This window comes from Megalobrama amblycephala, linkage group LG9 (genome assembly GCF_018812025.1).
Source record: "Megalobrama amblycephala isolate DHTTF-2021 linkage group LG9, ASM1881202v1, whole genome shotgun sequence".
Lineage (NCBI taxonomy): Eukaryota > Metazoa > Chordata > Actinopteri > Cypriniformes > Xenocyprididae > Megalobrama > Megalobrama amblycephala.
This window is the reverse complement of record NC_063052.1, coordinates 20,866,427-20,938,515: the sequence shown is the minus strand read 5'-3', so window position 1 is coordinate 20,938,515 and position 72,089 is coordinate 20,866,427. Positions and strand designations below refer to the sequence as shown.

At 38.5% G+C, this 72,089-nt stretch overlaps 2 protein-coding genes and 1 pseudogene across 3 annotated transcripts; all 3 read left to right on the top strand.

Annotated features, from left to right (window-relative positions):
* Positions 1 to 38,489: 38,489 nt before the first annotated feature.
* stmn1a (stathmin 1a) lies at positions 38,490 to 41,374 on the top strand. 2 transcript variants are annotated; one of them, XM_048202046.1, is made up of 5 exons: positions 38,490 to 38,623; positions 39,756 to 39,801; positions 40,054 to 40,226; positions 40,548 to 40,739; positions 40,822 to 41,374. In XM_048202046.1, exons 2-5 carry the CDS (start codon positions 39,786 to 39,788, stop codon positions 40,885 to 40,887), a joined length of 447 nt encoding a protein of 148 aa, XP_048058003.1. In that variant the 5' UTR covers positions 38,490 to 38,623; positions 39,756 to 39,785; the 3' UTR covers positions 40,888 to 41,374. The 2 variants fall into 2 exon arrangements, with proteins under 2 accessions (XP_048058003.1, XP_048058004.1); XM_048202047.1 differs by lacking the exon at positions 38,490 to 38,623 and adding an exon at positions 39,538 to 39,556.
* A 12,357-nt stretch (positions 41,375 to 53,731) lies between these two features.
* LOC125274580 lies at positions 53,732 to 54,614 on the top strand. Its single transcript, XM_048200955.1, has one exon. The coding sequence runs from the start codon at positions 53,735 to 53,737 to the stop codon at positions 54,593 to 54,595; it is 861 nt and encodes a 286-aa protein (XP_048056912.1). The 5' UTR covers positions 53,732 to 53,734; the 3' UTR covers positions 54,596 to 54,614.
* Positions 54,615 to 71,447: 16,833 nt separating this feature from the next.
* The window catches only part of LOC125275254, a 4,564-nt pseudogene continuing 3,922 nt past the window's right edge, over positions 71,448 to 72,089 (top strand).

Here is a 72,089-nt window from a genome sequence, read left to right as displayed (position 1 = left end):
ACCTTAATCGAATTCTGAACCACCAGATTTGAGTTCAGCTCAGTTAATTTAATATTTAGTGGGAGAGGGGCAGTTAAGATCGAAATCGGAGAAACTGGGAGTGTAGCTTTCAGTTCCATATCAGTCCAGACTGGACCCTCCTTATCTGCGAACATGGTTATCCAGTATGTCAGCTTAACAATATTGGCTGCCCAATAGTAGAACAAGAAATTAGGTAAACCCAAACCCCCATCAGATTTAGCTCTCTCCAGGCTTGCCTTCTTCATACGTGCAGGTTTTTTGTTCCATATGAACAAAGAGATATAGCGGTCCAACTGAGCAAAATAGGATTTGGGGAGAAAAATGGGAATCATTTGAAATAAATAAAGAAACCTGGGCAGTACAGTCATCTTCACTGCATTTATCCGTCCTGCCAGGGAGAGTGGAGTTTTCGACCACCTATCCAGATCAGTTTTGGTACGATCTAAAATAGACCTGTAGTTATACTGGAAAATAGCCTTAATTGAGCCAGCTATTTCTATTCCCAAATAAGTAAATTTATCATTTTCAATTTTAAAAGGCAAATTTACATAAGTGATCTGTTTTGCCAGATTATTTAATGGAAACAATAAAGATTTTGACAAATTGACTTTATATCCCGATATGTTACTAAACTTTTGTAGCCAATAAAGAAGATGGGGCATACTCTCAATTGGGTCTGATATCTGTAAAAGGAGATCATCGGCATAAAGCAAAGTTTTATGTTTTATTTCACCCCTGGATATACTCTTAATCCTCCCATCACATCTGATAGCAATTGCCAGTGGTTCGATCGCAATATCAAACAGGAAGGGCGACAGGCAGCAACCCTGCCTTGTTCCTCTGCAGAGCGGAAAGTATTCCGAAATCAGACCATTTGTCCTGACTGCCGCCATAGGTGTTGAATATAATACTTTGATCCACCTACAGAAAGTAGGCCCCATGCCGAATTTTTCTAAAACTGCAAAAAGATAGGTCCATTCGATTCTGTCAAACGCCTTTTCAGCGTCAAGGCTCAGAATAACTTCTGGATGTATCGTTGAATGGGGGGAAAATATCACATTAAATAGTCTTCTCACATTAGAAAATGATTGCCGTCCGGGAATGAAGCCTGTTTGGTCCTCATCAATAATGGTGGAAATAATAGGGTCTAACCTTTGTGCAAGAGCTTTGGTTAAAATCTTATAGTCACAGCACAGAAGGCTTATTGGTCTGTATGAACTACACTGTACAGGATCCTTATCTTTCTTTAGTAAGACTGAAATCGTGGCCTGGGTAAGCGTCTGCGGCAGATTTCCAGTAGCCAAAGCTTCATCATAAACTGATTTCAGGATGGGTGTGAGTTTAGAAGAGAATTCCTTGTATAACTCCATGGGGAAACCATCCGGACCTGGCGCCCTTCCTGTCCGAGACAACTTGATGGCACTCGCTATTTCCTCAAGCGACAACGGCTGTTCTAGAGATGACTGCGCATCTGGAGAAAGCTTGGGGAGATCCAGCGAATCAAGAAATGAGTAGATCTCTGACGTGTCACTACCCACCTCTGATTGATATAGGGTAGAATAAAATTGTTTAAACTGGTCATTAATGACTTGAGGATTGTGGGATATCGAGTCAGCACCTATTTCAATTCCTGAAATCATTTGTTCAGCCGACTGCTGTTTGAGCTGTAGTGCAAGGAGCCTCCCAGCCTTATCCCCATGCTCATAATATACCTGTCTGGATTTAAAAATATTTTTCTCGACTTTCCATGTTATAAGCGTGTTAAATTCTGTTTGCAGCAATAATTTCTCCTTAAAAAGATCTGGCGTAGGTAAAAGAGCATAGCGCTTGTCAATGTCTGCAATTTTGTCAGCCAGTCCTTTAAGTTGTTTAGAACGCTCCTTATCTCTATGTGCCACATAAGAAATAACTTGACCCCTAATATAGGCTTTCATAGACTCCCACAGAACTCCCCTTGACACATCCTGAGTGTCATTAAATTCCAAAAAGAAGTCGATCTGATTGTTGAGAAATATTCTGAAGTGTTCACATAAAAGTAATTGGGGATCTAGCCGCCATGTTCGTTGGGGCGCTACATTGCCTGGAAAAACTAAATCCATCTGTACTGGGCTGTGATCTGATATCACTATACTGTGATATTTGGTACTGGAAATTAAGGGTAATAGCTGGTTATCGACAATAAAGTAATCAATCCTGGAGTAACTATGATGAACAGGAGAGAAAAAAGAGAATTGCTTCGTAGTTGGATTATTTATACGCCAAGGGTCTGATAAACCGTAAGAACGAAGGAGAGAATTAATAGCCACTGCAGCTGACGAAAAAGTATTGTTCGACCTTACGCTTGACCTGTCCAACTGAGGATGGAGGACACAATTAAAGTCTCCACCTAAAATTAACTTGTAGGAGTTAAGGTCTGGGAGAGTCGAAAAAAAATTAAGAAAGAATTGTGCATTGTCCCAGTTAGGTCCATAGATATTAGCGAATATTAATGGTGTGTTAAATAGCTTGCCCACTATAACAATATATCTGCCATTAGCATCTGATATTACTTTAGAATGTTCAAATGGAATCCCCTTTCTAATTAGGATTGCCGTTCCCCTGGCTTTGTAGTTAAAACGAGAATGATATATTTGTCCAATCCATTTACAGCTTAGTCTTTTATGGGAGTTAATATTTAAGTGCGTCTCCTGTAGGAAAATTACATCAGGTTTGAGTAATTTCAAATGACTAAATACTTTGCTCCTTTTAACCATATTATTCAGCCCTTTGACATTCCAGCTAATAAATGAAACCGCTTTTTGTTGGTTATTTACATTATCCAGAATCATAATGCCACAGTTGATAATGAACCAGTCCTACACGTTGGCTATACCTCAGTACTTCAATGCCTGTTTGAATCAAATCATAAACCACAAATAAACCCAAAACAACACTAACAAAAACGAACAGATAAACATAGATAAACCTCTTACCATCCTGTGCCCCTGGGCTGGTCTTCCTTAAACCTGAGACCGCCCTGAAAACTCTCCTCTCTCTCCTAGGCATATAACACGTTTACACTAACTTCAACTCTTACATGAACTCAGCAAGGGTAGAACAAAATGTAATAGGACCCTTATCTCAACACTATTATTGCTACATGCATGCCGGTACCCATCTGTTTACAGGCTGATACGATTTCAAACACTCACAGTTGGAAGACAATTCCCGCAGGAAAAGAGTAAAATCAAATAAAATTAATGACACTGGTGGTAAAAATGGGATTAATTAAACAAACTACATTAGAAAACAAAAATAAAAGTACCATAAGGCTTATAGTGACAAATTTAGACTCAGCGCTATCCACACTGACGTGGCAGAGAAAAGGGAGAAACAATGAGGAAGATATTCTTAAATAAAATATTCTCCAGGCCACATGATGACCACATAAAGTCTCAACATATTGTAATAAGCTATGCATTGTCCAAACATAAAATGCATCCGACTGTAGTGTGGCGACGTTTACCAGTCAAAGCCTGCACAGACTACAGTAATGCTAGCATGCAGCGTGATACCTGTTATGGTCGGTGAATTAACTGTCACTCTCCCTCCGTTTCCCGTGAACGCAAATTAGTCTCAATGTAGTGCTTGGCCTTGATCGGGTCTTCGAAAGACATCTGCTCGCCAGCTGGGGCCGTGATCTTTAATGTAGCTGGATACAGGAGACCATATTTCACGCCCGTACACCGGCGAAGCAATCCTCTCACCTCGGTAAAGGCTGCTCTCTTTTTCCTGACGGCGGCCGAGTAATCTGGGTAGATGTAAAAACGCTTCCCATTGTGAGTGATGGGACCTGCTCCCATGGCCTTCCGAAGAACATCCACTTTCTCCTGAAAGTAGTGGAACTTGACGATTATTGGTCTCGGGGCACCCCCATCCTTTGGCCTCGGCTGCAGGCTCCTATGCGCCCGATCAAGCGTCGGCGTATAGTCGAGGGCTAGCGCTTCCTTTAACAGTTCAGCCACGGCTCTCTCCGGTCGTATATTTCCGAATCCCTCTTCAACACCGATTAGTCTGCAGTTATCTCGCCGCTGCCGTGACTCCAAGTCATCGGTCTTATCTACCAACCGGGCAACTTGAGTAGATAACGTATCAACTCGAGCTTCAAGTGCTATAACACGGTTAGCCTGGCCATTAGCTTCCTCCTCAAGATCATCAATGCGGGTTGATAATGTGGCGCTTCCTTTCTGTATTTCTTCAATAACCTTCGCAAACTCTGCGCGCACATTCAGGATTTCTGTCCTTAAATCACTCGCTAAGTTGTCAATTTTCTTGTGTAATTCACCTGCAGCTGCCATCACAGACGAGTCAATTTTTACTAGCACATTCTGCTCCGTTTGCTTTATGGCAGCCATAATTGCACCGAGATCCGACCCTGGCCCCACCTCCACGGGCGGATCCACATCAGGCAAGTCTGGGGCATCAGGCCCTGGCCTCGGCTTGTGTGATTTAGGCATTTTGAGCAGCCTTGGACTAAACAAAAAGAAAAAATTCTACTAATTCGAAGACCTAGGCACACTAAAAACAGGTTCGCACCGAAAAGAACGAAAAGGAGAGTGGGAAAATTAAATAAATGTTCAATCCAAGCAGAGCTCACAAGAACACGTCTTCACATGTCGCTGCTCAGCTGCGCCCCCCATCCAGAGGTTGTATTTGGGAAACAGATGTATGAGTGCTGCCAGCCTTGCTGCAGAGGTTGAAGGGGTTGGGGGGTCAGCCTGTCAGTGCTCAGACCATACGCCGCACACTGCATCAAATTGGTCTGCATGGCTGTCGTCCCAGAAGGAAGCCTCTTCTAAAGATGATGCATAAGAAAGCCTGCAAACAGTTTGCTGAAGACAAGCAGACTAAGATTACTGGAACCATGTCCTGTGGTCTGATGAGACCAAGATAAAATTTGGTTCAGATGGTGTTAAGCGTGTGTGGCGGCAACCAGGTGAGGAATACAAAGACAAGTGTGTCTTGCCTACAGTCAAGCATGGCGGTGGGAGAGTCATGGTCTGGGGCTGCAGGAGTGCTGGGAGCTACAGTTCATTGAGGGAACCATGAATGCCAACATGTACTGTGACATACTGAAGCAGAGCATGATCCCCTCCCTTCGGAGACTGGGCTGCAGGGCAGTATTCCAACATGATAACGACTCCAAACACACCTCCAAGATGACCACTGCCTTGCTAAAGAAGCTGAGGGTACCTAAACCCTATTGAGCATCTGTGGGGCATTCTCAAATGGAAGGTGGAGGAGCGCAAGGTCTCTAACATCCACCAGCTCCGTGGTGTCATCATGGAGTGGAAGAGGACTCCATTGGCAACCTGTGAAGCTCTGGTGAACTCCATTCCCAAGAGGGTTAAGGCAGTGCTGGAAAATAATGGTGATGAATGAAATCATGAATATGATTTCTGCCAGAGTCTCATCGGATTCTTTTCCAGACGTGAGGACAACACCTCCCATGATTCCACAAAATCAAGGTGTCATTAAGCTACAACTTTGATTTGAATAAGCGACCTCTAATGGTGAAAAATTACATTTTGTGCCTTTAAATCACAGTTTTAAACTGTGAAATCAATCAAATATTCCTCATAAACTGATTAAAAACAAGAACAAGATCTGAATAACTATTGGTACCTACCAAGACAAATACATTTGAATATACTCAACAAAATAAAGTAAGCTAACTGAAAAGGTTGAGTAAGCCAATTTAAAAACCAAATATTTATAAGTAATGTGAACTTATTTGAATCCATTAAATATAACTAACTGGCAATAGCTAGCATACATGTGCTAACATAACTAGCGAAGATTTAGAATTTGTTAGTCAGGCAAATACTAATTTCTTTTTATGAAACAAACAAACAAGCAAACAAAACATAATCACCTGTGAATGTTAGACAAAATTAAATGTTGGACTGTTAATTTATTTTGGTATGTCCAACTCAATCACTTCATTTATATTCAGAGATTTTATTAAGGTAATATAGTTATTTATTATTGTCATATTTAAAAAACCACTGAATTTTTAGAGTGTTATATCAAATGCGGAAGTCTTGTTGAGACAATAAACTCAAAATATAGCACATTTTGATTTGTACTCACATTGGAAGCCATTTTCATTTTACTTATGGAGGTGAAACACTGAGCAAAAACAAACAAACAAAAAAACAACAACAATCTGATTTGATTCAGTCCTCCCCCTCAGTGTGGTGAAGATGGTACAGTCTGTTTCCAAACGCTCTGTGAACTGTTCAAGAGGCTGAATGCCACACACACACTGTCTGAAGATGCCCTGATACACACCTGTTCTGTCCAAGAGAAACATGATAAACGCAGAAATGAAAACCATCTTGCTGTAGGGCTGCTCATTATTGGTAAGTGAAGCTTTTATCTAAAATATTAAATTGTTAATATTAGATGATCATTTAACTAATCAGCTTTCTGTCTTTAAACATTAGATTAAATATATATATTTATTTGGTTGGTTTGAACATGAACAATCATCAGTGTTAATATGTTGAATATTACAGCAGTTTTAAATCCATGTTAACATTTGCTTATTAGTACAGTTCCGAAATATCAATACTTTCACATGTTGCTGTTTTTGAGAGTAAATGACTATGAAAATCATCTTAAAAAATGATCATTCTTTTTTCTTTTTTTAAATGTTGTACAATAATACCGCAGAAGCCATTTAAGCTTAATATAGCCTAATATGTAAATCTATACTTTAGTGTTTTGACTAAAGGTTAGTCTTCAATCAGAATCTGTAACATTATATCTTAAAAAAAAAATAATTATCTTGAAACTGATATATCAATTCAGAACTCTAACAAGTAGCAATAAAAGTGTGTATTTGGCCTAAAATGGCATTAGCTTCTTTCCCCCATGCATTCATCTATGATCCATGTGTTTTGTTTGAACATGCTCTGTGTTGTTTGGCTTGGCTGCATTATTGAAATGTCATGACCCAAATGGCAGGTTGTTTAAGAATGTATAGCCTATTTTTATCTTTCAAACTGATATAAATTCAGAAAAGAGTCAGGCAGATTTTAACTGAGATGCAATAATAACGAAATGATAATAAGTAGGCTAAAAATAAAGTATAAATTGTAACATAATTTTTTTTTTTAAAAGTGCTGATAACTATAAAACTATAAAATCTATACCACTGTAAAGTGCCCCAAATGAGAAGAATAAATTAAGATACACTGTTATTTTTTTTGCATGTCTATTGCAAACATTCATATAGTATTCCCATATTTATCTGCTTCTAATTGAAGTCATTTAGAAATATATGCTTATCCCATAACTGTGTTAATTAGTGTTTAAAGGGTTAGTTCACCCAAAAATGAAAATTCTGTCATTAATTACTCACCCTCATGTTGTTCCACACCCGTAAGACCTTTGTTCATCTTCGGAACACAAATTAAGATATTTTTTATAAAATCAGATGGCTCAGTGAAGCCTCCATTGACAGCAAGTTACTTTACACTTTCAATGCCCAGAAAGCTACTAAAGACATATTTAAAACAGTTCATGTGACTACAGTGGTTCAACCTTAATGTTATGAAGCGACGAGAATACTTTTTGTGTGCCAAAAAACCCCCCCAAAATAACAACTTTATTCAACAATAAATAGTGATGGGCGATTTCAAAACACTGCTTCATGAAGCTTCGAAGCTTTACGAATCTTTGAATCTTTTTCTTTACGAAGCTTTGAAGCTTCATGAAGCAGTGTTTTGAAATCGGCCATCACTAGATATTGTTGAATAAAGCCATTATTTTGATTTTTGCTGCATAAAAAGTATTCTTGTCACTTCATAACATTAAGGTTGAACCACTGTAGTCACATGAAATGTATTAAATATGTCTTTAGTAGCTTTCTGGGCGTTTGAAAGTGTAAATTAACTTGCTGGCAATGGAGGCCTCACTGAGCCATCGGATTATATCAAAATGCTGATGTTACAACCTACCTCACAACTTCAACAACCAAGAGGTTGCTGGACACTTATAATGATTTTACCCCTGTAGCTCAGTTCTAATTGGGAAAGTGATGGTGTTGTAACACTCCCTGGAATCTCATACTCAATGTGAGTTGTACTGCAGAATGTAAAAAACAATTTAACAGCAGTACAACCATTTAGAAATATCTCTCCCAGTGCCCAGAAAATTCTAAGAACCACTCAGATAAGCCTTCTCCGAGCTGCTGTATTCCCTGGGAGAAATCTCATTCTGGAATTATCTCTTTAACCAAATGAGTCACTGTAGAGCAGAATATATTTCCTCATATGCATGTGTTTGGTCTTGTCTCTTTACCCCCCGCCTTGTGTTCTAGGACATGCTGCTATTATGTTGTGCAGTGGAGAAAAGCAAGGGATGCACAAATGTGCTCTTCGTACTTTTGATTCCCAGCAACATGTGGTTGTTGTGTAAGATGTCTCAGTGTGGTATTCTGGGTAATTCAGCACAGTCAGCCCACGCTTTTCCTTGCTTTTTAAGATGCTGAGAGTCGCTCTGTGTTAACTGCCTCTTTGTGTTCACCTTGACAAGACATTTAACCATCTTTCAGCCCTTCAGCCTTCCTTCAGTTTGAAAACAATCACTTTATTTGAGAGGACAGCTGCTTGTATATGTTTGTTTTTATTGGCTTTTGCTGACAGTGTGTCATATTAAGCAAACTAGATTTTTAGAAGAATTTGTGAGTAGTGTTTGCCTGTGAAAAAGTTGCTGCCACAATGGTTATACGGGTTAGGTGTTCTGAGTGGTTTTTTTGGAGGTTATTTACTTGCCAAGTCAAAAGAGGCGTTATAATATTCTGTTATCTAGATTTGACCTGTGTCCCTTTGTCAGTGTAAATCCACGGATTAAGAATTTGTTCTCGTGACTTATTAATTAATCCATTATACATAATTTGTGGCCACTTTTTTTATTAAATTAAAACAAGGGAACAAATTAGTAAAACATGTCCACAATTGAACAAAAATGAAGAAATTAATTAATGAAACATGGCCACAAATTCATAAATTGTGGGAATTAATTCTTAATTCATGGGTGCGATATCACACAGTTTGTATGTGTGCGGGCCTGAGTAATACAATAGTAGCCTAATAATAAATCCCTCTAATAATAAATGTTTTTGTTGTTTTGCCTGATGTTTAATCATGAGTCTTCTAGCATTTCTTAATCATGATGAAGTAAATTTGAGCACAATTACTGCACACACACATACACAGTATACTTGCACATTTACACACATTTATAATTAAACACAAACATTACACGCAAACTGTTTTGGGATTTAATGTTTCTCAGTGGCTCACAGGAAGAAACATCTCTCTCTTTCCTTTAATTACACTGTCAAGATAGAAGGATGTTTCTAGAGAGAGAACAAGCTTCTTTTTTTTTAATCCACTAAATCACCATCCAGAGATCAATGGGTCCCTTTTAGCATATTACACAAGATTAGATTTACTGAGTTACTGACAGAATTAATGATAGTGGTGGTCCTTATTTTTTATTTATTTTTTTTCCCTTCATGGCTAATGCTGATAATGATATATAGAGAACATGCTGGCCAACAATCAATATAAATGCAGATAATATAATAGAAGAACACATAAAATGTAAAATAAATAAAATAAAATAAATAATACTGAATTTAAATATACACTTATTTTAGATCATATTTAGACAACATTTATTAAAAATCAATTGATTTTGGAACTTTGGAACACATTATGGAATGTTCACTTTTGTTAATTGGCCCATTGGACACAATTATCAGCCAATAGCAATAATCTCATAATGACTGATTAATCAGCCTGGTGGATATATTACCTGAAATGAAGAAGTACTAGAAAAGAAGTACATTTTAGCATACTGTACTTGTGAAAAGAATACCTATTATCGGAATAATACAGTTTAAATAATATACTTAAGTGCAAACTGAATGCAGTGTTTCCAGACACTTAACTTAATTGATAATTAAATGAGAAGGTATAGTTTAAATTTATATTAAATGCAATTGAGTGCTTTTTGGCACACATAAGTAGGACTTCTTTAAATGTAATTTCATAATTACTTCTGTTGTCTTTGAAATATGGTTAAAGTGTACACTGTGTACAGAATTATTAGGCAAGTTGATTTTCTGATCATATTTTTTTTTCCAAGCACATTTTACCAATTCCAATCCACATCAATCTTAATAACTATTATTAATATTGTTTTTAATCATTTATAAGTGATATATAATTGTTCATGAAGGCTGGAAATGAAAAATGCCTTATATTCAGGTGTGCAGAATTATTAGGCAGGTTTTCTTTTACAGGCAAAATGAGCCAAAAAAGAGATTTAACTCAGACTGAAAAGTCAAAAATTATTAAATACTCATGAGAAGGACGCAATACTAATGCAATACTAGAAATTGCAAAGTTAAAGCATGACCAAGGGACAGCAAAATGCTCATTGGGTCAGCGGGGTCAGACAGAAACAGGTGGAAAAGAAAAGACACATGTTAACTGCAAAATAATTAAGAATTAAGTGTGAAACCATCAGGAACCCTTTAGTCTCCAGCGCCACCATTTTCCAGAACTGCAACCTACCTGGAGTCTCCAGAAGTGCAAGGTCTCAGGATCTCAGAGACTTAGGTTAGCTAAAGAATCCTAAAAAATGACCCGCACTTGATAAGAATCACAAGCTGAAGTGTTATAAAATACATGAAGACTGGGTTTTTATAGGCCTTATAAACAGACAGCTTGAGAGTGACTCCTGAAGGACCAGCACCACATCCTCTTGTACCACTGTTTGAAGAATTTATCTTCCAGAATCTGGCAGTAAGTTTTGGAAGATCATTTTTAGTCCATCTCTGCAAGACAGACATTTCAGGATAAGAGATGGACTAAAAGTGAACTCAAACACCTTACTGCCAGATTCTGGATAAATTCTTCAAACAGTGGTACAAGAGGATGTGGTGCTGGTCCATCAGGAGTCACTCTCAAGCTGTCTGTCTATAAGGCCTATAAAAACCCAGTCTTCATGTATTTTATAACACTTCAGCTTGTGATTCTTATCAAGTGCGGGTCATTTTTTAGGATTCTTTAGCTAACCTAAGTCTCTGAGATCCTAACACCTTGCACTTCTGGAGACTCCAGGTAGGTTGCAGTTCTGGAAAATGGTGGCGCTGGAGACTAAAGGGTTCCTGATGGTTTCACACTTAATTCTTCACCTTAATTCTTAATTATTTTGCAGTTAACATGTGTCTTTTCTTTTCCACCTGTTTTTGTATGACCCCGCTGACCCAATGAGCATTTTGCTGTCCCTTGGTCATGCTTTAACTTTGCAATTTCTAATATTGCATTAGTATTGCGTCCTTCTCATGAGTATTTAATAATTTTTGACTTTTGAGTCTGAGTTAAATCTCTTTTTTGGCTCATTTTGCCTGTAAAAGAAAACCTGCCTAATAATTCTGCACACCTAAATATAAGGCATTTTTCATTTCCAGCCTTCATGAACAATTATATATCACTTATAAATGATTAAAAACAATATTAATAGTAGTTATTAAGATTGATGTGGATTGAAATTGGTAAAATGTGCTTGGGAAAAAAATATGATCAGAAAATCAACTTGCCTAATAATTCTGCACAAAGTGTACAGCAGCTGAATGTATTGACATTGACAAGCATTTGTGGTAAACTAATATACTTTAATGCCATTTCTATTGAAACCTGCATGTCATGTGTTTAAATATATTTGTAATTACACAATTGTAGTTATAAATTTGCGATTTAGTACATTTAAAATAAATTAGTCCAGAAATAAATGTTTTTTTGTTTTTTTTTTTACAACACATACAAATAAGTGTACTTCTTTAAAGGTAGGGTAGGCAATTTTTTTCATAAACACTCTTTGTTATTCTGGTTGAAATTCTCTTCACACCCTGATAGCAGTCAATAATAGAAATGTTTTTTTTTTGGAAAGCGCTCTGAAGGGAGAGGGGGATCTAATGCTTTTAAAGCTAGCTTTCTATTGCTAGTCGCTCTTAAATTCCCTACCCTACCTTTAAAGCATGTCAAAAGATTATTAAAACATAATGATATAAAAGGTAATTTAAATTGAGATGTTTAATTTGACATTAATATTGTTTTGAAGTGTGTAAAGAAACAGTCATGGAAGTGTACTCTCTTTAAGTACACTTAAGTATCCTTTCATATAATTAACAATTATATCAAGTTTATCAAGTATGGGTTTTTTAAAAATATGCTTTTAAGATTTGAAGTACCCTACAAAGGGCACATTTAACAAAATTAATCTTGGTACTTTTTCACAAGGAAATATTTCTTTACAAACTTACAAAAACTAACTACATGTGAGGTCTTTCATCCTTAAAAGACTTTGTGAGATTCACTCAGAGACCGCAGTCGAAATATCAGTGTTGGGTTACCACCACTAACATGCAGTGCATTTCCTAACGATTTACAAATTGCTCCTGTCATTACTGTATTGCCATATCTGATATGTTTCTTAAGTGCAGCCCCCCCCCCCCCCCCCCCCACACACACACATCCATCCACAGTCTGTGTATTTTAACCTTCTTACTCATTGAAAAAGATGCTTAGAGGCAAACTGATTTATTTCACAGGACAAACACAAGCCTGATAACCCTTGTACATGTTTCCAGGGCTATGCCAGAGGCACTGCCAACGCTTTGAGCCAGATGGCATCTCATGGCTGGTGCACATATGCTAAATGACCAAAATGTATTTCAAGGTCAGAAACTCTGAAAGACTGCAGTGTGTGTTGCGTTTGGACTGACCATTATAAGACCTTTCTGCCGTTTTCGGTATATCTAGAGACCATCATAGAAAGATGAGGGTGGGCTCTTTTGGCTTGGACCAGTAAACAACCACCCAGCATGCCATAGCAGCCACCCAGTACAGGCACAAGAGAGAACTAAAACATTCAGATTTATAGTTATTTTGACTGGTGTGGTCTATTGTCTGAGTTTATACTACACAAGTATTATGTGTACTTAATATTGGGCTCATCAATAATTACCGGAAATAAATTCTTTAACGCTTGGATGAAAGGCTTCATTTACTCAGAGATAACAACAGATGCAAGTTGACAAAATAAAAGATTGTTGTATGGACAAAAGTGTGACTATTTGATGTGAATATCTTTCCTTGTGCCTCACCAAGAAATACATTTTCTGTGTATATCCAGACTGTAGGATTTGTGATGATTGTGTTAATGTGTGTGTGAGTGTGTATAATTTAGATACATTTTAGCCAGGGGCATTAGGCAGTTTCACACTAATCTGTTGGAAATCCAACAGACAAAGTGCGAAAAACAGACTCTGATCCTTCAGGAGGCTTAGAAAAAGAAATAGAGTGAATGTGAGAAGGTAAGATGAAAAAAAAAGAGAGTTAAATAGACAGAGACATCTAATCCATCCCAGAGGATCTATTTAATAGCCTCTTCATTTCTCTGTGTATCTTTCCCTCTCCCATGCTTCCACATTACCTGTATTTTAAAACCTTTTCGTTCACCTTTTTTTAATTGTAAAACAAACAACAATTCAGTATGCAAATATTAAAATATTTAAATAATATGCAAATATTCATGGAATCATCACTCTGTATGGAAGATTTTCAAACTGTAACCTTTTAAGTATAACGTTTATAAAAACTTTATAATTTTAATTAAATTCAGTTTGTATGTTTGAGTTAAATTAATGAATTGAGCAAAAAAATGAATTGATACTGTATGAGGTACATCTGTATTTAATATACTTTGATCTATTCTCCTCTTATTTATTTATTTATTTTTTAGTTTTTTTGTGGTTACACTATTTTATGATATTTTAGTTACAGTGAAATTCTGCATTTAAGTGCATTCAATTCAATTCACATTTATTTGTATAGCGCTTTTCACAATACATATTTCAAAGCAGCTTTACAGAAAATGCATGTTTCTACATTACAGTATAGAGATGGGCATCCCAAGGTAGAAACAGAAAAGCAAATAAAAAATAATTTGCAAAGCTGCTGCTCATAACATTTCAAGCAAAAGATAATCATGTGCATTTCATTTGATATAACTGGAGTACAATGTTATGAGATGTAGTATGTGAATTCTTGGCTAAACAGAAGTCTTTACACTAGATTTAAAGTGGAAGAGTATATCTGAGCCCGAGCATTATCAGGAAGGCTATTCCAGGGTTAGATTTAGGGATAGTTGCATGTAATTATGTGTAGTTTACTGTTATTAGTTGTGCATGTAACGTGTAACAAAGACACTTTTTTCGTGACAGGAAGTTTTTGTGTAAATGGATGATTAAGTCAGTGCTTTACATTTCCCATCCATGGATGATAATGAGGCGGTTGCCATGGAAGCAGAACAAGAGGACGAGACACATGCACATGCTGTAACATTCTATAAATAGAGGGACAGTAATTAAAAACCTTTAAATGGACCTGTTTAACATTATGGGATTGTGGGGGCATTAACAATTCACACTGCATGCAGCCTGTGAATGTGCAATAGGACTTGCAATTTTTTATTAGATTTATGTGTTTATTGTGGTTTATTTCGTCTCTGGCCAAACGAATGAACATAGTGCGATTTATAATTCCAGTTTGCATCAAACAAACTTATGGATTGATATTATTTAAAATTTTCCATTCAGTTCCTTCTCATTTAATGTTTCTAAATATTCTTGTCTCATCACTATGACCTGTCTTTCTTTCTGAAACACAAACCCAAGCATACACTGGCACACTGACCTGGATTACCAATAGATAGGCTGGTTCACTTCTTTTCTGTTTTTTCTGTTTTACTGGTTATGTACCTGTTAATCATTTAGTTTCTAAAATTAGCCACTGATTATAAACAATCTGGCTGTTATCTTCTGCTACTCTGAAATTAGATCAAAGTCTAAATCAAAACATACCAAATGTCGGAGGCATAGCCTCATAGGTGGTGCTCAGACACATAGCATTAGTGTTACAGGTGAAACAAGTTTGATTCCTGATATTGTTCCATACTCTCAATGAAGGAGAGATAGTTATTTCCTATCTCTCCTTCATTGTCCTGTCCCATAAAATGCCTCTCAAAATATCTTAAAACAAAAAGGTTGCATTGTCATGATCTAAGGACAGAAATCAGGGGAAAAAAAAGAAAAAAACTAACAAAAAACTTTTTGAAGCATTTTGAAGCACAAGTATACTTGGAATTGAGGGGATGGACTTTCATTGTGACAACTTACCAATAACAAAATGCAATAGATAGAGTGAAAGTGAAAGAGTTTTAGAACACTATATCAGAAAAGTTAAGTTTTAGGTTTTGGCAAGAAGGCTATTCCCACAGAGGGCGAGAGGGGGAGATTATGCCCTCCAGACCTACCATAAACTAGATGAACTCCCTTGGTGCAAAGCCAGAGTGGTAACAGATGGCTTGCTATCATTGTGTGTGTGTGTGTGTGCATCTTACAGACATGAACTGTCAAATTATATCTAGCTGTAGATAGAACTGTACATTATTATTCTGAACTGTAAATTATATCTAGCATAAAATCACAAACATTCAGTCAAGTGTCTACTATTTAACAGTTTAGGGCAGGTATTCAGTCGGGCAAGTTTTGTTACAATTTACTTATCTTCACACTATTTCACACCTTTTTTTTGTGTTCATATGTGGGAAACGTCTCGGTTACAAAGGTAACCCTCGTTCCCTGAAGGAGGGAACGGAGACGTACGTCGGACAGACCGACGAATAGGAATCTCGCCAGAGAGGCCAATCTACTTCGAGTGTAACTAAACGAGCCAATGCACATTGGCATGCAATCATCTGCATCAGCTGCTCGCCTCGCAGCGCGGGTATATAATGAGCAGCAGGTGCGTTGCATCTTCAGGTTTTCGCTGAGGAGCCGAACCAAGCAGGCGGCAGCACAGCAGGACAACAACTGTGGCGACGGGACGTACGTCTTCGTTCCCTCCTTCAGGGAACGAGGGTTACCTTTGTAACCGAGACGTTCCCATTCAGTCGGTCACGTTCGACGTACGTCGGACAGACCGACGAATAGGAATCCCTACCAAAGCGCCACAGGAGCTGCCCTCCTCCAGCGCTCTGTTGTAAGCCACCTGAACCCCCTTGCCTGCGGACGGTGGGACAGGGCTAACACACAGAGAGGGTCGATCACTGTTGTCCCAAACCCATTCATTGAGACTATTGGATAACGCTGGGAAAGCGTAACCTTTCGTTGAAGGAACGCTGCGGAAGCCACATCCTTCCCCGAAGGAGTTATGTGGAGAAGTACATATGGACTAACCCTGTAGGGCTGTGCTACATATGGAAGAACTGGGGTGACTCCAACTCGGTAGAGATGGGTTCTCCCAGAGGGAAAGACACGGGCTTCGTTTAGGAGCAACCGTGGAGAAGCCATATGGGATCCCCGTAGGGTCACACATATGGAACCCAGCCTAAATCCGGTTCTCAAGGATTCAACGGAGTATAGGCCTGGCGCCGGACGCTCCGCCACGTCGGCTGCCGAAGGGTAACCGGAGGACTCAACAGGGTCTGCCCGTAGGGACTCTCTGGAGCAAAAAAGCGCACGCAGCGCAGCAAGCCGACACTAAGCCGGGGCCTCTCCGTGCCTCTGACCTAAGGCGAGAACACGGGAGGAGACCGGCTCGACACGAAGGCTATAGTATCTAGCGAACGTGTTTGGTGTCGCCCAGCCCGCAGCTCTACAAATGTCTGTTAGCGAGGCGCCACGAGCCAGCGCCCAGGAAGATGCTACACCTCTCGTGGAGTGAGCATGCAACCTGAGCGGGCAGGGCACGCCCTGAGCTTGGTAAGCCAGAGCGATGGCATCCACTATCCAGTGGGCCATCCTCTGCTTGGAGACAGCCTTTCCCTTCTGCTGGCCTCCGTAACAGACAAAGAGCTGGTCTGAGGTCCTGAAGCTTCGAGTTCTGTCTATGTACAGTCGCAAGGCGCAGACTGGACAGAGCAAAGCCAGGGCTGGGTCTGCCTCCTCCGAGGGCAGCGCTTGCAGGCTCACCACCTGGTCCCTGAAGGGAGTGGTAGGAACCTTGGGCACATAGCCAGGCCGGGGTCTCAGTACCACGTGGCTGTCACCCGGCCCGAACTCTAGGCACGATTCGTCGACCGAAAATGACTGCAGGTCCCCTACCCTCTTGATAGAGGCCAATGCAACCAGCAGCAAAGTCTTCATAGACAGAATCTTTAAATCTGCCGACTGCAAAGGCTCAAAGGGAGCAATCTGGAGTGCTCTTAGCACCAGAGCGAGGTCCCAAGAGGGTATGGAGGGGGGACGAGGAGGATTTAACCGTCTCGCCCCCCTAAGGAACCTGACGACCAGGTCGTGCTGACCAACAGATTTGCCATCTATGTGGTCGTGGTAAGCGGAGATAGCAGCAGAATGGACTTTGAGGGTGGAGGGGGACAGCCTACGCTCCAACCCTTGCTGCAAGAAGGAAAGCACGACGCCGATCGAGCATCTTCGGGGGTCTTCTCGGCGAGAAGAGCACCACTCGACGAACAGGTTCCACTTCGAGGCATAAGCACGTCTCGTAGACAGTGCACGAGCCGAAGTGATGGTGTTAAGTACCTCGGGGGGTAAGTCACCTAGAACCTCCGCGTCCCGTCCAGGGACCAGACATGGAGTTTCCAGAGGTCTGGACGCGGGTGCCAAAGAGTGCCCCGTCTCTGAGAAAGAAGGTCCTTCCTCAGAGGAATGGGCCAGGGAGGGGCTGTCGCGAGGAGTGAGAGTTCTGGGAACCAGGTCCGGTTGGGCCAGTAGGGCGCAACTAACAAGACCTGCTCCTCGTCCTCCCTGACTTTGCACAGGGTCTGTGCAAGTAGGCTCACTGGGGGAAACGCATATTTGCGCAGGCCCCGGGGCCAGCTGTGTGCCAGTGCGTCTGTCCCGAGTGTTCCCCCGGTCAGAGAGTAAAACAACTGGCAGTGGGAGGTTTCTGGTGAGGCAAACAGGTCTACCTGAGCCTCTCCGAACTCTCTCCAGATCAGCTGAACCACCTGGGGGTGGAGTCGCCACTCTCCTGGCAGCGCAGCTCGTGATAGCTCGTCGGCCACACGGTTGAGCACACCGGGAACATGAATGGTGCGAAGCGACCTCAGATGCTTCCGACTCCACAGGAGGAGATGGCGGGCGAGTTGCGACATGCGACGGGAGCGTAGACCACCTTGATGGTTGATGTACGCAACGGTCGCAGTGTTGTCCGTACGGACCAGTACATGCTTGCCCCGTAGCAGGCCTTTGAGGCGGCTCAGAGCAAGACGTACTGCCAGCAACTCGAGGCAGTTGATGTGCCAATGCAGATGGGGTCCCGTCCAAACCCCTGACACTGCATGCCCGTTGTACGTGGCACCCCAGCCGGTGGCAGAAGCATCTGTGAACACCACAGCATGCCGGGACACCTGTTCTAGGGGCACTCCTGCCCGGAGAAACAAGGGGTCCGACCACGGACTGAAGGTTCGGCGGCACTCCTGAGTGATTGGCACCCGGAACGTGCCGCGTTGCCACGCCCATCTCGGGACTCGGCCGTGAAGCCAGTGCTGAAGCGGTCTCATATGAAGCAGACCGAGCGGTGTTACAGCCGCAGCAGCCGCCATATGCCCCAGGAGCCTCTGAAAGAACTTCAGTGGGACCGCTGTCCTGCCATTGAATGTATTCAGGCAGTTCAACACCGACCGAGCATGTTCCTCTGTGAGGCGTGCTGTCTGCTCGACCGAATCCAACTCCATACAGAGAAAAGAGATCCTCTGCACCGGGGCGAGTTTGCTCTTTTCCCAGTTGACCTGAAGCCCCAACTGGCTGAGGTGTCTGAGCACCAAATCCCTGTGTTCGCACAACTGATCCCGGGACTGTGCTAGAATGAGCCAGTCGTCGAGATAGTTGAGGATGCGAACACCCTGTTCTCTCATGGGAACAAGGGCTCCCTCCACGACTTTGGTGAAGATGCGGGGAGACAGGGCCAGCCCGAAGGGTAGGACTCTGTACTGATATGCCTGACCTTCGAACGCGAACCGCAGGAAAGGCCTGTGCCGCGGAAGGATCGAGACATGAAAGTACGCGTACTTCAGGTCGATCGCTGCAAACCAATCCCGGGGACGGATGCATTCGAAAATGCGTTTCTGCGTGAGCATCTTGAACGGTCGCTTGTGAAGGCTCCGATTCAAGACCGGCAGATCCAGGATCGGTCGTAACCCGCCGCTTTTCTTGGGTACAATGAAGTAGGGACTGTAGAACCCTGACCTCATATCGGCTGGAGGGACCGGCTCTATCGCATCCTTCGCCAGTAGGACTGCGATCTCCGCACGCAAGACAGGGGCATCGACATCTTTCACTACAGTGAAGTGGACGCCCCTGAACCTGGGGGGACGCCGGGCGAACTGAATCGCGTAGCCGAGTCTGATGGTCCGAATGAGCCAGCGGGACGGACTGGGGAGCGCTAACCAGGCTCCCAGAGACCGCACCAGCGGGACCAGAGGAACCACAGGCGCACCCGCAGCGGGGCAGCGAGGTGGAACGCAGGGACGCGGCCCGGGAGGCTCTCTCTGCGAGGCGGCCCGAAGCGGCGTCACAGTGTGCTGTGCAACACTTACCTGCTTCCACAGGTGGACAGAGGGAGCAGTCGAGGCTTTGACTGCCTGCTGCTCGCTGCTGTCCGCTGGCGACAGAAGAGGGGGATGAGAGTGGTGAGGTTCTTGCCCTCCCACTGCTCTCCGAGCCCTCTTCGGACCCGGAGATAGAGGAAACTGCTCTTTTATTGAGAATTTGGGTACCGCTGGCTGCTGGGCCAGCGGCGGAACAAAAACAGAAGGAAACAAAAGATTCTCCACCCGGCCCTCCTCCGGGGGAAGGAGCGGTGCGGTCACCACCTCCTGTAGAGCAGTCCCCTCCATCTCCGGGTCGCCCGTCCTAGGGCCGCTTGGACTTGGCCTTGCCACCCTTCTTCTTGGGGGGTGGCGGGACGGGCTGGGCGCCCCGACCGCGACCGGCTCCACGGCGCCGCTTAGCTGGAGGCTGCTGCTGCTGGGGTGCGGGAGCGGGGGCGGCCGCAGGGGGGCGCCCTCGGCGACGGGCAGTCTGAGGTGCTGCGGGCGGTGGTGGAGCAGCAGCTGACCGCCTCGGCAGGATGTGACTGATGGCCTCAGACTGCTTTTGTACAGTCGAGAACTGTTGGGCAAAGTTCTCGACCGCGTCGCCGAACAGGCCGGTCTGGGACACGGGAGAATTAAGAAACCTGACCTTGTCGGTATCCCTCATGTCCGCGAGACACAGCCAGAGATGGCGCTCCTGGACCACAAGTGTGGACATCGCACGACCCACTGACCGCGCCGTAACCTTCGTCGCACGAAGCGCGAGGTCCGTCGCGGCACGAAATTCCTGAAGAACTTGTGGGTCATGACCACCCTCGTGCAGATCCTTCAGTGCCTTGGCCTGATGGACCTGCAACAACGCCATAGCGTGTAGGGCAGAGGCAGCTTCCCCACAGGCCTGGTAAGCCTTGCCGGTAAGATCCGACGAGTGCTTACAGGCCCGGGAAGGGAGAGACGGCTCCCCCCGCCAGGTGGAGTTAGGGCACAGTTGCATAGCAACGGCCCGTTCCACAGGGGGTATGCGCGTATAACCCCTCGCTGCCCTGCCGTCAAGGGTGGTGAGGGAGGAGGACCCACCGACACGGTTTCGGGCAGTAAAAGGTGCCGTCCACGTGCCAGTGAGCTCTTCATGCACCTCCGGGAAGAAAGGCACTGGGGTGGGGGGCTGAGAACCAGCCCTTGCCACCCCGAGATACCAATCGTCCAACCTCGAGGGTTCGGGACACGGTGGAGGATTCCACACGAGCCCGACCCTGTTGGCGGCCCGGGAAAGCATAGCCATCATTTACGGGTCTGAATCGGGCACAGTTGTCACTCCCGAGGGAGGCAGCTGCGCCGAATCGTCATCCCCAGAAGCGTCAGGCTCACCCTCCGATGCAGCGATCGACATCCGGTCGTCTTGGGGAGCTCCGAAGGATACGGATGGTACACACCTCTGGGGTGGTCCACCGCGCTCCCCCGGCAGCTCTACTGGCTGCGGAGTGCAGGAGGGATGAGGGTTCCTAGGGGGTTGGTTCCCCGAAGGAAACGCGCTCACCGTGATCCTCAGGTCACCAGTGCCGCCGCCCGAAGCAACCCTCTGAGGAGGATTGGAACGAGGCAGCGGCACTGGGACTCCGCCCCTTTGCAGGAACTGGAGTCTAGACCGCAACTCCGAGACGGGCATCTTCCCACAATGGGTACATGACTCGTCCACAAACGCCGCCTCAGCGTGCCTTAAGCCCAAGCACGCGATACAGCGTTGGTGACCATCCTGAGGCGCCAGGCAACGACCGCATCCAGCAGCACACAAGTAGAACGACATCTTTAAAAAGACGCGAACTACTCGTGTAAGCTCTTTCAGGGACTAACTCTCTCAGTGCCGAAGCACGCAGGGGAAAGCCGCTGCAGCACAGACAGGGAATGTGCAGCCTGTCGTGTACACTCTCTTTGCAGACGCTGCTCTTACCAGCTGTAAGAACAGCCTTTGAGCGCTCTTAAAGCGCACCGTCACCAGCCGTGAAAACGGCCTTCACGCTGATACACAGCTTTTTTTTTTTTTTTTGCTCAAATAAAAAAGGCAAAAACTAAAGCAAAGAAGAAAAAAAAATCGGCCCCGCTGCTGTGCTGTTCCTCCTGCACCGGACGAGAAGAGCAGTCAGAGAGAGAGCTGGCTCGTTGAAGTCCGTTCTTCAAACACTCGCTCGTAGAAACCACCGTGTTTGCTCAGTAGTTCGGCTCTGAAGCGAAAAGCTGAAGATGCAACGCACCTGCTGCTCATTATATACCCGCGCTGCGAGGCGAGCAGCTGATGCAGATGATTGCATGCCAATGTGCATTGGCTCGTTTAGTTACACTCGAAGTAGATTGGCCTCTCTGGCGAGATTCCTATTCGTCGGTCTGTCCGACGTACGTCGAACGTGACCGACTGAATGGGAATCAAAGTTAGATATTTTGAAGTTACAATAAATGTATTACATAAACATATTACATCATTAGTGTATATGGTTTATGCAAGTAAGATTGCATCAATATTTATTTATTAATTTGTTACCTTGTGACTTCTCCCCAAATCTCATTACCATGAAGCAATAAATAAATAAATAAAAATAAAAAGCTGTGAAAACCCATAAGCCTTAATTTATAGAGTGCATTAGGTGTTACAGTGAACAGCAGTGGGCAGAGGGTTCACAAAGAGCCACTAAACAGGAAGAGAAGAAAAGAACGATTACATGTTTGTCTAGTAGAGGTTATTCTTTATCCATTACCATAGAAACAGCAGTGCTGGGATTGTTTCTGCATTTATTCAAGTGTGTACTACTTAGCACATATGACACTATATGCAAGAACATACAAAAAAATTAAATATTACATAATGCAATAGCAAGCATATTTATTACAGTATAGAATTAGCATGTAAATGATGTGTTTTCTTTGAATTCACCTACACTTGAGTATTGTTGAAATTCAGAATGTGTGGTTGTATAAAAGCTTTGGGTTACACTTTATTTTAAAGTGTCCTTGTCACAGTGTAATTATACAAGTACTGAATAATATTAATTAACAACATGTACTTACTATAATAATAATAATAATAATGAGTTTTATTTATATAGTGCCTTTCCAGGGCTCAAGGGCACTTTACAATGTACATTTAACAAGGAAGAGATAATACGAGTAGACAATGATGAAAAACACTAGTTTGAAGATACAGTAAAGGAACATTATATGGACAGTGAATCATACAGAAGAATAGAATCAAGCACAATAAAATACAAAACAGGACTTAAGAGACATAACATAACATTCAGAGAACTATATAAGCAGAGCAATCAATCCATCAAATCAGAGGCATAACATTCAGAAAACAAGTGAGTTTTGAGTAATGATTTAAATTCAGAGATAGTATTAACACAACAGAGTGAGCGGGGGAGAGAATTTCAGAATTTGGGTGCGATAACACTGAATGATCTATGGGGTTAGGGTTAGGAATAGGGTTTGGCTTAGGGTTAGGAACACATCTAGCCCTTATCACTAGCACTATATAGAGCACATTCACTCCCTCAGTCATGGTCTGACCACATCTGATGGTACAGACTACTTACCTGCTTTGTGTTCTGTAAGACAAAAATTTAAAGTTAGCAATATAAGTCTCATCTGCTAACAATCTCAAGTTATATTTGCAAATAAACCTACCTGTTTGAGTTTTACCTTAGTTTTGGTCGTTGTGTCCAAGCAAGCCTGAATTCATGTAATTATGCATAATTACTACTGTTATTACTACAGACATGTAACATATAACAAGGACACCTTAAAATGTTACCAAGTTTGTTTTTTTGTTTCAATTCTTGTTTTGTTTTGCTTAATGTTGCTTAGTTTTTGTTTTAGTTCTTCATATTTTTATTTTCTTCTGTTTCACTCATTTTGTTTTGCAAACAGATTATATTGCTCTCAAGTTCTGAAAGAGAATTATCTAAAAGAGTTTTTTCCCTCCATTCTGTCACCTGATGGAGTTTGGGTTCCTTACCACTTTCGCCTCTGACTTGCTTAGTTGGGGACACTTAATATTCAACAATGCCCTTAATGGCGTGTCTATTTACACTAAGTGCAAATAGCATACCTTGTTGGCAAACACTACAAGCTCCACCCACCAATGACTGGTTGGGCCAGTCAAGTTTTAAAAAAGATGCATGGAGGTTAACACCTTCAGTGGTGCAGCAGTAGTGAGTAAGGCTTGCAGACCTGGCTTATAATGAAATTGATGTGGGTTTGATTCCACTTTGAGCCGAGCTCGCATTTATTTTCAATAAAAATTCAAATAATGTTCTAAATTAAAAATAAGGCATCCATTTAATAATTTTAATAAATATAATCATTTACACTCTATGATAATATTGCATCCTGTTAATGTAAATACTGAGGTGCAAATAGTATCTGCCAATATAAAGTAGGCTATAGTTAGCGTCTAATTACTATTTACTCTTATTGCAAATAACTGATACTTTTACATGGTGTAAATACAAAATGTATCACTATTTTCACCTAGTGTAAATAGCACTAGAAAATATGCTATTTTTACTTAGTGTAAATAGCATCACTATTTGCACTTAGTGCAAAGCCCTTGTCTATTATTAATTTGACCGCATTGACACTATTGGATGAGAAAGGAACCAAGCTGGACGATGCTTTATAGAGAAATGAACAAAATTTAATAATTGATGATCTTTACAAACTGAGGCCACACCTGGTATTTAGATCCAATTTGGTCGATCGTATCACTGGTGTAAACAGGGTATAACATTTTTGAGCTTGTGCACTTTCGACCACTTTCCAGAGGTAGCCTACTTGAAAACGCATTTGACAGGACTGCTTTTGTAGTGTGGTCGAATGTATTTGAACAGCCACTAAAGACCGCCCTCCGCTTACTGACCTAATGTGTAAACATTATGGAAAGCATGCTAGCCGGATTTAGTTTGTCAGCTGAAGACACAAGTTTGGTTTGAAGACAAAAAATGTACCAAGCACTATGTTCTCTCACCATTCCATATTTCTAACATGCGCTCACCATGTTCGACCCGTCTTGCGGCTGTCAGAGCAGAAACGAAAGCTGATGCTCTCAAAAAAAAAAAAAAACCCATACCTTTACCCACCTATTGACCCTTCCCTTTGAAGAAATCAGGACAGAAGTGGTTGAAAGTGGACAAAAGAGACAGATTGTAAACGGGTATGTGTCTCCCTCATCCATTTGTGATCCGATCGACCAAAACAGATCTTAATATCAGGTGGAAACAGGGCCTGAATCAACAATAAACTGACTTCTGCTCAACAATGACACTATTTTCTTTTAGAGCTCCTGTGCAGCTGAAATGAACTCTGTTTGCATCACTGAATCATTTTCCTGTTATCACTGTAAAGCTGCTTTGAATCTGTATTGTATAAATATAACTATATAAATAAAGGTGACTTGACTTTCTTCTACTTTTTGAAAACCAACTTTTATTATTTTTACTCAAATTGGCTATTTCTTCTAGAATGGCAGTGGTGAGATGACGGAGGTGGAGCCGGCGTTGGATTTTGCATCGTCGGGTCGGTCAGGTCGTCGAAATGCTCTGCCTGACATCCTGGGCTCTCCTGCCGGTGTCAACCCCTCTGACCTTCCTCTCAAACTAGCTGAACTCTCCCTCACAGGTCAGTCAAATTACGTACACACACAAATGTGGTGTTCTGTTTATTAACCTGTCTCTTTGCTCTCTTTCTGCAGATGGTCCCGGAGGAGCTCAGTCTCCAACATCAGAGGAAGCTCCACTTCCTCCAGAAAACTCGGAGGAGAAACAGGGATCCTGAACAGAACTGTCCAAAATCACTGATGGAGAAAGAAAGAAGAGGAAATATAAAGGTGGAAATACCTCAGTGATAAGATATCTGTGCAGACTGCACACGCTATGGCCACTAGCTGGTGGACTTGCAGACTCATGCCTGTGTGTCTCTTATTTCCTTGAAACCATAGCATGGATGTCTCAGATTACCTATGGCCATTGGTCAAGTGATGTTCTCCATCTGTGGCCAGACAAACTACAATTCTACCTGCAGATTTGGCAGGTAGCAGTAACATTAAATGACCAGAAACATCAGAATGTGGCTTTGAAGCCATCAGAGTTGTTGTTTTTAACTAAAACTACTGATAAAAACTTAAAGTTAAAAACCTTTCAAATGAAAATTAGAAATCTTGACTTGCAACTAAATTAAAGTACTAAAGTTACTAAAACAAAAATAATATAAAAATAAAATAAATTAAAGCTAAATAGAAATATAAAAAACAAAAACCAATAAAAATGACAAAAGCACATAACAACATGACTAAAATATAAAAATTAAAATCTAATTCAAACTATTAATAAATACTATAATAAGATATAAGTAATACTACACATGGAAGCCATGGTCATAAATGACTAAAATACACAGGAATCACTTCACACATATTTTAAATAGACAGGCAAACAAAAGTGGTTGGAGTAGCTGCAGCGTGTCAAAATAGAAAATGGGCATCTGTCAACTAAAACATGTCTCTGCAATGTAGACAGCTCTGTTATTTATGATGGAAGTGATTTAGTTGTGCGGTGTAGATACAGTAATCACATTTTATTGATGGATATGAGCAGGCAGGCTACTGTGTTTCTCTGTGCATTCATATTACTGTTTTGGCATTTTAATAAGGCCATGTGGAAAACACACATACACACAAACTGACATTTATGAAGGCCAGAGATGTAGTTTTCAACTCAGAACATTCCTTATAAAGTTGAACTCTGTGTAGGGGAGATCTGGGGCCATTGTGATTGTCATTGCCATGATGTCTTTTGGTATAAGAAACAAATATATGTTCCAACAGTTATAGTGCTATTAAAAATATTTACATATCAGATGATAATATTGCTATGTCAATATATAAAGAGGTCAGTTAAAAATAAATTATATTAACGCACTGTATATTAAATAAGTGAACACATCAGTTAAAGTAGTAATATTATGCTTTAATATTTAATAATATTACCAAATTGTTTTTCGCCTTATTTTTTTAACTGTCACTTTAATGTAAGTCTAAAATCATATATACTGAAATGTATTGATCAGTTGACAAATCTATACAATCATTAATGAAATAATGTACTTTAAATATTTTTAATTCAATCCATATTTACAAGAAATTCAGTCATACATGTTTTAATTTATAACTATTTATTGCCCGTATAGCCATAATGAAATTTTAGTTTCACTTTACAATAAAGCTTTACTTGTTAACATTAGTTAACCATATTAGTTGGATACTAAATTACTAACAATGAACACTACTTCTACAGCATTTATTAAGCATATAGTCAATGGTAATTTCAACATTTACTAATACATTTTTAAAGTCCAAAGTTGTATTTGTTAACATTTGTTAATGCACTGTGAACTAGCATGAACAAACAATGAACTTAGATTTAACATTAACATTAACTATTTCACCTTCTTACAAGTAAAATAATCACAGTTCTTTCAGGCAGAGATAGAACTCTATTTGTTATCACACAGATTTGTAATTGAAGAAATTTTGTGTTATCATTGCCCCTGGTAACTCCTACTGGATTAAATATCAGAGCACCTGTGTATTATAAAAGGTTTCATATTAAATATTGCAGTTGTTGTGTAATAATCAGAGTGGAATTTTAGATATATGAAAGAGGCAGGTTACCTCTAACATATAACATAAAAGTCTTTGAAAGATTATTATAGAATATGGATTTATTAAAAGGAAACAGTGATAGTTTGTGATCAGCATATGTTGTGGGAGCAGGCACTGTCATTAGTGTTGCCAACACAGTATGCATCATGTCTGAAAACACAGCTTTCAATGTCACCTTCTGCCAGTCAGCAGCTTGAGACAAGACGTCTGTTCACAGCTATTAGCACATTAAAAGACGTGCCAGTAAAGAGACAACAGCATAAAAGACCAGACATGACCTCAGCCGACTGTCTTTAGAAGACTGTGTGCTCGCTGGGACGAGCCCTGATTGATATCGAAAATCTTTATGAGAACAATGATTTTTTTCATACATAGTGTAATTTTGGGTTATGATGAGGGGTATTTGCATTTATTTTTTACATTTGGGAGATTAAATGTCCTACATGTTTATATTCAATATTTTACACATGCAAAGTATATCAGGTCCTCTGTTTTGACTCTTTATAGTGATTTCTCAAAAATCAGAATCGAGTTCTTCTAAATAGGCTACTGTAGTATTGAAAGTGCCAAAATTGTTTTGATATGTTTATTGCTCTGTCTGATTCTGCCTATTTACACATTCTTGTAAGTGGAGTAGGCTTTCTGATATTTTCAGGTAACCTGCTCTTTTCTAGTCAATCTTTTATTGAAACTATTTCAAAGGAATGTACAGAAACACTAATAAGTATTTGGACACTTAAGTCACACCTAAAAATGTCTAAATATCATTGAATTAGGATAAAAAAATATCATAGCAAGTGTCATCTAATCAAACAAATGCTGAACAAGACTTTTAATCAACTGATGTTTTGGTGATTTTTAAAGGGTTAGTTCACCAAAAATTAAAATGCTGTCATTAATAACTCATCCTTATGTTGTTCCACACCTGTGAGACATTTGTTCATCTTTGGAACACAAATTAAGATATTTTTGATAAAATCTGATGGCTCAGTGAGGCCTCCGTTGCCAGCAAGATAAGATGCCCAGAAAGCTACTAAAGACATATTTAAAACAGTTCATGTGACTACAGTGATTCAATCTTAATGTTATGAAGCGACAGGAATACATTAATGACTTTATTAAACAATATCTAGTGAAGGGTGATTTCAAAACACTGCTTCATGAAGCTTCAAAGCTTTACGAATCTTTTATTTCGAATCAGTGGTTCGGAGCGTGTATTTAAATGCCAAAGCCCATCCCCCAGTGGTAAACCACTGAAATTTCGAAATACTTGTGAAGTAACGAAGCCTCATTTACTGAAATCACGTGACTTTGGCAGTTCCGAACCACTGATTCGAAACAAAAGATGTGTAAAGCTTCGAAGCTTCATGAAGTGTGTTTTGAAATTGCCCATCACTAGATATTGTTGAATAAAGTCATTATTATTATTATTATTATTTTTATTTATTTATTTTTTTTAATTATTTATATATTTTTTTGGTGCACAAAGTATTCTCATTGCTTCATAAATTTAAGGTTGAGCCACTGTAGTCACATGAACTGTTTTAAATATGTCTTTAGTAGCTTTCTGGGCATCTGAATGTGTTGCTGGCAATGGAGGCCTCACTGAGCCATCAGATTTTATCAAAAATATCTTAATTTGTGTTCCGAAGATGAACGAAGGTCTTACGGGTGTGGAACGACATGAGGGTGAGTAATTAAAGGCATAATTTTCATTTCTGGGTGAACTAACCCTTTAATGGATGTATGAAGTTAGTTCCCACAGGTGTTACCAGAGTTACCACAGATGTAATTCATCACAGAAACTATGAACATGATCCATGTTTGACAATCAGACAGTGTCAAAATACTTTTACCTTTTGTTAAATTGTTGCAACATCGTTACATCTATTGCTTTATCATTTCAAAACCTGAATTTTTGCTTGAAAATGTACTTGTTTACTTTAAAATAACACTTGCTTTGATATTTTGTATGTAATGCGATAACTGAGATATATTTTTAAGTGTGGTGTAAATGTCTAAATAATTTTTAAAGCCACTGTATGTGGCTCTTGTCTGTGAGTTCGGCTTTTCAAAGGAATTCCTACATCACAAAATAAATCACAGAGAATAATGGGACGAATCATTGACTCGTAATTATTCGTAATCTGTTGTGACTTGTCTGGACTTATGCAAACTTGAAGAAAAAATGTTGTCAAGTAGGTTAAGCACTGAACTAGAAAAAGAAACAGCTAAACAGTTTTTGTTTAGCACACAAAGTGGCATCCACAATAACAGATAAAAAAAAAAAAAGAGCCAACACGTGTTGAATCTTTTTTTTTTTTAATCTGTTATTGTGGATGCCACTTTGTGTGCTAAACAAAAACTGTACATCTAGACCAGGTTTTCTTTCACAGCATGCAAAAAATACGTTAAGGTTTAAATTTGAATATGTTCATAGTCATCATTCTATTGCTACTTAGGTCTGGGATTTAAACAAACCCTATATAATAATTACAAGTAAATATTAAAAAAAAAAAAAAAAAAAAAAAAAAATATATATATATATATATATATAGTAGTAAACATTTGAAGTGGATCAAAACCTTTCATCAAAGTTGTCCTAAAACCTAAAAATTATATATATATATATATTTGTATTATTACCCCTAGACTTACCGTTTGCTCCTTAATATAATATAATGACAAATGAGTTGTTTCAATCATGCTAAACCCCCCCACCCCCCAAATCATAGTTATGACGTCATAGTGCATTTCGATGTTTGTACTCTAGATGGAGACTTTCCTCTTTCTCACACACTGAGACATGTTTGCCTACACAGCTGTGGAAGAAACCATCTTCAACCACAGAGAAAAAAGACACTTGGGAGGATATTAAACTGTCATAAGCTTTATAAGTAATATTTTGAATAGAATAAATTAGATAATGGCCCACCCCGGTGTGGTTGTGTTCTTTTTCTCTTTTTTGTTTCTCTTTTTAGAACTGTGTGTTTGAAGAACACTAAACCGGCTCTGTGGGACACTCCCCCTGTTGATGTATTTCTAGACCAGTCTTGTCTAGACTCCTGTGTCTATCTCTGTCTTATTTACCGCCACAGCCCCATCAGTGTAACTAAACCAGAAATGTGTTCCTATTAACTCATATTATATTGTATTTCCCCAAATGTGTGTAATATAAATAAAGTTATAAATTCTGATAGTTACAGATTTAACAATGCAAAATTTAAATCTTCCCAAATATCCCCAGACAGATTGTTACTCATGTCATCTAGCTATTTTTGACACAACATTACAGAAGGATGGACAGTCTCTTTTCCACCTAAATCACACCTCAGACATTACAGTTTGACATTAAACACTGTTCTTCAATTACTGTGAAATTATTCTCCCCTGAAAGTTCACAAAGCCTTAGCCATGTGAGGCAGTGTCTCAGTGGCCATGGTTGCTATGTAACTTGTTACTATAGAAACAGATCTTCTTTGAATGCTGTCTTATTTAATCCAAAATGTACTCACTATTATGGGGTGTTGCCTGTGACGTACACAGATCATTAGGTGTCAGCTTCCATTCTTCATTTTATAAACATATTTGCAAAACACCAAAAACGTATATCTAAACACATAATTCACTGCAGTTTCTAGCTGAAATGAACACTACTGTGGCAGTAAAACATCAACTTTTATTCATTTTCACACAAATTATGACTCAATTAAAGAGTTCCAAGACTTATAGAAGCAAACAAACATGGCAAATGTGTTTTTACCTCCTGTTTGCTTTTGTCAACACTATCAGTAGTGTATAGATGTTACATTATTTTCAAACATGATAGAGCATTAATCTTTTGTTACTCACCGAACATTTAATTTCCGAACTGCCGTGATATGTAGGCCTACCTAGAAATGAATTAACTCTTCCGAACTCATAATGTTTTATTATTATTATTATTATTATTTCATTTAGGTTAAAACTTAAATGCCTGAAATAAGGTCTGTGGTTAACACAAGCTTAACATATTTTCGACATAGAATACCTCAGTAATACCCCCTTGTGTGTTTTTTTTTTTTTTTTTTTTACTTTTACTTGTCTTTAAAAAGGCGGTAACTTAAGTGGCTAAATGGGACTACAAGGGTTTTCGGGAACATTATACGCGTCACACCGACTGTAGTTCATTTATAGCATACATTTTTTATTTACGCTTCGGAATTCATAAAAGTTGTGTTCATGTAAGTTTATGATGAAGAAAACGTTTGAGAATCATAAACTTGTTGGTCACAGAGCATTTTTTCTGCAATAAAGTCAATGGAACAATCCTATTAGGTTTTTGTCGAGGGAACCAGGGTGATGCTAACTTCTGGGTTGGCATCACCAACCATTAAATAATATATTTATTTATTTTTTTACAGTTACCATTCTCTGTGATTTAAAAAAAAAAAAATGTAAATATGTTCCTGCCAAACTTTTTGTGATACATTTCAGAATGTGAGTTGGTGTTACATGCCATTTTAAACAGAGATAAAAGAGCAGTTTTGTGTTTAGAAAAGCATAGACAGAACATAGTGGCACTGACATCAGCAGATCAGTCAGAAAGTGACAAGAAATCAATGTGAGCTTTTACGTGTGCCAAAACACAGAGCTCACACGCAGGTAAACATGCAGTTCTGACTCAGGAGGGAGAGAGGGAGGGGGGTAAGAGAGACACAATAGCAGACAAAGAAAGAGGGAGGTGGGAAAGACAGAAATGTGCCACTCACTGTGCTACTCAGAATTAAATTGAGAATCCCTTTAAACTTCACATCAATTACTGAATTTTGTAGTAAACGGGATGCAAATTTAAATTTACGGCAGTAGAAATAAACTGGCATGAAATGGAGTGCAGTGTGTTGTGGCCAATTCACTGTGACCAAATTTTCTCATCAAAATGCTAGTATACAGACCAGATATAGGTCATCATTAATACGTCTGATTCACAAACTGCTGGTCTCACAACCTGATTCAAACTCAGTGACCTGCAATATCTCCAACAGTGATCAATCCCTTCAGAGGTCCCTCATGTGGTGTGTTTACATCCTTTTACTGTTTGACTCCACAGATGAAACCATTACTGATAGAGTGGGTTAGAGCAAAAATCTTATTATGAAACTGATTATCAACAGAGGATGATCCGTATGTGTTTTGCTCATGTTTTTATATGCTTTTATCTTGTAAAGTTGTTTCAAACTGATTTTTTTAGTGGACCGTTTTTGATTTCATTAGGCTTTGCTCTTGTCACAGGTCTCTTTTAGCCTTCCCTGCTTTGAATTTTGGGAAATTCTGGGTGGCGACTTCATCCTTTGTCCTAATTTGGATCACACACACACACACACACACACACACACACACACACACACACACACACACACACACACACAAACTGAGGTCCCATAGCAATGACATCACCACTTGCACGACTGGTGCTCAGAGGCAGTTTGGCAGCAAGAGTGGTACAGGCCAGTATATCACTTTTAGGGTGTACATATACACTACACTACCAGTGTATATTAGAATGTGTTGGAATAATTAAGACCTTTTTTATGTTTTTGAAAGAAGGCAGCTCACTAGCTAGTTTTTGAAACATATATATATATATATATATAGGCCTATATATATATATATATATATATATATATATATATATATATATATATATATATATATATATATATATATATATATATATATATATATATATATAGGCCTATATATATATATATATATATATATATATATATATATATATATAAAATGGTTAGTTCCTGTCCTTGATTCTGATTGGTCAATAGCTGTGTTTTATTCACGATAAAACACGGCAATGACTGCTTCAACCAAGCGTATCACTATACACCCTTAGCAACCACTCTTGGCAACGTAAACTGTATGTTCTCAATTGATAATGTTCATTGAAACTTACTGTATTATGTAGAAGAGTATTGTGAGAAAAAGATTGAGTGAGCGAGTTTATTACCTGCATTCAGATTTAGCATTTTTCTTTAGGTCAATCCTATGTTCATAATAAAAAAAATCTGTTTAAATGTCCAATGTATTATCCTGTCCTTTTAATAGTTAAGGGGTTTTCCCGTGACTGACAGTGCTAGTCAAAGCATTTGTCAGTTGCATCTTGTTCCGTGTTCGCAACAATTCAGTCTTTTCAATGTAAAAGTCTTCGCTACTGACTGACACATTCATAAAGAAGATTTAAAAAACACTTTTTAAATCTGGTCCATCTCATCCATTATGACAATGACAACCTCTGTATACTTTTTCCATGGACCCCGAGTCAGATCTAATCCCCGCCACTGACCCCGAGCCAGAGCCAATGCCCATAATGGAGACAATGCCTGCTGCCCAGTCCGAACAGGTGTGTGATCTGGTTCCTACTGTTCCTGTGGGAGTTTTGGTAGAGCTGGATGAAGAAGTGTGTGGTCGCCCCTTGCATTGGCTATTCTCCAGCATCAGAGTTATGTTATCCTCCATCTGGATGAATCAATTTCCTAATGGCTTCCTGCACCCAAGCCCTCCTTCCTTCCACCTACACTGGTTCCGCCCAACCCCAAGTCTTCTTTGTCGCCTCTGGTCCTGCCCAGCTTCAAGTCTTCATCATCACTGATGGCTCAGAACAGTCTCATGTCTCCATCGTCGCTAATGGTCCCGCCCAGCCTCCCATTCCCTCCTCTTCCAAGTAAGTCATCCAGTTCATCAATGTTGGCTATGCTGGTCCCATATAGCTCCTCAGCTCTGCATTGGTGTATGGATCCCCTGGCTACACCTTGGCCCTCTAGGCTACAGCTCTACCTCGGCCCATTGACCAGTTGGCTCCATCTTGGCTCCTCACTCCCTCGGCTCCACCTGGGACCATTGCTGCTCTACCTCCGCCACAGATTTCTGGGCCTTCGGCTGCACCTCTTTCCTCCAATATTTCAGCTCCGTCGGGCTCCTCCCCCCTTGGCTCCACCTCAGATCTCATTCCCATTGGCTCCACCTCAGTCCTATGGCACCCCAGGGTACTGTCACGTTCTGTTGTTGTTTCAGTTTCATTTTAATTTTTGAGGTCTTTTAGACTTTAGACAATTTTGCTATTTTGTTTTAACACAGCGTTTTAAAATGAAAACAAAAACGTTTCCACTGCATTTCAGAAAAGATCCACACTACATGACCGAAAACATGTCACATGACCATTCATGCACATTGGGCATGCGTGTAGTGTAATCAGTTGCCGATTGCTCTAATAATGGCTTGCCTCTTGCACATATAAGCAGCTGCATTATAAAAATGCACAATGGCTGCTAAAAAGGACAACAAAGTCAGCAAAGTTTGCAGTTCCGTCTCCATGTTATTGTTTACATGGTCATCAACGCTGGTCTGTTACAGATCCGTTGAGAGAGAAGGCTCTGGTCTATTACTGTCATGTTCAGTTTACATTGAAAAGCAATCCGGAGTTTTCAAACAAAATTCTCTCTTTTTCCAAAAGTCTCTGTTTTCGAGGGTCGAAAACTCTGAAGTATTGTAGAGGCCAGGTGCATGTAACCATGGCAAAAGTTATGCATTTTAAAACGAAAACACACTAGTGTAAACAGGGCCTTAGTTTGTCTTCATTATTTCTTGTCTATCCTTTGTTGTTATGGTCACTAAGCATGTTTTCATTGGTTGTCATGGTGATTCATTGGTTTGTTGATTATCTTACACCTGTTTCATATTCATTTCATTATCTTGTCTATATTGCTCTCAGTTCTTTCCATTCTTTGTCTAGTGTTGTCTGTGCTTTGCAAACTGTTTTGTTACATTTATTCTCATTGTAGATATTCTCTTTTGTTGTGTATAATAAAGGTTGTGTTGCATTTAGATGCCTGCTTGTGTTTGAGTGGCTTATGACATGCCTCTTGGCTCATAACATAATTCAGGGTTGTGTTTTCCTCAGCACTGCTCATCCTCTTGTGACTCCATCTCACTTGGTGACATCATACCCCCAGGGTTGTGGTGTGATGGCAACGCTGACTTATTCAGCATCCCACTCTTTGGCATAGTCTTGTTGCTGACTCTGTAACAAATTGTATAGTATATGACAGCAATTTCTTATAAACAAGTCTGTAACTAATATGACATAAAAGGCATAAGCAGTGAGGGATGATTCTTGACAGGTTACTCACAGTCATTTTTACTTGTTGCAAATATTAACACACTGATTTTGCTTTCTCAAAGGATCACAGAGCTCAACAAGTGAAATAACACGTTACATGTTATGATTAAAAAGAAAGTCTATTTGAAGTCAGTCTATTTAAAACAGCAAATTTTTTTCTGATTAAAAGTATGCGAAGGAAAGCCTTTAATATTATCAGTAAGATATCTGAAACGGTAGAACACAAATCAAACTGACAGCGCATTACTTATGCTCTTTCTAGCATCCTACCTTCACAGAGTGATATGTTAGCCCAATTTTAAATGTATAGACAGAAATTCTGTAGCTGTCTGGTTCATTTCCCCCAACCCATAAAAAAAAAACAACAACAAAAAAAAAACAGGTCAAGCTCTGTGTTCAGAAACAAACAAGACAACTTATTCTCCCTACGCTGACCATGAAGAAAACAATGATGGTGTGTTGAGTCGACTGCTTTGAGAACTTCTTTGAGACAGTGAGTGAGTGCTATATAATCAGTTTGTGATTTGTGCAAAAATACTGGCCAAATTACGAGACCCTTACATAAAATTAATACATTTTTATGTTTGATATTATGGACATTTTGTTTACTTTTGTATAATAACTTTTTGGTGCCGTATCATGTCACTATTGTGTGTCCAAGGGTTAGAGTACACCGTTTCAACATTTTTCTTCATGCCTGCATGTTTTTGTCCTACACAGACAGGCTTGTGGTTTTTTGGCATGGAGCTGCCCAACACCATCTGTTCCTCCACCATTGTGCCTGGATACACATACACATTATATTGATCAGCATTTCGCAGATGATTACATATGGACCATGCTGCAGAGTCTTGGGCAGAACTTCTGACAGAAGTTAACTGCCACAGTAGACTGACAAAAAAAAAAAAAAAATGATGCAAAAATAATTAGCATTATAAATGTACTATATACATATATAAACGATTACTGGCATTTGATAAGACAAACATAACCATTACATATTGCTCATACCCTAGCTTTGTGTATAACTTTATAGTGCATAAACTCAAGACATAAATTATAGTGCAAAATTTGGAGCTTGTTTTCAAATTGGGTAAATAAGCAACTGTCTAAGCACTGCTCTATAGCAATCTCCCAGAACATCCTAGGATTGTGGTGGCAAGATTTGCAATTTTCATAGGCAACCACCACTCACATTTTGTTAAATATATAGATATAGATTAAAATGTAATAATGACAGCACAGATCAATAGTAAATGGAATGACGACAGCATGCAGCTCCAAACATACAAAAGTTGACAAAAAAATCAATGAACTATAATTAGAAAATCAGTCAGATGTGTGGTCGACTCTGAATACACCATCATATAGATCAGTGCTGTGAAAAAACACAAAATACTCTTCACTGTGCTGTGCCTGGGAACAGGAGATTCTAAATATATCCTAACATTAAATAGCTTTGTTTTACAAAGCTTAAAAATCTACTTTTATCATGCACCCCCAAACTGTCAGAGAGTGTGAAGAGCTAAATAATAACCAGAAGCTATTTTCAGGTTCCCTGCCCTTTTTCAAACAGACACAGATGCCACACTGAAAGCATAGCATGGACTTTCAGAATCCATTTGTGTTTTATTACAGTTCACTTCAAACATATTTGAACAACACAGCGTTAATGGTTTTAGCAGAGATGGTCTCAATAGCTTGATAGTCCAACCGTGCTAGGGTAAAGGTATTACTCTAAATCCCTGTGCTGCCTGGAATTTTTTAATGGTGATATGATGAGTCACTTCCCATTGCTCTGCGACATTATGCAGTTTCAAATATGGAAAATGATGTAGTAATCAGTCATGGCTAACACGCATGTGAAAAAGCAGACGCCATGCCTATAACCTGTAACAAGACAAATGATAACAAATGTTATCAATTTTATGTAAGTTATAGGCTACTTTGTGTATGACTGACAGCCCACATCATATTTTGCTTTCATGAGACAGATAGCACACATACGTCTGCAAGATGTCTGTTAAAGATCACTTCATCTGGAAAGCATCTGCTGTTTACAAACATCTGATAGACATCTTTAAGATGTCAGTTTTACATACATTCTAAATCATAAACATCTGAAAGACATCTTCTAAACATCTATTTGACATCTGACAGGAAACGTCCTATAGACGTATTGCAGATGAGCAAACACTCTAAAAAATAAGTCTTCCAGATGTAAACACACACATCAAATAGACGTCTCCGAGATGTATGTGTGCTGTCAGTATTGACTGACACTGACACAATTATATGACTATAAATAAATGCAAAATCATGGTAATTTCTTTCTGCTGGTATTAAATGGTCACTCAAGTTAATTAATGCAAACACTGGTTTGGTACAGGATAGAAAAAGAAAAGAAAAAAGGCACCTTGTAATTATCTTCATGAAAAATTCAACTGTTCAAAACTCTTAGACTTAAAATGAGAACCAAGGACAAAAAAAAAAAGAAAAAAAAAAAAAAAAAAAAGCCTGTTAACACAAGTAACAGGGGCTTATGGGACATACACATCTCCTAAATACATAAACATTAATGCCCATGTGTTTTATTCACTACCAAAGTGAAGTTTGTGACTAGACATAAACCATGGTTTCCCATCATCAGTTACCATCACCTGCTTTGACGTTGTTACATAACCGTCTCAATAAAACAAGAGCCGCCGTCATAATACATCTGACTCAAACTAGCTACTCATGAGAAGTGAACAGAGACTATTTTTATCAGATATATTGTCTGCCATTGTTGCCCACTCAATCTCAATAATAGCAAGAATGGCAATAAATATATATTCCGCTGTATCGTATTGTTTAAACGTCTTGTTTTGTTTGAAACAGAACTACATTACCCAGGAGCCAGTGAGCGCAGCCAATGGGTATCAAGAACACGATATGACGACATAAATTCGATCCTTTTATGCGCGAACTTGACATGCGTTGAGGCGAGAAAACGGCGCGAGTCGAGCTTTGTCATCAAACCTGGATATTTTTGTTTGAAGGTGGGTGTGCCTGTATTATTGTGATAAAGTCCTTGAAAATGGCATGCTAGATATTAATTTGTGCTATGTGCCCATATGCGTAGAATTATTCAAGTGTAGATGTATATTTATTTGGCATGTTTTTATTTTTGTCAATGTATCAAGTTTATCTAACACTCATTTCAAGGTTTACCTGCATTGAAACATTTAAATAAACGCTCGTTTGCATTGGTATAATCTGAAACAAATATTGAAGACACAAATTCTGACCTATATTTCGAAAAGTTGTCTCATTTGAAATGCATCAGAATGATTGTTTAAAGCTCCATATACTTTTTGCCCATTATTCTGCATGAATGTCGTGTTTACGTGCGTGTAATTCATCTGCATTAAAGCATTGTTGCAAGTTAGTTAGTGTACCCCGCAAATGGTTGGGTTGCATAGTGTTGTATGTGTTTCTGCGAGATCATGGAGCTGCAGAAAGAGCAGGGCGAAGCTGTGCACGAGGTGCCGCTTGACTGTCTTTGTTTGGATCAGTTCTCTGTGCTACTAATAAAAGCGCCTTTGTTTAATCCACAAAGTGCACTTTGACATTGCGTCTCATTCTAGAGCAGGAACGCATAAAATGGTTTACTTCGTATTACAACGAAATAACACTTTTTTTTTTTTTTTCTTTTTTTTTCTTTCCATGGTATGTGGTTTTCACACGAGCAGGTAGTGTTTAGGGGAGGGGCGGTGCAGTGTGAGTTTGTTTTTGAAGAATTCGCGCCAGTTTTTCACCACGAACTAGAGCAGAAAACCTTTGCGCGCCAAATTCACAACATGTCGACAACTAAACCTGTTAATTCGTTATAATTTAGAGACTCAGTGTTCCAAAAGTGGCAAAATCTGACACCCTGCCGTTTGAGACATCAGGGGGCGTCCTCACGTGGGGTATCGAATTATTTTCTAAAAGTGCGAAAAGCTATTTGAGTACTAGTCTTTTTTTTAAATGTAATTTGTGTTCAGCTTTATATAAAATCCATAGAAGGATAAATGGGGAAATATCTTAGACAAGTAAACGTGTGTGTACACTGTACAGTATGACCAAGATGAAGGTGTATAATGTGCAGTTAACAACATGGAACCCTTATGTTGCTAATTTTGTTTTCAGGCATTCTTTGACCTGTAGTCTTCTGCAACAATGGCCTCTCTAAGTGGTAAGATTCCTGTATTTATGCACGTGAGGAGAGAAAAAAAAAAAAAAAAAAAAGTGTGTGTATATATATATATATATATATATATATATATATATATATATATATATATATATATATATATATATATATATATATATATATATATATATATATATATATATATATATATATATAGCAGGTGACTGGATCTGGATAAATATGAGGCAGAGATGATCCATGCATTCTGTAGTGAACAAGTAAGCTTGTTTTCAGATATTCAGGTTAAGGAGCTGGACAAGCGTGCCTCAGGACAAGCTTTTGAGGTCATCATTGGGAGTCCTGTTCCAGATGCTAAGGGTGAGTTCCCTCTCTCCCCTCCAAAGAAGAAGGATCTTTCCCTGGAGGAGATCCAGAGAAAACTAGAAGCTGCAGAAGAGAGACGCAAGGTGCATATCTATACATTTTCAGACATTTTATCCTGCATACAAAACATGCAATATTACATCCACATGAAATGCGTTACACAACAATAAATTGGCGTGTGTGTGTATGAGACTTTCTCTAGATGCGAAGAGTCCCCTTGTTAAAGCCATATACAAGTACAGGGACGATGGTGTGTGTTAGTTACAGGGGCCATTCGCTTTGTACATTCTTTGTTTTTCTTCTGACAATGTCACATTCCTAGCTTGAAATACTCATACATAACTAAAGGCTTTTTTTTTTTTTTTTTTTTTTTTTTTTTCCTCCTGTCACCCTTTTTTCCCTAGTCTCATGAAGCAGAGGTTCTGAAGCACTTAGCAGAGAAGCGTGAGCATGAAAAGGAGGTGCTTCAGAAAGCTCTAGAAGAAAACAACAATTTCAGTAAGATGGCAGAAGAGAAACTGAACCAGAAAATGGAGGCCAACAAGGAAAACCGTACAGCAATCATGGCAGCCATGAACGAGAAGTTCAAAGAGAAGGTACTGCAAACGTGATGTGGTGTCTTCATAGCTGACTTTTATGTAATTAAAAATAATTAATCGTTTTTTGCTTCAATTCTAGGACAAGAAGCTGGAAGAGGTTCGAAAGAACAAAGAAACCAAAGAGGTCAACAGTGAAGGAAACTGAAACTTACAATTATAGGGGACTCTATAATTGTAAGTTGTGTTTTTTTTTTTTTTTTTTTTTTTTTTTTTTTTTCCCACATGAGAGAAAAAATAAGGTTTCATCATGGTCCATATTCAGAAAACAACAACAAAAAAATGTAGCTTTTGGTTTGTATATAGTAGTGGTTTTACATCTTGATCAGCTCTCCTTTTACATATCTGTGCACTATTTGGACTGCAGCTTTGTCATTGTCGTCTGATATTAGCTGTCTTCAGAACCTGATAGGGACTCATGTATGATGTGCTTAAATCCTTAACTTGACTGTTACTGTCTGCATTTCTTGAGCTTTTTGCTTTCATGAGGTTAGAAGCTTGGTTTTTTTTTTGTTACTGTAAGCACATGGCTGTTCTTTGTACAAGTCTGAGGATGACTATTGAGGGGCTTTACATGTTGACATCTTTGGCGGTTATCATAACTGTTGTAATAAATAAATGACATGCTAAAACTAGTGTTGGCTGTTTGCTTTGGTAAACATTAAAATTTGAAAAGTGACCATTTCTCTTTCAGGTATTTTTAGAGTATGGAAAATGGGTCCGTATTCATGTAGAAGTTCATAACATGAAGTTAATATTATTTAATACTTAGCCAATACTTAAATTAGTTTAGGACAAAGTTGTTAATTTCTAAGCTTCTCTGAGAAGCCCATTCCAAGTGTCATCTGGTCACAGAGGAGCAGGTATAACATGGATTGTGTCTCCCTCTAGTGTAGAAAGTTTTATTCCTCCCCAACATACTCTATGCGTCTCAATGTGCACCAGATTGCAAAGTGTTCCCCCCCAGCTCAGGCAATTTATGATTTAAGAAATGGGGCCATTTAAATACTCAAGTTTTGTGATGTTCATTTGAATCACTGATTTAATCAGTGAAGTCTCAAGTAAACAAATTGGAGTGTAAGCAAAGTTTATTCAAACTCTGAAGTGTGGACTTTGTCAAAAGTTTGTCAAAATTCATGAAACGAACAGAAACCATTGTCGTCTTGGTCAGGCAATGATAAAAGATGATCCTAGTCTGATTCCCATGAGTCTGGACATTGCTGTAAACTAAATTACTTTTCTTTTTCTTAAATTCACACAAGATCTTTTGAAATTTGATGGGTTTTGAAATTGTTGGGAATAAAAATGGAGTAAAAGACAAATGTATTTTTGAGATAATAGATAATTGCCATGTATTACCAAATATCTGTCCTCAGTAGATGGTATACACTGTATCTGTGTATGATCTGGTACATTGGGAAAATGTAGGAGACAATACCTTAGCTATTGTGAATGGTTGATGTTAAGCACTTTACTCCACTAGTCCATTATGAAGATGAAGCAGTAAGGCTGTACGTTAACATCTGTACTGTTCATCTTTAGTGATCCAAGTGGTGTCCCTTTATAACATAAAACATTCATATTTGTTTATTAGGTACCTTAAGATAACCTAAATTCATTTGCATTACATATGTACATTATAGATGCAAGCAGAAATAGTTTTTTTTCTTTTCATTTGTCATTGCTGAGCTTTTCTTTCCACAAGATCCTCATCTTCTCATCCTTGCCTGCCTGCACCGTGACATCATTAGGGTCTTTGAAGCAAATTTATTATTTTTTTAAACAAATAATAAGAAATTATGCCAAACTTAAAGGATTAGTTCACTTTCAAATTAAAATTAGCCCAAGCTTTACTCACCCTCAAGCCATCCTAGGTGTATATGACTTTCTTCTTTCTGATAAACACAATCAGAGAAATATTAATAAATATCCTGATGGATCCAAGCTTTATGATGGCAGTGATAGGGATCAATGAGTATAAGGTGAAGAAAGTGCTTCCATCCACATCCATCCATCATAAATGTGTACTCCACACGGCTCCGGGGGGTTAATAAAGGCCTTCTGAAGTGAAGTGATGCATTTGGTGCATATGCATAAAAATATATTCATATTTAACAAGTTATGAAGTAAAATATCTAGCTTCCGCCAGACAGTCTTCCGTATTCAACATACGAAGAAAGTGTAAAACTCTTGCAGTTCACAAAGCTTACACTACGTCCTACGCCTTTCCTATTCAGCTTACGGAAAAAGTGTAACTGACGTGACGCCAGTTTACACTTTCATTGTAACTTGAATATGGAAGGCGGTCTGGCGGAAACTAGATATTTTACTTCATAACTTGTAAAATATGGATTTTTTTTTTTTTTTACACAAACGCATCGCTTCTCTCAGAAAACCTTTATTAACTCCCCGGAGCCATGTGGAGTACACATTTATGATGGATGGATGTGGATGGAAGCACTTTCTTCATCTCATACTCATTGGTGCTGTTCACTGCCATTATAAAGCTCAGATGCGTCAGGATATTTATTAATATTTCTCTGATTATGTTCATCAGAAAGAAGAAAGTTATATACACCTAGGATTCCTTGAGGGTGAGTAAAGCTTGGGCTAATTTTCATTTGAAAGTGAACTAATCCTTTAATATTTTATTTTCAAAAATGTCATTATTTTAATTATTTTCTCCCCCCATTATCATATCAGAAAAGCTGTATCACTTTGACATTGTCTATATTATGACAAAAATACCAAAATAATTAAAATACAGAAATAAAAACAATTAATAATTCAAGTATTTTTGAATAATAATGTACGTGGGCCATATCTGACTAGAATATGATAAGGGCTTTAGTTTTGACACTTAAAATTAATAAACACGGGTCATTCTAAACCCTGGGTTAACAGAATCCTGGACTACTTTTTCCATGTTTTCACTGTTTAATTTTAAGAATTAATCATGGGTCTTTTCACACATTTAAATTACATGTGTAGATGCAAGCAGATATGTTTTTTTTTTTTCATTGTCATTTGTCATTGCTGAGCTTTTCTTTGCACCACTGAAAAATATGTTGTCTTCAAGTTTTTTCTTCCTTCATCTGACCACAAAACTGGACTCCACAATTTTTTTTTTAAAATTTTTTTATAATTTTTTTATTTTATTTTTTTTGCGCCAAAGGTGTATTTTATTATTGAAGTTTGATTGTATTAGACCAGGGGTGGTGAACTCCGGTCCTGGATAGCCACAGTCCTGGAGAGTTTTGCTCCAACCCTAATCAAATACACCTGAACCAGCTAATCAAGGTCTGAAGGGTTACTAGAATGATACAGACCAACAGACCAAATCTCCAGGACCAACGTTCACCACCACTGGTATATATATATATATATATATATATATATATATATATATATATATATATATATATATATATATATATAAATGATAAAGAGAGCATTTCAAATGCTTTTCTGAGGAAAAATCTATCCACAGAATGATCATGTTCAGTATTTTAATAACAGCTTGATCCACTGGGGGGAGCACTGCACAAACACTTCCAGTCTAAGGGCTGATGATGTAATGCTGACATGCTGACAAAATGCACCACTGCGGTTCCTGACAGGTCTCTCAAGCACATGTTCATTTGGCTGCTGACATTAGCAACTCACACTCATTATGTCAGAATTTATAGTCGTTCCTCACTAACATGCTTGTAGCATATGCACACGTATCAGGATAATCAATAAACTTGGGAATGTTCAGAACGCTTTTAGCATGCTGGACTGGGTTATAAAACCATCTCGGCTCCGCATAGTCTGCCATAAGATAAGCCCACTTGACACTTTTGTGGACAAGCGATGGTAAACAGTAAAGTCCAACTTCCTCTCTTTGGTGACTTCAAAAGGAGCACCCCCCCCAGAGACTGACCAGATCCACATTCCAACACCCCACACACACAGGAACACACAAAAGCACACACACAGGCACATACAGAAACACACAATCATACATTTTTAACTGTATATGTGAACTACCACTATGCTGGAATATATATATGATATATTTTAGAGCCTATGCATGTTTCCTAGTGTTTAAATGAGTGTATTTGTGCTAGTGTGCATTTTAACGATATAATTTTGTCTGTAAACCATAACTTGGTTTCTATGCCTTTCTGACCTATCGAGTTTGATCTCGTTTCAAAGCTCCGGACTCGAGCTATTCATTGAGACATGTCACAAAACGGACAAATGCATTTTTCTATGTGTTTAATGATCCTGTGAAGAACCCACTCCATCTCGAAATCCGATCTGATGGGCATTAAGTATGCAAATTCAGCTAGGAGACCAAACAAAGCAACTTTGCCCGCCAAATAGTGCTGCGCCTCTATTGGCTGCTACAATTCAGGAGGTGTGTTAGCTTGGTTTCCATAAAGACAACGACACACACCTTCGCTCTCTCTTGTCTCTTCGCGCTGCTCTTCTTCTTCTCCTTTGTCTCCCGACTGACTCACGAGCACCTCGTGCACGGACGCCTCAGGTGACCGCGCTTCCCAACCACGCGCGCAGTTCGGGAGGACCACTTCTTTAGACTCTCTCTCTCTCTTCGGCTAAGTTACTTAAGCTTAAACCTCTTTTGAAAACCCCGCCGGAGAAACCCTCTCTGAAAGGACCAACCCAGCCAGGCGCATTGAAACTGCTACACACGGGCTTGAACCAATAAGCAAGTATTATCATTTATCTGAATTTGTCTAAACTGATTTCTGTGCTGGCTCTCTCTCTCTCAAAAGGGTTTACGTTAACTGTGTAATTTGCCATCCTTTGATCATCTTTCTTTCCATGTCTTTTCTTCATTCTCACTCGTGTATATATATGTGTATACTTCTGTATATATTTTTGACGTATAATCTCGGTAGCCGTAGCTGCATATATTAAACACATAATTCATGCTCGATTGTTCTGTTGTTCTTTCAACTGAAGACCAAGTCACTTTAATGTTTTTCGATCGCTTTATGCTTTAGTTATTTTCATGGCCAGAAAATAACTCTGTTTATAATATTCTGTGAGGGACTTAGTTTGCTGGACAAACGAACAGTTTCTCTAGATAATTATTAAACCAGAACTAATCATATATGTAATTGATTATAATTCGTTGTAATTGATTCACAATATATGTTTAATTCCCCGTTGGGTTGATATATGAATCATAATTTATTCATAACCTTATGAATTATTATATTCATATTTCATCCATAAATTAATTAATAACTGTACGAACCGCTACATTCGTTACATGCTGTAAAAGACAACGGAAAAAGAACATTCCTTGCACAACACTGGAGTGTAGTAGGTGTCTCTATGAAGTACATCCAAAACATTTCATGAAATTATGCTCCTTCAGTGGGGTCAACACTGAGGTCAAAGTTCATGCAGACAATTGCTGAGGTCAGTCTAAAGTCAATGCTGCAACAATGCTCTCGGATCGGAAGTAGTCACGATAATGTCTAGAGCAATCCCAGCATTGAATGAACTGAAGGTTATGATCACAGCAAACTATGTCACTTCAGCCTTTTCTTAGTGGTTTTTCGACCCTATTTACCTTTCCGCCATTCACTCTGACAGCAGACCTTTCAGATGTCCACTCAAAAGCTGACATCTCCTCCGATTTCATTTCAGAAAGGTCAACTACCATATATTTTAGTCAAAAGCCTTTAAAAAAAAGAAGTCAGGTTGCCACCACAAGTAATATATTTTCCTTTCACCTTAAATAAATGAGTGTAACACGTATACATTTTAGTTTATAAATATATATTTCAGACTAAACAGTTTTTTATTATTATTATTAATATTTTTTTTTAACAAATATTCATTGTTAATTAGTAAACATCATTATGTTTTTGAGGAGTCATACCACGTGACATTTTACAACTCACAGTGATGTGTCAAGGTTTATGGACTTTTAGTTTGAACTTCCTGGTTTAGCCTATGTAAGGGGCCACAAAGAAAAAACGTTTATGTTGTTAGTACATTGTTGTCGTGTAAACACCCCCCCCCCCCAATTTCCCTGAATTTGTTTCTATGGTTACAGTCAGATTAGGTTCACCTACTCCTCATTGTTATCCCCTGAGTATTTATGCCCTGAGTTTGTTTCTTTTTATCGTGCGGTATTGTTTGTTTATTTTACAATGACATCATTAAGGTCCGTGAAGCAATTTTAAGTTTATTTTTTATTTTAATTAATTTTATTATTATTATTATTATTATTACAAATAATAAGAAATTATGCCAAACGTAATATTTTATTTTCAAGAATTTCATTCTTTTAATTAGTTTTTTCCCCATTATCATATCAAGAAAGCTGACATTGTCTATATTATGCCAAAAATACCAAAATAATTTTAATAAAAAAATTAAAAACAATTAATAATTAAAGGGTTATTAAATAAATAATGTACATGAGCCATATCTGACCAGAGTATGACCAGAATATGCAACATGTTCTCCAACCAATACGACCATATAGGTTGTTTGTCACCTCCCTGAAATACAACCCATAGGAGCGTTTGCTAAAGTTGTGCCCCTATTGACAACATGACATTTTCATTTTAATGCATTGTTACCTTTTATCTGCGTCATATTTCAGGTTTTGCGTAGCTCAATTGGCAGAGCATTTCATTAACAATATGCAATCATGTGATCATGCGATCGTGGGTTCGATCCCAGGGAACGCATGTGTATATGCACTACTGTTTAGTCGTAAGAATTAATCTTGGGTCTTAGGTTTTGTTTTTCAAGACATTTTTTTGAGACATCAAACTCAAATTTAGAGCACAACTTGTGGATTTATGGCTATAGCTAATTTTCTCACAGTGTTAGAGTAAAACATGTTTTAGAAAATATATATTTCATATAACATTTAAAAATTGTATTTTTTGTGCATTTTTCAGAAATAATAACCTAAAAATTCTTTTTTTTTTTTTTTTTTTTTCTTCAACAATAATCTGCCAAGCATCTTCTTTAAAAAGAGACCAAACTTAAGTCTGTGCTCCAAAGCATTCAAGATTTATGACAGTTTAACTTGGAAATTTAATTTTCAGGTCTATGCTCAAATGTGGTTAACAGGTAGTAAATGGATCATAACTATTCCATAAATATAATTTAGTACCACAAAATCTCCTAAAAATACAAAATATTAAATAAAAATCATTATCGAACTAAAATATGGTACATTCATTTTATTGAAATAATAATAAAAAAACTGTCATTTTTGACCTCCATGCGAGCAGCACCAGAAGGTTAAAGAGAAGTTTCACAGAGTGAAAAGACTTTGAGAGATGCATGATTTGGGCCAGTGAGCAACTACATACAGTAGCAATGCATTGTACCATTTTGCACGGGAAACAAACAAACAATCAAAAAAAAAAAAAAAAAAACATTCTTTGGAACATGTAAAAATCTTGTTATACTACACTTAAATGTGCTCACAGGTAGGCTGTAGCTACCGTATGTGGAATACTCTGTGTGTGTGTGTGTGTGTGTGTATGTGTGTGTAGTGTCATTGACCTCCTCCTCCGCTCTTAACGCACAATGGTCTGTATACTGTCTCAATGTGGGACTTGGCCAGAAAAATTACTGACTGCCTAAATTTTGTCAGGTGCTTCAAACTGCAGCACACCGATTATGTTGTTTGCATTTTGTAGAAATTCTTTGCATCCATAGCCACGCTGATTATGTGTGCTTGCGCTTTCAGCAAGTAGCTGTTACAACCATAAAAGCCTCCATAAAAATGATCCGCAGCCATACATTGCTTACTGGCACATACGTAAACAAAATTTTGCCTTTATATAATTGAATTGAAATTGAAAAATCTACATAAATAGGTATGATAACAGTAAGTGTATATCACAGTTATGGTTTGTTATTCACTAGTTGAAGTTGTGTCAGCTGAAAACTGAACTTAAAAGAACGGAAGATAAATCATAATCTCTGAGACCACATTTGATTATAGTAAATGTTGTGTAAAATCCTATCATTTTGGGATTATGAGAAATCTATTTACATTATGAAATAAATGTTTTTCTCCTTTATGTTTTCTCAACATGTTGGCCACAATTATTGGCACCACTAGAATTTTTAAAATTCTAAAAATATCTCTGAAGTATATTCCCATTCATATTTACATTTTTTAGCACACGTGGGTTGTCCAGCCATGACTTCCTGTTCCACAGGAGTATAAACATGAGGAAACACAAAGGCCAAATTCCTGTAATCATTCATCACAATGAGTAAAACCAACCCATTTCCACTATCAGGGCAATAATTAAGAAGTTCCAATCAACTAAAGATGTTATAAATTTGCCTGGAAGAGGACACGTGTCTAAATCGTCCTAATGTGGCTTCTATGGTCAGATGAAACTAAAAAAAGATCTTTCTGGCAGCAAACCCACCAGATGGGTTAGGTGCACACATGGATAAAAAGTACCCCATGCCCACGGTTAAATATAATCAATTCAATTCAATTCAGTTCAATTCACATTTATTTGTATAGCGCTTTTCATGATATATATCATTTCAAAGCAGCTTTACAGAGAATGCATGTCAACATTACAATTTAAAGAATGCAGTTAGCAAATAATGTAAAAATTTAGGCAATTTACAATCACTGTTGTAGGAACTGTGGACGAACCAGACAAATGAATCATTCAGATGATTCTTTCAGAACATATTTCTAATTCAGAATCAAGGTTCCGGCTCCAGCTCGTCTACAGAGAGAACCAATGCTGATTATTTTTACGACACACTATGCTTCCTGATAGCAGGAGAAGTGACAAACCAAAGGGTCACCCAAGAAGATAAAGATTCTTTGATCACCAGAGCAAAGAAACAGAGAGACAATGCAGACCCTTTTGTTTCCTTACTTCACAGAAAAGCCAAAGAGACTGTTCTACATATAAAACTGCATCAAAATTGTTCCAACAATTTTAATGGACTTATCAAACATCTTTTAACTACATACATTTTGCATTATGTGTCCACAAGTACTACCTGTAAAAAGTTATGCTTTAGAACACTCACAATTCATGTAAAGGTGTTAACTCTTGACTGAATGACTGAAAGTATGCCTTATTTGGACTTGATTTATTTCTTTTCATCTTTCTTAAATTATGGCTTGAATGAAATCTGTTTAAAATGTATCATATTCCAGTTAATAGAAATTATGTTAAAATGGCACTCTGCTAAAGCAGAGACAGACCGGGATGTAACACCTATGCTTTATTGGGGGCAGAGGAAGGCCCTCTTGAAACAGGACAATGTCTGATTGGCCAGAACTCCTCTGTGTGACAAACAACTAAGTTTAAATGGTCATATTGCAAGATAGTGAACTAGTTGGTTAGTTCTGGGAAAAGAAGTCAAGACAAGTACCAAGAACAATGGAGTAACAAGAAGAACAGACAAGCAGCTCATTCAAGCCATCCAACCTTCACTCACTTTTCTTTTCTTTTCTTTTACTTAATTTTCCTTTACCGCTGAAAGTCTTGTGTCCTAAGTTTCGCCACAAAGTTCAACCAACGACTTTTGCCGCTTCAACTCCAGCGACAAAGAGACTTCCTTTCATTGTTCCACACGGACTTGACCCTGGACCAGTCATCGACTTGGGAAACCCTTCTCTGCACGATGAGGGAAATTCACATTTAAAGTCAACGCAAGCAAGTACCTCCAGATGAAATCTGAACTGGTGCATTTAAATTAATGATTCATGGTTCGTTCGGGTCTTTGAAATGCATTGATAGGAATTCTGTTAATCATATCACTCTCTCTCTTTCAAAACTCTTTCTCATTTCCTTCTTACTGCAACGCGTATGAATGTATGTGTGTGTGTATGTGCGTGTGTTTGTGTTAGATTAGTTTGTGTTAGAATAAACAAAATCTCTTGTAGATTTTAAAAGGAAAGTGTCTTGTATTATGTGATTCTAAAATGTAATGTCTTAAACTGTCGATTTTAAGTTACCGTGCTCTAATCAGTGTTTTCACGATTGTTAGATATTTATATCCGTTACAAGAGCTTATTATGGCTCGAGCAAATGAACGCTGGACGAATCAGTTGCTCGGTCGTAATCTAAACAACTCTTTATTCATTTGAGCTAATTTTACTTCCTAGGGTGTTTTCCCTACACTGTTGTGACACTGTCACATAAGACACATGCTTTATCCACTCAATATATATATATCATGATGGTTTTATGTATATTTGAGTTTTAATTGGGTTACATGTTGTCTTAGCCATTTTATTCCTCTTAACTATTTAATGTGTGTATGTCTTTAAATGAGTCTGGGTCTGCCTGTCATGTGACTGATCACATGACAGGAATAAGGAAGTAAGCCAGTATAAAGGAGGCAGCATGACAAACAATCAGCCCCATTATATATGTGATCACCTGCGAGCTGGACTGTGGAGTTTAACTGTATGGACTTACCTTTCCAGCAAACTAAATCACTTTTCCATTGGATTATCACTTTCAGGACTTTGTATATACACCGGTGGACACTTTCACATTGGGACTTTATCAGCACTCTACTAGGACTCTTAAGGACTGTTTGAGGGTATGGTGTAAATGGACTCCACGCTTTTAAACAGCCTAAGTTTTTCTAGTTTTATTGTGTTGTTTTAAGTTCCTTGTGAATATTGTAAATACACCTTATTTATTCACTTCTGTTGTCTGTCTCATCTTTTTAAACACTCCACAAGCTCACACAGTATAATCTGACCCCAGTTTTAATTCATGTAAAATCGACCTATTGGGCCGATCGTTACACTGTTAGCAGTTTAACTGAAGGTAGAAGCAATGAGCTCCAGGAAAAATTAATTACATATTAACAATAATTAGGATATATAGAAATTTGGGAATGTGCATGTTGATCCAGATTATTACGTCTTCTGAAGTCCTTGCAGGAGTTGGTGCCGTCTCTTCATAGGTGTTGGTCATCTGAGGTCTTCTTAAGAGGCTGGATCCAAACTGAAGCTGATGTCCTCTCTAGTCACCTTGGGACAGGTGTCCTGAGGTAAAACAGAAAAGCAAATGAAGAATAATTAGTGTAGCTGCTGTTCATAACATTAAGCAAAGATAGTCATGTGCAACTGATCTGATAAGAGATTCATTATGTGAATGCTTGGCTAAAGAGATGTGTCTTCAATCTAGATTTAAACTGGGTGAGCGAGTCTGAGCCCCGAACATTATCAGGAAGGCTATTCCAGAGTTTCAGAGCCAAATATGAAAATGCTCTCCCTCCTTTAGTGGACTTAGCTATCCTAGGTACAACCAGAAGTCCAGAGTTTTGTGATCTTAAAGAGCGTGAAGGATTGTAGGGCGATAGAAGATCGGTTAAGTACACAGGAGCTAAACCATTTAGAGCCTTATAGGTCATTAGCAATACTTTATAATCGATACGGAACTTAATAGGTAACCAGTGTAGAGGTGATAAAATTGGTGATATATGATCATATTTTCTTGACCTGGTAAGAACTCTAGCAGCTGCATTTTGTACTGATTGTAGCTTATTTATTGAGGAGGCAGGACAACCAGCTAATAATGCATTACAGTAATCTAGTTGAGACGTCATGAAAGCATGAACTAACTTTTCTGCATCAGAAATAGATAACATATTTCGTATTTTAGCAATGTTTCTGAGGTGGAAGAAGGCTGTTTTTGTAACATATGAAATATGTGATTTTCAAAGGATAAGTTGCTGTCTAATATAACACCCAGGTCTTTAACTGTCGAGGATGGAGTAACAGTACATCCTTCTAAATGCAGATTGAAGTCTGAAAGATTCTGTGTACAGGTTTTTGGCCCAATAAGTAATACTTCAGTCTTATCTGAATTTAATAGAAGAAAATTACTAGCCATCCAATGTTTTACTTCTTTAACACACTCTGTCAGATTGGATAATTTAGAGATTTCATCTGGTTGTGTTGAAATATATAACCGAGTATCATCGGCATAGCAGGTTCCATGTTTTCTCATAATATTGCCGAGTGGCAGCACATATATTGAAAATAGCAGAGGGCCTAACACAGATCCTTGCGACACTCCATAGTTTAATATCGTTATCTTAGATTTTTCCCCGTTTAAATAAACAAAATTGTGACGGTCTGATAGGTATGACCTAAACCACCATAATGCCTGGCCCTGAATACCAGTATAATTTTGTAGTCGATCTAGGAGTATTTTATGATCTATAGACGAGTTTCCTGAGTGAAATAGGCGGGCCGCCATTATCCTTTCACTCTGCCAACGTCTTCCGGTTGTGTCTGCCAATAATTTCCGGTTAGCGAGTTAGCGTCTTTTACTGTCTTTGGTTAGCGTGCAGAAAAAGTAAATTATGGATGGTGTTACACGCCGACACGGCTCCGGGACATATTGTGCTGTTCGCGGTTGCAACAACTTGTGGCGATTGCTGAATGTTTGGTCGGAAGGAGAATGTTTCGACCATCAACCATCTACAAGACGCCAATGTGGATGTGCTCCCCCGTATGCGTTGTATGAGAAACCAAAAACAGATGTTGAATCTCGGATAACAGAATCCGCCCAAAAGACTGTTTGTTTGTTCTTATCACTTCATTGATAAAAAGCCCACAGAGGAAAACCCTTTCCCGGAACTTTGGTTGGGATACGAGCGACCTCCCCAGCAAAAGAGACGTAAACTCGACAGAAACACAAGTGACACGCAATCGGATGGTAAGTGTATCTTGATATTTTTCTGGTTAGCTAAAGTTTGCAGCATAAGTTCGACTGTTGATATATGTGTCTCTGTCCTGTGTTAGTGGGGTATATACATTTATAGTTGATGCTGTTTGTCTTTTAGAAGTGTGCATCGAGCCGAAGTTTAAAGATGCTGCAACACAATGGGAGGACCTAACAAAAACTGACCACAACTACGCGGCAAAGTTGGACCACGTGAACAAATCGACGCAGACTGGGGGTTAGACTGTGGCTGATGATATGCTCCTGGATGATGATACCTCGCTGCTGTACACAGGACTGCGTCTGGTATATTTTTTTACTTTGGTGAAAACGATGTTGCCATTTAGTAAACCATCATGTAGTATTCCTGTTGTTGACCAAATACTGATGACCCTCATGAAACTGAAACTGAACCTTGTGTTAGGGGATGTGGCAAAGCGCTTTAAAGTGTCTAAAGGTGAAGTAAGTAAGGTGATTGCTCACTGGATTGATACATTGGGTGAGCAGCTTGAACCCATGGTTGCCTGGCTGCCAAGAAGTGTTATACGTGCTAACATGCCACCATCCTTTAAAAAGAACCACCCCCAGACCACTTGCATCATCGATTGTGCTGAAACGGCTATTCAGAGAGCAACAAACCTTAACTGTAGGAGTGCCACTTTCAGTCATTACAAGGGAACCAATACTGCCAAATATCTTGTTGCTGTGTCACCTCATGGGCTGATAATGTTTATATCAGAGGCCTATGCTGGTAAAAGCAGTGACACGTTTATCACTATAAACAGTGGGTTTCTGGAGGCCCTAAGGCCTGGTGATGAGGTAATGGCTGACAGGGGTTTCACGATTCGAGATGTACTACATGAAAGGAAGGTGAAATTGAATATTCCTGCCTTTACCCACAAGCGTGGTCAATTGACCAATGATGAGGTAACGCGCACTAGACGAGTGGCCAATGTCCGTATACATGTGGAGAGGGCAATCCGAAGACTTAAAGTCTTCAAAATTCTGTCCCAAACTGTCCCCATCTCCATGACCCCGTGGTTGGACAAGATTCTTACCATATGTGCTGCTTTAGCAAACATGAGGTCCAGACTCATCCGACTGCCACATGAGGTTTAAGTTCCTATGAAAAGCATGTTGAGCTGCAGACATTCAGTGTTACTCCAAATCACCAACAAGGCTTGCCGTAGCCCTGTGCAGTGCATGCCCAGTTGCACCTGCATGTAATATCCCTTTGGCCCATTGAAGGACAGATGGAATTCCTCTGTGGGCATGCGTTTGATCTCACTGCTTTTAGCAGCAAGTGCTTCAGTAAGGGACTGGTTTTTGACTAAGACAGGGCACTTGATCTCCAGTAGTGTGTCTCTGTTCATGACACCATCCGGACTCGCAGCAAGCCATGGCTCACTCGGGCAAACCACCAAACCTTTCACATCGATGTCATGACCTTGGTCTTGCAGGTATTGCCTGGCGTGCTCTTCACCCTCTGCTCCTTGCCGGGTTGCTGCGTTACCGTGAAAGGTAGGATGGAGGTGTTCAGACAAGAATTTGTCTGGTGCTGTGGTAGCCCGAACTGGCACATTCTTGGCTGTGCTTGCTGTTATCCGTACCCGTCGCATGTCATGCCACAGTTGTTCCCTGCTCTGTTCTTTTGTGTGCTGCTCAATGTACATAAATTGGGTTGTGGTCATGTCAATGTATGTGGTGTAGAATGCCCTACATTTCTCACATTCAAGTTGTGTGTTGTGATCACCATGATGTAGGGGCAGTGGAGCTTTTGATGTCTCGGCAGACTGAGCAGGGAGGCTGGTGTTAAAAGTGAGCTGCATTAGTCCACTGCCAGGTGCAGTGAAAAGTGCCGCTATTGGTGTGGAGAGACAGTAATTTTGCCATTCTTCCAGTGTCTCATGGACTTTTACCTTGCGACTAGGTGTAGAAACTATGCTGGAGGAGGATGCCTGTGATGCTGGTTGGTATAAGTTATTTCTGCTGTGTCTTCGGAAAGACACATCTCTGATTTTTTGCTGCCCAGTATTGCTTTTTGTCCCGGCATTTCAGCAATTCTGCACATCAGTGCAGGCAAGTTCTGTCTTCCCTTGCCTCACAGCATTTTCTACCTGCAGACAGATAGAAACAAAATCACACACTTTTTAAATAATGGTTTGAGCATCACAGCACAATTGACTTCTTTTAGAGAAAACATTTTGTAAATCAAAATAACATTAACATTAACATTAACATCAATGTTTAACCCCTTTATGCCTGAGTTTATTTAGACTTATATAAAAAAATCTGGAAAAATATGAAAAGAATAATAAAAGAAAATACCCGCTGCATTTCTGGATTTTTAATTCAACATAATCAAACAATTTATGTTAAAAAAACTCAACAGATGTTTACTTCATCCCAAGTACAAGCAATATAAACAGTTTTTATGGTTAATATTTTACCTTTACCTTTGTTAGATCACATTTAAGAATTGCAACCTTGTGCGGGAACGGCAGTTGTAGTTCACACTCTCTCACACTTAGACACAATCTCTTTCGTATGCTGGGCCATATCGACATGTTGTCCGCCCATGATGTTACCTTACTTGGATGCGGAACGGTCAAAACACCATTTTTAACAAGCTTTTCGGTCGAATGTTGCCATTCCAACGCCATTTTTGCACCACTACTCAGCCTGCGCCGGAAATTCTTGGCAGAAACAGGAAGTAAACCGGAAGTGCCCGGGAAACTTATCTATAGTGTCGAACGCAGCACTGAGATCAAGTAACACTAGTATTGAGATACAGCTTTGGTCAGAAGCTAGAAGTAAGACGTTTGTACGTTTTAATGAGTGCAGTTTCTGTGCTATGATAAGACCTGAATCCTGACTGAAATTTTCATAGATAGCGTTTTTTTGCAAGGAGGAGCACAATTTGACCGACACCACTTTTTCTAGTATTTTAGACATAAATGGAAGATTTGAATTGGGTCTGTAATTTGCCAATACATTTGGATCTAATTGTGGTTTCTTAATGAGAGGCTTAATAACTGCTAGCTTAAATGGTGTGACATGACCTAGAGATAAAGACGAGTTGATAATATTGAGAAGAGGCTCTTCTGCTACAGGTAACAGTTCTTTCAGTAGTTTAGTGGGTATTGGATCTAAAAAACATGTTGTTGGTTTAGACGCAGTGATAATTTTATTTAGCTCTTCCTGTCTTATAGTTGTATATCACTGCAACTGTTCTTGAGGGGTGATAATTGAGGCTGAATCATAAAACTCTGTTAAAGGTTACAATTGTATTTCTGATTTTCTCAGTAAAGAAATTCATAAAGTCATCACTACTAAACTGTAATGAAATGTTTTGTTCTGGTGATGTCTGTTTATTTGTTAATCTAGCCACTGTACTAAACAAGAACCTTGGATTGTTTTGGTTATTTTCTATGAGTTTGCAGAGATGCTCAGCCCTGGCCATCACAACACAAAAACAACACAAAAACTGAAAAAAACTTCTGTCACTGAAGGGAAGAAGTACCAACATGAAGCTGGGAATCTGAAGGATCTGGAGAGATTATGTATGGAATGGTCTCTGATCTCTTGTCAGGTGTTTTCCAAACTCATCAGGCATTATAGGTGAAGACTCAGAGCTGTTATCTTGGCAAAAGGAGGTTGCAAAAAGTATTGAATAAAAGGGTGCCAATAATTGTGGACATGTTTTGGAGAAAAACATTTATTTCATAATGTGATTTTCCTCCCACTTTCAATTCTTTTCCTTCAATGAAAGGTTAGATTTTTGCTAATTTTATGAATTAAAGATCAAAAAGATAAACAATGCAGATTTATTTTTACAGTCATCTTTGATCATATTTATTAAGGGTGCCAATAATTCTGACCACAACTATACATCATTTGTAATGAGAAGGGGGGGGGGAATCTTTCCTGAATGAAACACAGGGGACTTGATAAGCTGTAATGAATTCTTCTCCTGGCTATTTTTAGTTGTTCCACCCAGAATCTGCCCATTTGTCTGAGTCCTGCAAGGTGGTGCCCATTTCCTTTAGCATTAATTATGTCTTGATGGATTACATGGGGTTGGCAAGGCAGCTGAATGCTGTTGGTTTTGTACTGGTTGACAAAAGGTGAAATAGGGTGCTGGTGTTCCTATCTAGCTACTTTTAAGGGGGTGACTGAATGTAACAACTGGAGTGTTGGCCTTTGGATGGATAAAGTGATTCCAGCTGAGCCAGTAGGTTAATCAGTGTAACACTCATCACAAGTATAAATATTTCAGATAGACAGATATTCTCATTCAATATTACCATCCTGCTTTGACTATATTACTCACCTGCCTGTATACATTCTATGCTACGATCATTAAAGCCTCATGTTCATTTCTACGTTGTTGTGAGTCTGTGTTCAGTAACATTAGGTAGGTTTTATTTATTTGTTTTTAATAGAAATACTTTAGAAGCACAAGCATTGCGACACCTGTGGAATGACCTCAAACATCCTCCATCTCTGTCATACACTTTAAAGTGTTAGTTCACCCAAAAATGAAATTTCTGTCATTAAGTACTCACCCTCATGTTATCCCAAACCCGTAAGACCTTCGTTTGTCCTCAGAACACAAATTAGGATATTTTTGATGAAATCCGAGGGTATCTGATCCACACATAGGCAGCAATGACACTGCATCTTTTGAGGTCCAAAAGGGCATTAAAGTACATTGATAAAATGGTCAACGTAACTACAGTGGCTCAACCTTAATGTTATGAAGCAATGAGAATACTTTTTGTGTGCCAAAAAAACTAAATAATGACTTCATTCAACAATATAGTGATGGGCAATTTCAAAACACCGCTTCATGAAGCTTTATGAATCTTTTATTTCGAATCAGTGGTTCAGAGAGTGTATTACTGCCAAAGTCACGTGAACCACTGAAATTTCAAAACATTTATGACATAGCGATGTCTCGTTTACTGAAATCACGTGACTTTGGTGCTCCGAACCACTGATTCGAAGCAAAAGATTCATAAACCTTCAAAACTTCATGAAGCAGTCTTTTGAAATCACTTATCATTAGATACTGTTGAAAAAGTCATTATTTTGTTTTGTTTTTTGCACATAAAAAGTATTCTTGTTGCTTCATAACATTAAGGTTGAACCACTGTAGTCATGTTGACCGTTTTATCGATGTTTTTTTAATACCCTTCTATACCTCAAAAGATGCAGTGTCATTGCTGCCTATGTGTGGATCAGATACCCTCGAATTTAATCAAAAATATCTTAATTTGTGTTCTGAGGACAAAAGAAGGTCTTACAGGTTTGGGACAACATGAGGGTGAGTAATTAATGACAGAAATTTCATTTTTGGGTGAATTAACCCTTTAAGAAAAGTCAGTAAAAACACAGCCTATAATTTTAATATGAAATAATTTTCTGCTTTGATTTTCACAGTTGTTTTACCTGAATTTTGAATTACACATTGCATTGTTGTGTTTTAGGGTTAAAAGAAATGTATGTAAACTTACCAGATAATTTCCAGGCAAAAAATTACCAGTACTTAAAAAAAAAAAAAAAAAAAAAAAAAAAAATCTACTTTTTTTTTTTTTTTTTTTAATCCCGGAACACACCAAGCCGATGGCGACGAACTAGTGGTCACGAAGCACACTGCGATGTTCACTCACGTCGGCAATGTCTGGGTCCAAAGTTGCCCTGACACACCAAACTGACGCTCGACACCCAACGGCCAAGTAGCACATCCATTCTGTGCCTGCATAAGAAGAAATGCCTTCTCGTACCAGCAGGTGGCAGTAGCTGAACCGCCAATCAGAATGATCAGATGGCCTGACTGACTGACGAGCTCCGACACCGATTCGACATGTCGAATCGGCCCGGAAAAAAGCAGACGAGGACCAACTTCAGCCGACGGTGTGGAACACACTGAGGAAACTTAGTTGGTCGACGAACAAAAATTGCCCGACGGCCGACCATCGGCTTGGTGTGTTCCAGGCTTTATAGTGCATGGTCACAAGTTTCTTGACCAAACCAGACCAATTTCAGTAGAATTCATGATTGCTATAAGCTTCAGCCCATATTTCAACAGGCCTGACATTAGTCCCCCTGTGTGTGGACAGCGTCTTTGTGGGACATGTCCATTGCATTTCAAACCCTGAAATTGATTTTCCCAGAATTCTTTGTAATGTTGTGTTCTCTCTGCCTGTGTCTCCAGCCTTTTGTGTTTGCTGGCCCTGATGAAAGAAAGTAAGCGAGCAAAAGCAATGGCATGTTTACTAGCAATCTCAGAATTGCAGCTATTCTAATAGTGATTTACTGTTACTCTCATATGATTCAGGCCTGTTTTCTGCCCAGCTGCAGACAACTATAGAAACAAGTCTATGTTAGGAATACTAGTGTATTTATTGCATTATTCAGTATACAAAAAAAAAATAAAAAATAATAATAATAATAATAATAATAATAATAATAAAATAAAATAAAATAAATAACAAATAAAAATACAATAAGGAGAAATAATAATATTAATATATTTTTGAACTATTGTTTTTTCACTCTAATGCTATAACTCTGTGCCAGGGATGTGTTTTGCATTTGTTTTTGGATTTGTCTTCTGTGTTTTCCATTTGACCTAGTTCATGAGCGTGTTCATTATGTTCATGTTCACATATGTACATGTGGGCTTCCAAAAATAAAGGCTTTGGACCTGTGCATGTGTGGATACATGCATACTCGTACATCTGTGCACATACACATACAAACACACATTCACAAACATACAAACAAACAATTTTGAGAATTACAGGCTTACTTTTTCACAGAGATGAACTTTATCCTCAAATCAGTGAGGTTCAGATCAATGAGGCCTATGATCAATCAGTTTCAAAAATAAATACAAAACCTGTTTTAAATGAAAGAAAACAAGTTGACAAAAAAATTTAATCCAATATTTGGTGATAAAATAGCATAACAAGTGATTTATAAGTTATTTTTCTGCAGGCCAGTCATTTTTGACTGGGAACACCACAAGTGTGATGCCATTTTGCAATAAATAAAAACAAAATAAAACCATTCCAAAACAAATTTCTGGTTAAACATTAAAGAACATTATTAACAGTGCATTTTTTCCCCATATTTTATGTAAAATTGACAAAATTATCCACAAATAATGCTTTTTTTCACTCACAAACATAAGCTCAAATAAATAAGGCATACGATCAATCAGATCCAAAAATAAATACAAAACATGTCCTAACTGAAAACAAGCTGACAAAAAGATTGAATACAATATTTGGTGATAAAGTAGCATAACGAGAGATTTATAAGCAGTTTTTTGCAGGCCGGTCATTTATGATCGGGAACACCACAAGTGTTATAGGGTTCTCAACACAGCACAAGGTTGTCTTCCTGTGCATTCTTTGTGTAGTCTTGCTAGTATGTTACCATTGTGTTTCTGAGCTCCTGTGTTCTTGTCCTAGATCCAGTGTTCTTGTCTTCTGCCTAGTTGTTTGTATTTTATCCTGTTTGGATTATCTTGATCTCAGTGTGCTTGAACATTTGCCTGCTTTTGATTACCCTTAATAAAGACTGCATTTGGATCTTCAAACAAGTCTTAAAACAGTGATCGTAACACCATGGTGGTTGCACTTTATTTTACAGTACGTGCACTTTCAGTATACTTACCTTTTATAATACTGAGTAATACTGAGTAATATAAGGTAACTACAGGGGTTAAGTTTAGGTGTAGGTTCAGGGTTATTGCCAAGTTATTACCCAGTTATTATAATTACTGTAATTAGTACATAGTATGTACTTGGGGAACAGGACTGTAAAATAAAGTGCTATCATGATGTTGATGGAAAAAAGATGTTTGAATCTGTTGTAACACTGTAGTATGGGTAAAACATAATCACTATTAACTATGACTTTTCCCTCAATAAACTGTTAATTTACTGCTTATTAATAGTTAGTAAGGTAGTTGTTGTAGTGGTTAAGTTTAGGTATTGGGTAGGATTAAGGGATGCAGAATATGATCATGCAGAATAATGCATTAATATGTGCTTTATAATAAAGAGCCAATATGCATGCTAATAAGCAATTAGTTAAAAGTGATAACTGTTTCTCATTTTGAAGTGTTACATTTTTTTCTTGCTAGGCAGGGGAAGGGAAGATGTAGGTGAAATGAAAACAAAAGTTTCTGAGCAGTTGTACACACCACAATGTTCTTTGCATTCAGAATAGGTCCAGATAGATTTCAGCCTAATAGTGATAATTCACTGAATTGCCAATTTCATATGTATTTTGTGTGTTTTCAAAATACAAAATACTGCATTATTTATTATTTAAATAATCCACCCCCCCCCCCCCCCTTTTTTTTTTCCACACAGTATTTGGTATCTTTTTGTTTTGTGTATTTTAATTTAAATACATTTTTCATGTATTTATGTCGTCTCTTTATATAACAAGAGAATTTGGCCAAATAACAGAAAAAAACGTAGCACCCACATAGCTACAGCTACAGTAAACTTCATAACCTGTAAGTTTATGAAAACCTACTGCCTCAGAATTATTTAAAAAATACTGTATTTTTTCCATTTCCTGAAAAGTAGCAGTTTTGGTCATACGGCCAGCTGATTACGGGCCTGGCGGCGGGGTTTGGGGGTACAAAAATTTATTTTGCCTATGTCACAATATGAAGTACAGTAAATCTGGCCCTGATTCCAGAGATGAGTGTGAAGAGAATATTTCTAATACTTTAAGGAAAGAAATTTCTGGATGTTAGCATTTATTAAACTACGGGCAATTTTCAGCCTTGTGGATTCACTTAAAATCTTTAAAATCACTTAAATTTATTATTATTTTTTTAATCGCTCTGGTGTTTGTCTTTTACACATACATTATTTATTCTGAACTATTTCTGAAAGTTTCTGAAAACATTTACATGACAGGGACATTTCCACCACATCTCAAATTATGTATTATGTTTACTAATATTCAGCATTTAAATTTCAAACATTTTTAAAATAAAATGGCCAAGTCTTTTGCCTTGCTAAAGCTAATATCATAGCTATCATTTTATCCTAAATACACACAAATATCATAATTACAAACAAAATATGTTCAGACTTTTTTTTAATCAAACTTAAGCTTAGTTAGAAATTGTGCAGAGATTTTTTTTTATGCAAGACATGTTCACCACAAGTACATTAACTTTGTGTAATGAATCGTACAAGTATTTAATCAACTTATCGGTGAAGTATATGAATATAATAAATCATAAAGCCTTATGATTGATTATGATACATATATCTGTTACGGTATGCTAGTGTAGAGATGAGGCAGATACGGATTTCCACAATTACACGTAATATTTAATGAACAAAAGGCAAGGAGAACCAAACATACACTCTATACAACATTCAGAACGGACAAGGAGTGAAGGGAGTGAGTGCAATATAAAGGGAGTGCTGATAACAGAGTCCAGGTGCAGGTGATCCGTGAAGCTGAGGAGCTGACGAGGGAAGTGAGTGCAGGTGAGGAGACAAGAGGATCATGGGATTTGGAGTCCGGGAGACAAGGGATCCGTGACAATATCGACCCAAGAGGGAATTATGCACATATATGTGAATCAATTACAACGAATTATAATCAATTACATATATGATCAGTTCTAGCTTAATAGTTGTTTAGAGAAACTATCCAAGTTTGTCCAGCAAACTATTATTTTTTTACAGACTATTATAAAAGGAATGTTATTCTCTGGCCATGAAAATAAACACCTATTATAGCATCAAAGCACAAAGCAATAGTGCCGGATCGACAACGAAGAAGTGACTTGGGTTTTCTGAATGAGCAGCAGAACAATCAAGCATGAATATAATGTGTTTAATATATGAGAACTACTAATACAGAGGTTATACAAATACACACAGGATACACATATATACAAAAGTGAAAGTAAAGGCAGGAAAAGAGAGGTGATCAAAGATTGGCAAATTACAAACAGTTAACCTTCAAGAGCCAGCAAAGTTTCAGAATTTCAGACCGCTCAGTTCGGTTATTGGTCCTTCTTCAGGAGGGTGTCCTCTGGCGGGTTTTTCAAACGAGGTTTAAACTGAAGAGTAACATAACTGGAAAGAGAGAGAGAGTCCGTCTCCTAGGTGATGGCGGATGACGTCTTGACAAAAGCAAAGCTTGTGCCAAGAAAATGGTCGTCCCGGGGAAATGCGGTCACCACGAGATGGTGATGGACAATTCAGAGGTAATGGAGAGACAAAGGAAAAGTTGCGTGTTGTTGTCTTTTATGGAAAACCAAGCCAACACACCTCCTTGGGTGAAAGAGCCAATAGATGCGTGGCAATCCTGGCGGGAAAAACTTTTCTTTGTCTTGTCTTGTGGCTTGATTTGCATTATTTATGGAGCCTCGGATCAGGGTGTATTTTCTCCAAAGTACCATTAAAAATATAACAATGCATTTTACAGTAATGTGACATACATTGTTGAATGAGGCATAGAGAGAGCTTTAAAATGAAACTAAACTTGTCAGGTAAGAAAAGCATATAAAAGAAGTTATAGTTTACAGGCAAATTTATCATTAAAAATGCCACTAGCACAACTACAATCCTAGCTAAGCTTATACAGTATACCTATATGCAATTTGAAATACAACGGCAGTTACATTTAGGCATAGTTATATTTTGCACATACAGTCGTCAATACGTATTTGTGTGTGTGTTTGTGTGTCTTTGTGTGTCCGTGTGTGTGGTGTGTGTTGGAATTTGGCTGGTCTGGCACTTAATCCACATGAGGGGCCCTTTGATGTCCCAAGAGCTGGGAAATGGGGTTCTCTGTTTAACCTTAGCGGGTCCACAAAAGTGCCAAAGTGCCCATCTTTCTTAGACCGGCCGGAGCCGATCCGTGATTTACATGCACAGTTCAGGAGGCTAAAAGCATTCAGAAAATTCCAAAGTTTATTGACCAGTCTGATACTTGTACATATGCTACACTTGGTAAAAGTTCATGTTTGTTAGCTACAGCTACAGCTAGAGAATTAACCTCAGCTCTAATGTTCATCAACACTGGAAGCTTTTTCTCTGTTTCATAAGGTGAGTTGATGAGTTCAACAGTCTCTTACAGCTACAGCTGTGAGTGTTTGGATGTTGAATTTCATGGTGCTTTCTACTCAGCTTCAGTGGGCGGATGTTTCTCTCTCAGTCATTCACACCATGATACATCTCTGCTCAGCACACTTTGACCCTGGACTTTGAAATTCATCATGCACATCTGACATAGGGCCATTTCACAATAGACTCAAAAGTCATCATTCCACAGGCATAAAACTGGCTGAGGTTTTCACTCCAGACCATTCAGAAATGCAACTGCGTGTACCATCTGTATATTGTAGTTGTGTCCCAATTCAGCAGCCTTTGAAGGATGCACAGAGACTTGTTAAATGGGACGGCATAGCCGATTGCTTCACCACGGTACAACGAAGGCTGTCTCAATTCGAAGGCTCCTTCGAAGGCTCCTCCAAATGCGGCCTACAAATGCATTATTCTTTTCCTGTGAAATGAAGGATACAACAGATGGAGGTAACTCTTTTTTTAAGGGTTCAGATTAATTCATTATAAGCATTAATTCATGATTAATTTGTTCACAATTAAGCATTAGTTAAGAACGAACACACTACTACTTACATATTAAGGGTCCTGAATTATGCATTAGGTAAGTATTAAATAAACTAGTAATTAATGATTTACATGTTCACAATTACACATTATTTAAGCATGGACACAATAGTAATTAATGATTAACTTAACATATAGTTGGGCATATTAGTCATTATTTACAAATTATTAAACATTTGAAAGATACACATTTATGCTATAAAAAACAAAAATAACCTAGTAATTAATGAATAACTGAATGTACAGTAAACACCATTTACAGTAGTCATTATTTACAACTTAATAAGCCATATATTATTTTTGTGTAGTGATGTAATATATTTCTCTGCCATTCTATTAAATTAACCGAACAATGAGCTAGTAATTTAATTCGTGCTGGTTTTGCAGTTATAAATTGCAGTAATAAAATAGTATGATAAAGACAATTTGATCCCCTTTTGAATATTATATCCTCATTGAATGTCATTAATTATAGCACTTATTGAGGGATATTTCAGTCTACTGGCCAGATTAAGCCAATAATTATGGCTAAACTGCCACTAATACAGTACTAATAAAGACAATTTCACCCCTTATTCTAAAGATTGGTTGTTTACACATTTTATGGCAGTGATATCAAACGCTCATTGTGCTCTGGCCTACTTCTTCACAGATTGTGACATGCCGTGAAGTGAAGCATTGTCATTCAGACTACTGTTGTTTTCACTTTTGATATTTTCTTACTAAAGAAATTATTGTGATTACACTTTTCTATGTTTTTCGGTAACACTTTACAATAAGGTTCATTAGTTAACATTAGTTAACTACATTAGTTAACAGGAATTAATAATGAAATGCTCTTCTACAGCATTTATTAATCTTTGTTAATGTTAATTTCAGCATTTCCTAATACATTATTAAATCAATAGTTGTATTTGTTAACATTAGTTAATGCACTGTGAAGTAACATGAACAAATTATGAAAAGCTGTATTTTTAATAACATTAACAAAGATTAACAAATACAATAACAAATTTATTGCTCATGGTTAGTTCATGTTAGTTAATACATTAACAATAACTAATACTACAATACTACAACAATACTACATTAACAAATGAACCTTATTGTAGTGTTACCTGTTTTTCTTTATAACTACAATTTTAAGAAATGGTTATAGGTAGGTTTAGAGGTTTGAGTGTCTCAAAACATATTTTTAATGCTATAGTTACTAAAATGGTAATTTTCCTAAATATTTCTGTCCTTTACATTGTATATTATTTTTTATTCTCTGTAAAATGGTTATGTTTGGGTTTATGGATATAACATTTATCTATAAATTGGTAAAAGGGAAATTCTACAGATATCTTTATGATATAAAAGATTCATAAATACTTTACGCTTTTTTATTTTTTTTTCTGTGAAAGCGTACTATGTTTACGTTTAAGTGTTGCCAATACGTCCATGTTGTACCTTTCACCATTTATCCAAACATACAAAAAAGTATGTTTTGTGTCTGTAAAAGTTACATATTAATACTTATATAACAACGAGACCACTCGATAAGTGCCATAATTGAGGATATAACTTTCATTTTAGAATAGGGGGTCAAATTGTCTTTATTAGTACTATATTAATGGCAGTTTAGCCTTAATAATTAGCTTATTCTGGTCAATAAACTTGAATATCACTCAGTAACTGCCATAGTTAATGTGGATATAACTTTCACTTTAGAATAGGGGGTCAAATTGTCTTTATTATTACTGTATTAATGGCAGTTTAGCCTTAATTATTGGCTAATTCTGGTCAATAAACTTGAATATTACTCAATAACTGCCATAATTAATTGTGAGTGCTTCCATCTTCCGTCTTCTTCAAAAAGAATGTCCTACGCCTTCCCTATTAAACTTACGGAATGAATGCAGCACCAGTTCCGTTTTTTCCATAAGTAGTGTAGGGCATCGCTCGACAGAACTTACCAATGACTTTATCAATGAACAACATGATTGAACAAAGCTTCATTTGGTCCAAAAGATCCATTTCCTGACAGGAAACACCTAGCCTTAACAGAAGTGATGACGTGACTTCTTTTAACAAAGGACTCTGTCTAAAGGACTTCTTAGCTCATCAGCAATAAACTAATCAGAACCCATCACGTGGATCTGATCACATTAAATCTATTGATTCTCTCACAAAACCCTCTTGTATTATCGGACAGAACAGGAAAAGACCCATCAACGGATTTAAAGACGAATCTGTCCTATCAATACCTCCCTTGTGTGAGCAATCCATCCTGACCCGGTCACTCGTGACTCCGGTCAAAGTTTAAACTATGCTTAAGGACTCAATCTTGAATCTCAAAAGGGACAATTGTCGATTACTTAAAATATTAACTATATCTAGAATAACGCATGATATGATGGGATTACTAACATGTTGGAGTCAATGCATTATATGTTGGTATTCCCGTATGCATTTTCTTTCTCTTGTAATCATTGTTTTTAATTAGGTCAGTCTAGTAATATGTGTGGAAGAAGTGTGTCATGTTTGAGTTCTAAATGCAGAATTTATAATTCTCTGTAATTCTGTGTGAATGAAACATTGAAATTCAGTATCAGGAAAATATTAAGAAACATTATAAAGTTGTTAATAAAACAGGAGAATGTTCCACAGATATCACGCGATGTGATCAATAGACAATAGACGAGGCGTGTCTAATCTCCGTAGCAACGTCTCATTGGAGGATCGCTCTGAAGGATGGACCCAAATTTCCTTTAAAACTATGCTGTCCAAACAAGCTAGTGCTGGAAGTCAGAAAAGCCAGAAGTCGGTCAGAAATCGCTCGAAATCGGTCAGAAGCCGGACTGAAGCACAGTCGTTGAAGCCCGTTAGCCGAAGCACCGCTACTTTGACCACGGCGGAAAAGTCGCATGGGTCATTGATAACTGATTGACCGGGGCTGATTTTCCATCGAACACCCGACTTCAAACACGAGCTGCGCCGCTGATCATTCGACAGCCGTCACATCCAGACTCCAAAACACTTCGTGAAATATCTGACCAAAGTCTCCCAAGAAGAGAGCCGCTCAAGCCAGACGCTCAGAACAGCGCACCACACCAGCCAGCAGCATCCTTCAAAGCTTCCGCGCAACCCACAGGGCTTTCCCGAGAAGACGTCACCTGAAAGACAGCCAATCCAGAACGGGATTCCGCTGTACACGAGTCACGGAACAACCCGATTACCTCAGCTGTCACAGCAAACGCAGGTACAAGCAAACCTTCTCTCTCTCTTGCTGGAAACTGGTGAAACTCCTTTAAACCTAAAGAATCAAGCCAAAGCTCTGCTTTTGTGATTTTCCTCAGGTTATGAGTTAAGTTAGCACTGAACTTGGGACTTTTCATAACTCATCAACTCCGCGAATGTGTGTGCATGTATGTATGTGTGTGTGTGTGTGTGTGTTTAGCCTTAGTTTCCTGTAATCATTAGAAGTAGTCAATAAATCTTGTTTTGATTTTCACATATACGAGTTTCTTGTGCTGTGTGTCAAATTACTGCCTTAAACGTAAAAGATCAAGTTACCTCTTGCTTATAATATAATAATTACAATAATAACAATAATCATAATAAAATATTGTTACTGTTGGCCGCAGAATAATATTTTATCCAGAATTGGTAAAATACTCTAACCTCAATTTTCGCTGGACGAATAATTGATGAAGTGTTAAATATTAATTCTGAATCATTTACAGTGAATCATTTACAGTTGATTCAATTCTTATTCCCTGTAACAATTAAATTGAGCTAATAAATAGGCTAAGTCCTTACATAATGGTGGAGAAAATTCGTGCAGTTTAATCTAATTTGTACACAAAACAAGTAACTTGTGTGATTGTATCTTTTCTTGATCCGGAAGATAGATTAGAAACAGAAACGAGGCTTTTGATTGTCATAACAATGATTGCACATAAGGCGCTGTGGATGAATGAAATCTGAACTCGAGTTGTTTGTCTGTACGTTTTGTTGTTGTTGTTGTTGTTAAAACTGCAGTAAATGAATCTAAGATTGTCTGCCAAGACAAAAGGAAAGTCGCCTGAGAGCGCACCAGGACAGAGTAAGCGTGTTCCTTGCTTTTGTTCTTTAAGGCCTTAGCTATAGTGGATAATATTGCGTGTTCCAATGTTATTTCAACTAAGCTAAAATCCCTGCATGGTCACATTAGAGAGTAGCTACCTAATGTGCCGCCTATATCCGCTCATTCGTGAGATGAGATATTAATACTCTAAACACTATACGTGTCTGAGTTTGATTTGAATGGGATTATTTTGAAAATTCTTGATCAAGTATTGTTGCAGTATAATCCTGCATGTTGTTGCGTGTCCAGAAACTGACACGAACGATTCAGATCGCCGAGATCTCAGTAATGTTACTATTATTAATTGCAGAAAAATCTGTGGATTAATGTGCCTCACTCTAACGTGTGGGGGTTGTTCAGCTCGGAAACATGAGAAGCTGAATGGTTCATTGTCATTGAGAACTGCGCCGTCAGTTCAATGATTAATGTGATTTTGTATGTTCGTTATCTGTGTGCAAAGAGTATAGAACAAGCGTACTCTTTTGTTGTGCGTCACGGTCACCACAACAGTGACAGCTGTAACCCGGAAGCCCTAAGAAACCTTTCCCGGGGTAACCTTTAAGTGCGCATGCGCAGTCTGCCAGCGCCATATTCAACTGTGTGTAAACAAAGCTTAGCACAAGCTGAGCTAGCTAAATCTAGCACGGTTGCATTACAGTCTATGTAAAGCTAGTAGCATTGCTAAAGGGCTAGTGGCTAGCATAGCATTTTGTGGTCTGAATGCAATGTTGCAATGTTGGAATGACTTTCTTACTGAACTTTAATTCACTCTAGTGCTTTCACCTCCCTCTCTGTCTAACTTACACATCTTATCTTTTCTCATCTCCTCCCATTTGAGAGAACGTGACAAATGTTAAATTTAATAAACCTGGTTTTTAATATCATTTGTTTGAGAGTTCTCTCTCCTAAATTTACTCTTGTCAGTTAAACACTGTTTTGTTTTAGTAGCAATCGTCCTAATTACTTTTAATGACATTTTATGTTATTTGTAATTGCTCTTATTGATTTTAATGACATCTGGGAATATGAATTTTTGATTGGAAACTTTAATTCAATTTCAATTTTAATTGAAAATCAAGTTCATAATCAATTTCAGTTTAGCTTTCATATGGTATGGATATTTGTGGATTAATTTAATGGTAGTTGCTTACAAACATCTGACAATTTTAATCATTAACTAATCATTATTGCTTTGAAATTTTAATTTCATTAGTCATTAATTAGGATTTGGGCTTCCCTAATTCAGATGATACTTGATTGATTAATTTGATTATAATTGCTCTCAATGTTTAATGCTGAACCCATTACAATTTTAATTCACAATTTCCAAATTTGAATTCAAAATTTCATTTAAAATAAAGTTTAGTCTCAGACTTTCACTCCCTCAGTCTTTGATTTAATTCATTTATTTAAAGGAAAATTTTGGGGTCTCCCTCAATACTTGGGTCAGTTGACTTCTCCTGCTAGCGCAGTAAGCCAACCCCCTAGGTGTAGCGACTCCCTAGTGCCACCACTATTTTTGTCTACCACTACCACTACCACTATCCCACAATTTTTCCAAATTTTGGGAGCAAAACTTCACTCTCTTTCTTCTTCTTCTCTCTCTCTCTCTCTCTCTCTCTCTCTCAGCTGTCCTCTTCTGGTTTGACTACTTCTGCTGGTTTTTGGATTTGTACCTGTGAAAGTCATAAAAGCAGAGTGTTTGAGAAATATTTAACAAATATTTGGGAAACGGAACACTTCTTTTAAAATAGTATGACACTCACTTTACCTTCCCTCCTCATCCTGTTATCCTACCCAGCCTAGGCTCGAGCAGGTCGACAAGGAGACTGGTAGGCGTCCATAAACCCTGAGCACGCGTCTAGAAGCGCTTTAAGTGGTGCATGTTTGTCAATCCTACTAGCTGAGAAACCAATACTGTCATTGTTATTGTTTTTCTTTCGCCCCGAAGGGAATTTTAATAACAATCACAGTCCTGGTACTTTGAAATCCTTTTCAAAACCCCTGTCTAGAACCATCCTTCTAAAATAAAAATTTTACGAAACTCATTCTGCAAATAGTGTTAAAGACGACAACTTCATTTTATAGGGAAACTGGAAGCACCCCATTATTATTCTGCTCTTCGCTAAATGCTATTCTGTTTGTTTTGTGCTCTTCTCTTTTCTTCTGCTGTTCTCTAGCTGTGCTATCTGTGTGTGCTTACTGATTCTTTTCACAGAGACTCCGAGTTAGAAGCACATCCATGAGAGGACCACAGCCGAGAACCAGTCTTACCTGCACATTTACACACTCATTACTCATTCCCATTAACTCACAGTTGACATTGCACACTTACACCTTTGATTTGCCCTGCTTGCTTGTTTTGTTTTGTTTTGTTGTGTTTTGTTCTTTTCTTCAGGTCTGTGTCAGTTTCGGGTTTAGATCTCCCTCGCGGTGCCAAACATGTCTCGCACAACAGACCCTGCTGGACACTGGAAGGATCTGGAGACCTGGCTAAGTGTTGTAACAGACAGCCTCCTACCTAAGGCCGCTGAAACACTAAAGCATCAGACACAGGACCAGCTGGATGACAACATAGCAAGCCTCATGAAACAGGACCCAAGCCAGAGCTACAGTCACAAAGAACTAGCCAAGATCACCGGCTCCTTAAGCCACACACTCATCGCCACCCTCAAACTGAGCAACAGGCAAGCCGCCCATCGCCAGCAGGAGCTGACACATGCACAACGGCGCATCGAACAGCTGGAGCTGGAGGCTCAGGAATGACGAGAAGGGCCTGATGAAGTGGAACAAGGCGCCAAAGAGGAGA

Coding starts and splice junctions, on each gene's coding strand:
- stmn1a (XM_048202046.1), top strand. Junction 40,227..40,547: donor CTGCAGAAGAGAGACGCAAG/GTGCATATCTAT, acceptor TTTTTTCCCTAG/TCTCATGAAGCAGAGGTTCT. Junction 40,740..40,821: donor ACGAGAAGTTCAAAGAGAAG/GTACTGCAAACG, acceptor CTTCAATTCTAG/GACAAGAAGCTGGAAGAGGT.
- LOC125274580 (XM_048200955.1), top strand. CDS start 53,735: ATGCTCCTGGATGATGATACCTCGCTGCTGTACACAGGACTGCGTCTG.